Source organism: Galendromus occidentalis, unplaced genomic scaffold (assembly GCF_000255335.2).
Source record: "Galendromus occidentalis unplaced genomic scaffold, Mocc_1.1 scf7180000077494, whole genome shotgun sequence".
NCBI lineage: Eukaryota > Metazoa > Arthropoda > Arachnida > Mesostigmata > Phytoseiidae > Galendromus > Galendromus occidentalis.
Window position 1 is genome coordinate 194,359 of NW_003805482.1, and position 67,803 is coordinate 262,161.

The 67,803-nt window shown below is 51.2% G+C and overlaps 9 protein-coding genes and 1 pseudogene across 9 annotated transcripts; 6 read left to right on the top strand and 4 right to left on the bottom strand.

Moving 5' to 3' along the window:
* Positions 1-10,035: 10,035 nt before the first annotated feature.
* Positions 10,036-12,021, top strand: LOC100908038 (low-density lipoprotein receptor-related protein 2). Its single transcript, XM_003746274.2, has 2 exons — positions 10,036-10,760; positions 10,921-12,021. Exons 1-2 carry the CDS (start codon positions 10,036-10,038, stop codon positions 11,915-11,917), a joined length of 1,722 nt encoding a protein of 573 aa, XP_003746322.1. The 3' UTR covers positions 11,918-12,021.
* An 850-nt stretch (positions 12,022-12,871) lies between these two features.
* Positions 12,872-15,279, bottom strand: LOC100905876 (transmembrane protein 248). Its single transcript, XM_003746261.2, has 5 exons — positions 14,994-15,279; positions 14,130-14,601; positions 13,757-13,945; positions 13,429-13,635; positions 12,872-13,341 (listed from the first exon to the last, which is right to left on the bottom strand). The coding sequence occupies exons 2-5, from the start codon at positions 14,454-14,456 to the stop codon at positions 13,057-13,059; spliced, it is 1,008 nt and encodes a 335-aa protein (XP_003746309.1). The 5' UTR covers positions 14,457-14,601; positions 14,994-15,279; the 3' UTR covers positions 12,872-13,056.
* A 646-nt stretch (positions 15,280-15,925) lies between these two features.
* Positions 15,926-27,297, top strand: LOC100908177 (carboxypeptidase D). Its single transcript, XM_029112317.1, has 28 exons — positions 15,926-16,106; positions 19,200-19,579; positions 19,665-19,812; positions 19,874-20,044; positions 20,144-20,286; positions 20,394-20,563; positions 20,719-20,836; positions 20,932-21,096; positions 21,197-21,280; positions 21,450-21,544; positions 21,641-21,920; positions 22,026-22,355; positions 22,463-22,591; positions 22,697-23,107; positions 23,225-23,635; positions 23,803-24,062; positions 24,172-24,191; positions 24,429-24,612; positions 24,718-24,916; positions 25,036-25,156; positions 25,252-25,343; positions 25,447-25,593; positions 25,625-25,628; positions 25,719-25,918; positions 26,135-26,275; positions 26,414-26,564; positions 26,896-27,096; positions 27,209-27,297. The coding sequence occupies exons 1-28, from the start codon at positions 15,926-15,928 to the stop codon at positions 27,295-27,297; spliced, it is 5,025 nt and encodes a 1,674-aa protein (XP_028968150.1).
* Positions 27,298-29,744: 2,447 nt separating this feature from the next.
* Positions 29,745-31,027, top strand: LOC100908321 (peptidyl-prolyl cis-trans isomerase). The gene is made up of 3 exons (XM_018640626.2): positions 29,745-29,822; positions 30,397-30,502; positions 30,606-31,027. The coding sequence occupies exons 1-3, from the start codon at positions 29,817-29,819 to the stop codon at positions 30,923-30,925; spliced, it is 432 nt and encodes a 143-aa protein (XP_018496142.2). The 5' UTR covers positions 29,745-29,816; the 3' UTR covers positions 30,926-31,027.
* Positions 31,028-31,174: 147 nt separating this feature from the next.
* Positions 31,175-36,469, bottom strand: Etl1 (SWI/SNF-related, matrix-associated actin-dependent regulator of chromatin, subfamily a, containing DEAD/H box 1). Its single transcript, XM_029112318.1, has 16 exons — positions 36,304-36,469; positions 36,057-36,100; positions 35,523-35,726; positions 35,224-35,416; positions 35,076-35,140; positions 34,863-34,965; positions 34,438-34,680; positions 34,241-34,323; positions 34,016-34,138; positions 33,702-33,904; positions 33,429-33,592; positions 33,225-33,315; positions 32,992-33,088; positions 32,443-32,867; positions 32,121-32,316; positions 31,175-31,982 (listed from the first exon to the last, which is right to left on the bottom strand). Exons 1-16 carry the CDS (start codon positions 36,386-36,388, stop codon positions 31,773-31,775), a joined length of 2,529 nt encoding a protein of 842 aa, XP_028968151.1. The 5' UTR covers positions 36,389-36,469; the 3' UTR covers positions 31,175-31,772.
* Positions 36,470-38,845: 2,376 nt separating this feature from the next.
* Sar1 (Secretion-associated Ras-related 1) lies at positions 38,846-42,128 on the top strand. Its single transcript, XM_003746262.2, has 4 exons — positions 38,846-39,021; positions 41,015-41,442; positions 41,585-41,778; positions 41,899-42,128. Exons 2-3 carry the CDS (start codon positions 41,026-41,028, stop codon positions 41,738-41,740), a joined length of 573 nt encoding a protein of 190 aa, XP_003746310.1. The 5' UTR covers positions 38,846-39,021; positions 41,015-41,025; the 3' UTR covers positions 41,741-41,778; positions 41,899-42,128.
* A 2,648-nt stretch (positions 42,129-44,776) lies between these two features.
* Positions 44,777-46,297, bottom strand: LOC100908604 (membrane-associated progesterone receptor component 2 pseudogene; annotated as a pseudogene).
* A 4,598-nt stretch (positions 46,298-50,895) lies between these two features.
* Positions 50,896-52,805, top strand: LOC100908742 (connector enhancer of kinase suppressor of ras 3). The gene has a single exon (XM_003746279.2). The coding sequence runs from the start codon at positions 50,896-50,898 to the stop codon at positions 52,549-52,551; it is 1,656 nt and encodes a 551-aa protein (XP_003746327.1). The 3' UTR covers positions 52,552-52,805.
* Positions 52,806-56,027: 3,222 nt separating this feature from the next.
* Positions 56,028-58,164, bottom strand: LOC108864614 (uncharacterized). The gene is made up of 8 exons (XM_018640628.1): positions 58,135-58,164; positions 57,934-58,002; positions 57,657-57,767; positions 57,472-57,574; positions 57,173-57,391; positions 56,851-57,068; positions 56,433-56,737; positions 56,028-56,331 (listed from the first exon to the last, which is right to left on the bottom strand). Exons 1-8 carry the CDS (start codon positions 58,162-58,164, stop codon positions 56,028-56,030), a joined length of 1,359 nt encoding a protein of 452 aa, XP_018496144.1.
* Positions 58,165-59,480: 1,316 nt separating this feature from the next.
* LOC100908885 (CNK3/IPCEF1 fusion protein-like) lies at positions 59,481-62,066 on the top strand. Its single transcript, XM_003746280.1, has one exon. It carries the CDS (start codon positions 59,481-59,483, stop codon positions 62,064-62,066), a length of 2,586 nt encoding a protein of 861 aa, XP_003746328.1.
* The last annotated feature ends 5,737 nt before the right edge of the window (positions 62,067-67,803 follow it).

Here is a 67,803-nt window from a genome sequence, read left to right on the forward strand (position 1 = left end):
AACCAGTCTGGATCCGATATCCGACCGGTAGCCGTCGGCTCATAGCGTCCGGCCAGTTGGTAGCACCGCACTTGATGCCTAATGTGCACTCGTACTCACTCGATCGTGATTCGCATCTTTGTGGAAGCACCGACCTACTCTCACTCAGGCTGAACAAAGCTCGAGTTGCATCAAGACGAACAGGAACGACAGCCGTGACGGTAGACGGATTCCGTGACGCCTTGTCAAAACATCGACCACTTTCTTGGCCTTCAGGTAAAAAGTGCTCCGGCGATTATCCAGAGGATTCGTTAGCTCTATCGCTTTGCTGCCGTTCGGTGCTACCCCTCGCGGAGAGGTCGACAATATTTCAGACGTCTTAGACGTCTCATATTAAAGTTCGGTAATGACTTTCCATGTACCTGATCATGAGAACCGAAAACTCGCAGATTTTATGACGGTCTGAAGCCACGCGTAATTTTTTTTCACTTTTCATTTCACCGAAGCATTCTCTCGTCTTGAGGGGCTGTTCCCGCGATCGGTCCGGGGTTGGGGAGGAAACCACGTGTATGAATCGATGTCTGACGGTGACAGAATACACCGTCGACTTAGCCTTATTGGATCCATGACAGGCGGAGCGGACAAGATAATCACGGAGCGTTTCCAACGGATCCCGGCAGCCGTTGGCTCTGATCTCGTAAAAGACGGAGAATTGATCCCAACGGGAATCTGACCGCGGAACAAGGTTGGGGACCGCCCACGATTGATCAATTTCGACTCCGAGACAGGTTGAACCATCTTAATTTCGCGTTGATTGATTGCCTGCCTGGTAAAGATTGATTAGCTTCGGAGAGGGTGCCAAAGTGACCAGAAAAAAAATCCTCTCGGAATGGGCTCTTTTCGGCCGTTATGCCGGACTCGCCGAGCTAGCTGCCGCCTATTTGTGGCCGCATCTTTTGGTGACTGACGTCTTTGTGTAAACCAACACCCGTCTCGTAGCCGCTATATTTGGCGTTTTTCGCCTCATTGAATAAGACTCGTATCCCCGTCGTAGAAATAGTCATCGACGTGAGCCAGATCGAGGCATACCTCGCGCATCTCGGAAGGACTGCGCCCCTTGTACCCAAGATTTCGCTTGAGGTCGGGAGTGACTAAGCTTCTCGCACCTCAACCGAGATTCCCGTCAATCACGTAACTCTCTGCTGTGTGTCGACCGAGCGCCCTTCGCGAGTCACCACGTAGGCTTTCGTCGCCCATTGAGCTTCTTCACGATGCGAGAGATGAAATTTAGCCCACTCGGATTCGATATATGGTACTGAAATATACACGCTCGATGATTTATGTATCCTGAGGCGATGTTGATGATGGAAACGGCTATGATGATCGTAGCGGACAAGAAGCCTCTGCGGGCGTTTACTCACTCACGCGAGATGAAGTTGCTTCCTCCCGATGCACCACCATCATCATCATGAACAGATGGGAAATCAGAGCCGACAAAGTACCCGATTGCGTGGTGGGGAGTCGAGCTCGGATGAGCTTGATAGCAGCGCGCTCTTACGCTCTCGGACGCCCAGCATACCTTCGTTGGCTGTTCCAGACCATATTGAGCAGAACGAACCGTCCAGCCCAGGTCCTTGCAACTATTCCCGGATGTGGATTTGTCGGCCCCTTATGACCGAGGCGTGTGCCCATGTCGGTGTCGCCGGGTAACTATCTCAATCATGTTCTTCGATCAGTGCATAGAAGCTGGCCGATTTCGTCCTCAATGATTTTCTCCGGTGTCCGCTCGAAGCCGCAGAGGAAGTCCAATGGAAGTCTAGACCCCATAGTCGGAAAAATCGACCCCGATGATGGTCTGCGCCGTAGAAGGCGGAACCGAGACGACCTCCGGACCGAACGTCAACCGCATTACATGAACTTCACTCGAGGACCGGATCGAGTGGATTCTTCTTCATCGGTGCAAAGCTGGGTACTTGACGTCCGTCGGAATGGTGTCATGCCATTCGTTGTTTCGATCGTTCGTTCGAGCGTCCGTACGTTCGGGCTCGGGGAGAAATCATTGACGACGAGGCGATTGGATCGGTCGCGGTCTATGGTTTACAATCGGTGCGAATGAAAGCATCATCGCGGCTTCAAGGGAGATTGTTTAATACTGGGAGAGCCGTGAGCCGGCTGCTTGTCATAGCACGGATATCGAGCGCTTGACGGACGCATCGTCGTGTCGTGGTTGCTTTTGAGTAAACCGTGGACTGCGACCGACCGCGGGGCGTCGAATTCGTCGTTATTCTGGTGGAGGAAGCCTCTGTGATCTTCGGTCGGGTGGCTTCTCCCCGAGTCACTCGGATATTGCCGACGGGCCTTTCTGAACGATATCGTATTCCGAATCCGGGTGAAAGCTGTATTCAATGAAACCCAGAGGATCAATTACGTTGCAGCACGGTGGATTTGTGCTGGGAGAAAGCTCCAAAACCGAAAGGTTTCGTTGTAGCGGACGAATGGTGTTGTCTGCGCTGATTCCCCGCGACTGAATCCTTGACCACGTACATAAATCTATACATGCCCCAAAAGATGAGCGTCGTCTCACCCTGAGTATCTTCATATTTGTGATCATCCGTACATCATCTAAATGCTCGAGAGTTCGAGGACATTCAACACCGCTTATCTGTCGTCTTTTCAATGACGCTCGAGAGGCGGGAATCGGCCAGAGATCTTCGGGTTCCCAGTTTGAAAGGATCGCTGCCTTCAAAGCCACAGCTGCCTTGGGGAATTCCCGGACGGGATTCTTCTCGCGGACTCTCCTAAAAGTAGGTAACTGAGCCAGTTGAGTAACTTCAAGAGCTCATGGGCGAAAAAAAAAGATCTCGACTTCGGTGTTCCACGACAGAAATCGCGAATCATGTGATCGAAAAAGTGAGGTCCATTCCTCTCGGCGCGGTGGGTGATCAGTGATCAGAAATGGTACAGAAAGACATGAAGGTGGATGTGAAGGGGTCGTGCTGATACCCCTGAGTCAGAGAATCTGAGGGTCATGGCCCAAGTTCAATTTCATCCCCACGAATTTTCAGTGAGTTTTAGCTTAATTTCAATTATGCTCAAAATTGTTTGTGGTCGGCGGAGAGACAGAGCCTACCAACGTGACTGGGCGGGATGCTTGGGCAGGAAAGAACAACTTGAGGACGTCCTTCTACACAGAGTGAGCTTCGGAGGAGGTCGCATCAACACCTGCTGAATCATGCTTCTGCTTTGGGCTGGAAACAGACCCAGAAAAGGGCCCTGATCGTAAGGATGGATGGCCGCGATGCATGAGGCTGAGTGAGCCGACGATTCTCGAGTTCAACGCGCAGCGCTCCCGAATCCTATTTAAATAGCTATGTGTATGAGTTAAGGTTTGAACTTCGACTCATACTGCTTACTGCGGCTGCGTTTCCGAGCACACGATCTCTTGAGCGAATCCTAGGAGCAATTCCCACAGCGAGTCCTCTGGATCTTATGGCTGGTCACAGCTGACCCCGTAGAAGAAGCTCGGTTCCGTTTCCGCGGTTTGCCGTTCTATTTCTCCCCCGTCATAGAGGTGGCAGCGTCGACGTTGAGCTCGGTCCCTTCTTCTCGAGCCGAGTTGTCATCGCTGTTCGGACGAGCGCTTTGTCTAGTCTGAGTTCCTTGCCTTGTCGAGTGTAAACGACTAAATTGTGCTGCCCATCGGTGAATGGTCCAAAAAGATTCAATGACAGAAGCTCCCGCGTTTCGTCACAAGAGCTGCTCCGTCGTGATCCAATCTACAATCCACGCAGTTCTGTCTATCGGCTCGAAACCATGGCCCACCCCGAATTCGTCATCCCGAGCGCTCTATCGGACCAGCGACGCGATGCGCTCTGCAAGCATCAGGTTGAATATCTCGAGCTCGATCCTCGGAGCCGAGGGTATACCCTCGTTCTGAAATCTAGGTCAAGAGATACGACTCTGGGTTTTTCTCGGTATTCGATCCTCCCGCGAAGGAATTTGGGATCGCTTCGTTTTCCCCGAGTTCCCGTCCCGATTTCCCGGTATTCTTCCAGAAAGTCTCCACATCCGCAGGTCGGCTGCACCTTATTGAGGATTGTCGCATCATTTGGACTCATCTGCGGGGCCATCCGAAACAGGGGGCTCTCATGGTGCTGCTTGGGGCTAATTGTTCAGAAGAACGACGGTACGAGACTCAGGTGCTCACCGAGAGGCTGGCTCTCCTCGTCTCACTCGAGGCGGCGGCGCAGCGAAGGCTAGAACAGTGAGCCTGATGGCAGCTGACAGCGAATGGCCGTCATTACGGACTTCAACAGTTGCGCTGACGGCTCCACACATCTCGTTTTGTAATCGACTTCTGCTTTCGACAGAGATCATGCATCGAGTTTCGCTGTGACGAGGACTCCGAGCTGGTCATATCCTCCACCTGGCGGGTGAACCGGCTTCATGTGGGTTCGCGGGATGAACACTCTTTCTTATCCCGAGTTTTCGGCACCACGCACGTATAGCGCGCCTGGTCCGACTGACGGATGAGCTCGCGAACATTCATCGCTCAAGTTCCGCTGATTGGCTCTAGGTCCTTGGTATGATCATCACGTTTAGATGATAATACTATGGATTGGTCCGCACGCAAGGTCGTTCTCTTGTTCGCCCTTCCGGTGATGGAGCGTCCATTCAAAGTAAGGATGGCCGCCGCTCGGATCGCCTCGAGATGACTGAACACCCTAGAAGTCCGGAGTGGTCGGGAAAGTGCTTTTCGGACGGATACTAGATGTTTCGGATAGTTCAATCAATTTTCATTGGATGTTCCTGTTACGTGCAGCTAGAAGAAAAGAGAGATTCATCATCCCGCAGATGTCACTCGGCACCAGGGGAAACAGTCAATATGGTTGAGACGGTACGGGAATATAAATGGCGTGAGATACTTGAAAGGGCGTGATTTTTTCTTCTAATGACCGCTTGTGATGATGACGGAGGCTGGGCGGCGCGGCGGTGCAGGTCGGTCGAAGCCTGACTTCGTCTTCATCGGGACCGCTCCCCAAAGCTGGAGAATATCGTACGTCGTACGACAGTCATTCTCCTTGAAGTGAACATACGCACTTATCATCGACTCTGCGATCAATTCGACGATGTAAGAGAAAACCTCCCATGAAAGAACGAGTTCGATCAATCGGTCGAAATTATTGTTGCCGGTTTGAGAGCATCCGACCTAATCAGGCTGAAGGAAGCACGGATCACGACTCTGATCCGAACCATCTTCAGCCATCTTCTGAAGACCCTGGGATCGTTGTGGATTGTTTTGGCCTTTTCCAAGTCCCTTGCCCGATCTTCGATGCCGTTTACGGTATTGTTCCAGGTCACGCGCACTGACCGAACGAAGTTAGAAGAGTCCTCATCCCTTTTTTATGAGCACACTCTTTTCGGAACGGTCATGATTCCGAACAAAGATGTCTGCAATGGGTACAGACTAGGCAGATGTTCGTCATTGCGGAGGAATGCCGCGCCTGTCCGGGGAACGGGCTTCCGGATGTGCGAAGGTGCGAAACAAGCCCGCCTGCCAGGTGAAAATCGCACATAGCTCCCCGTGTTTAGGCTTTGCTTTTTGGTACGGGGAACTCGAATCCAAAGTAGGTAAAACAATATGGCATCGCTACCGAGCGAGTGATTAAATTTATAGAAGGCTCCAAAGTCCCACTAGCAGCGCCGTTCTCGAGTCTTGAGCTTTAGGATTATCTCGTCAGAGCTGCTGCCGTGAGCTCGTCTTGCAATGTCTCGTTTCTTTTACGGCTGACGCCTTCTCAAGGAAATTCGCGCGTTGGTGAGCTTTGGAGACATGTCGATGCATGCCCGAAAACAACTAGCGCACCTAAACGGTCTGATAAAGAAGGTACTTAGGCTATCGGTCGAACAATGTTGTCGGGTGCCGTTGGTTCTGCTACAGGGCTGGCCTCCCGAATTCTCGCGAAGCGTCTGACTTTCGATCTTTGGAGCGACGGCGACGTCGCGAGTACTCGGGGAATCTTCCTGCTCGCGCGCGGGGAAGAGTGAGTGAGCTCGGTGAATCGTCGATAGTGTCGAGAAAGTGCTCCGACCCGATTCATTCCGTTAACTGACAGTGTTTCCCGTATTCGAGACGTGTAGCTGGCTCGACTCCCTTGCTCGCGGGAGTCGGAAATAGTCAATTCTCCGAGTTCGGCCTCTCGAGCCTTCTGGACCAACTAGAGGAGGCCGTTTTGTCTCACAATAAATCTGCGCGTCTTTCTCGCCGTGGGCGCCGCCGCCGACGACGACTTATCCACTCGGGCAGCTAGTTGATGCGTCAGACTGGCGGACGGACGGGCGGACGGTCGGTCCAGAAACCGCATCGAATACATCCACGAGTCAGCAGTCGATTTCTCGCAGAATGAAACTTTCTCGTAAAATTCTTATCCTTTGTGATGCCTGTCGACTTTATACCGGCCGATGCCATCTGGGATCATCGTAGATCCTCGTTCTCTTTCACGGAACGATCTACGACATCTTGTCATGTGTGGATGCTACATACGTATTTAGCATGCACGATTTATCGGCGAAAACAGCATCTGAGAGCGTCAGAGGAGGAGACGAATGTGATCATCGCTCTTGGGTCGAGAACAATAAGCCTTGAGAGGACTCGGAACTACCGCTATCCGTTCCGAGCAGTGCCGCTCCCCCACACGAGAAACCTTCTCGGCCTTCACAGCGATCGGTATCAATCCTCCTAAGGCTCATATTTCGAAGTCCGGACTTTTATATCATCTTCCGGTTCTTCGTCGGCCAATGAGCTCCAATCGGCGGATGGACGGACCAAATTCATCTCCAAATGAAGATTTTCGCATGGGAAAGTCCCGTGATGGTGGACGGCTCAGCCGTCCGGCGATGTGACGGTTCTGATGTCAAGACGGGCTGTCGCGTCAAGACTAACTTGTCAGATGTTATGTCTCCAGCGATCTTCAAAATACAGCCATCCATTCGCTTCCAGCTCTGGTGCACTTGAACGCACGGAGACAACATACATTCATATCCCAAGTTCGTTCGACAGCAGAGCTCGCTCATTGTCTGTCGCAGAGTCATGGTCCTCACAGTTGAAGTAAGCGTTATTTACAATGCGGTGAATGATGTTTCTTCTTCCTCTGACTTAAGACGTCTTCCCGAGTCACATTTATCTTCACGCGGACCAAGCTCTCGATCTTCGCGGCTCATCGAGGCGGAGTCATACGCGGAGCTGAACGGAGCATTCAGAGGAGAATTTGAACTTCTGAGCTTTTGATGAGCTCCTTGCATATCTGTTTTGGGGCGGACCACTCTACGGCGGACCATGTCACGAACGGGGATCTCGCTTCCGCGTTATCGATGCTAGAACAAACGAAAAAAAAGAAGCAATTCTCGAAAAACTAATTTTTCGTTCGTTCGTTATGCTCTCCTCCTCGACACGGGCACGGTCATCGACGAGCCTTCTTCCGTTAGCGATTACACGATGGCATTGTTACCAGAGTGAACGGGATGTTGTGAGCTGTTTGAGAGCAAAAAATGAAGACAATTCTTACCCTCTGCTCGACCAAGACAAGCTGAAAGTCATGAAAGTGATGCACAGGATGTCTCTGAGAGCATAAGTCACTCCGTCGATATTGTTCCCAGTGCTCAGAGCAGAGCTTCGTCTTGGGATGATTATCGAGCTTGAGGCTTTCAGAATGAGGTTTGGCGCGATGCCTGAAGTCATTCGTCAGGCCCTTGGCCGTATTCTCGTGTGGGCTTTCAAGTTTCGGGCTCACAAGCAATCGTAATCGGGAGTTTCAAGGCCGAGTCTGCCGATTTGCGATCATTATGATAGTGGAATCGCGATCAATGGTTCTCTATTCTGACTGAAGGCTCCACATCTGAATGACTACATACGCACACCGAGTGGGAGATACAAAAGTTCGTTAGCACGTTGACTAGAGCCCTTTCAAAGGCACAAATTTTCAGCGGTTGGAAAGGGGGGGGCGCTGTATGGACACGACGAATCTCAAGCGGCGCTTATCATTGTCACAGATAAGCGCGCAACTGTTGGCGCATGTCTGTTGCTGGATATGTGGCATAACTACATCTGTAAAACGTTTGCCCGCGAGGAGACTTTCGGAGTGGTTCAACTGAGCCGGATGCATTTTTCGTTTGTCTGTATCTCTGTATTGAGTGTATACCGGCATCCTCGGAACTCGGAATCGACCACGCTCATTTGAGCTTCCGAGTTTAGATCGAGATCGAGAACTGCATCATTGTGCCGGGAGGGACCCGGGCGGGAACTTGGATCCTCCGGCGGCAGCCGGTACCGAATGAACCTCTCGAAATTCCTACAATCCGGAAAATGTTTAGAATCTGCTGATCGATATATTTCCGATCCGAGGATCTCCCGGTGAATAGATAGTCGCTCCTCTCGAATACATCAGACCTAATTCTCATAGGTCTCTGCGCCACAAGAAAGACGATTGTAACATCGTCTTTTCTCTTGACAAGCGTTGCCGATCCCGCCGCGGAGGAACCCGATTACGTCAATCGGTCCCCAGCTCTAATTTCTCGCTCCCTGAGCGTTAATCGAGCCTAAAGTGGCACCGCACCGGCCTGATCAACGAGATTCATTGCCTAGGGGCGGATGAACATGAGACTGACTCGATCGGCAAATTTCTGAAGCGAGCTTAGTCTCGCGCGTTGTAAGATCGATAAATTCTCATTATGATAAGCTCCGTAACACGGATATTCAACTTATGTTCTTTATTGTATGCGCATCCACGGAGCGATGGACTTTCGAGGCTCGAATAAGTGTGACGAGAAAAGCTTAGATGGAACATACTGTCTCTATTTGACGACTTACTGTCGAGAGTGCTCGGGATCCTGGTGGTGCTTTGTGACCGTGACGGCAAGTGGACGCCCCGGTCTCCTGCGTTCGTGATTACCGGCTAGTTGAAGAGGGCTCGTCTTGATGAGGAAATCGGCTCATTAGGCAAAAGTCACTTCGTCGAGTGCCATTACGTGTCCACGTAGTCTCACTATTGACGTTCAATGGCGAATTCATTATTGTCCGGAGCAGGAAACGATCTGAACTTGAATCTGGTGACCGAGCGAGCCAGCCGTACCACCTATCGACGCGGCAGCCCGCTCCTCCATAGATACGCTTTTTTCGACTCGTTGAGAATTCTTTTGACGGCGCTCGTTGACAGGAACACTTGACCGAGCGAACGGACCTCTCCAGTGAATCAAGTCGTGAATCGTTGGCTTAACGTGGCTGTTCCTATGACGTTCAGCCGAGCGTCCTCCGCTCAGTCCGACATTTGCTCGACTCATTACTCATGACTAGGGCAAGGCTTTTCATTCATAACGCTCAACGCCCCTGAGAACGCATTTCCACTGACATTTTTTTTCTATTTGGAATATGATTCTCGGTTGGCATTTTGTCTACCCCGACCGCGTTTTCTCCCGTGGTCATGAGTCCCGACGAGCGATTCTGCGTTGTGCCGGGGCGGGTCTCCGCTGAACATATTGTCAGGTCCCGTAGAGTTCATGGACGATCGAGAGGATTCCTCGAATAATACAGATCGCTTCGATCGTCTCACATTCCACTACCAGCTTCCACCAAGCACCGCGAGACTCGAATGCGGTTCGCCAGTTTTTTGCGCCTCTTGCTGCCTATCCTGCGGGTATCCAGTGCCTGAAACGCCAAGCTCCTCGATGCTTTTTCTTCGCTCATCCGGGGGATTGATACTCCGGTGAAAAGATTCGAGGGTACCGCTTCCCTTCGGATCTCAGGGTCATGGGGCCCGACAGAGATTTCTAGATTTAGACTTCGAATTCTTTCTGCCCCGGCATCCGATTGCATCGCTAGTCCATCTGACAGCATTTTCCTCCTTTCTAGGCTCGGAGAGAGGCAGGTGCTCGGAGACTTAGACTTCAAAGGTGAGGGTTCGCTGCTGTTCTTCCTCCTCCTACCTTCGAATTCCTTCCAGACCCTTACGTTTCCTCATGTTTGATCATGAGGGATTGAACTTCAGGTGATCAATGTAAGCCATGAAGTATCTGCTGCTCGCCCTCTGCTTCGCTCTAGCTCGAGGTCAAAGCGCCCAGCCCAAATACTGCATCGGAGGAGCCGAAAACTTCTTCCAGTGTGCCAACGAAACGACTTTCAGATGCTTGAACCGCCGTCTGATTTGTAATGGTGAACAAGACTGCAGCGACAATTGGGATGAGGCGAACTGTGCCTGTGTGAGGAACAGAGATTGCCCTCGAGGCGTCAAATGCCAGAAAGATCGTCGCTCCGCGACGTCAGTGTGTGTCAATTGCGCTCCAGGTCAGCGCTTCAGGAACTCCCAGTGTGAAGATATAGACGAGTGCACCGAAAATCCAGAGGTGGATGTCTGCGCTGGGAAAGGCGCGTGCGTCGATCGCGCTAATGGCTTCGAATGTGTAGCTTGTCCAAAAGGCTACGGAGCTAGCCTTAGAGATCCGCGCTTGTTCACCGCAAACGCTGTTTACAATGAGTCCGAAACGTTCAGGAAACTGCTCCTCTGCGCCGACTATGACGAATGTGAAGAGCACAATCCGTGCAGCGGCGGCGCATGCTTCAATCGGGTCGGAAGTTATTCGTGTGAATGTCCGCTGAATCACGAGCGGCGACTGGATATTCGAGAGGATGTGTGTCAAGCTATCGGCGAGCAGCCCCTGGTGGCCATCGACAACGGGACATCAATCCACATCTTCGAACTCCGCAGCGCGACTCAAACCCAAGAATTTGAGTGAGTTACTGAGCTCCGGACACCATTCATATCAGTCAGAAGGAATAATGATAAATGACGATATCCCTCCTAAAAGGAAAGATATCTACCGGCGGAGATCAATAATCTTGGATGTCTATCACTTCGAGCAATTCAGATGCCAATTTCGAGTCGATTTCAGGTGTACGGATCAAATCGTAGATCTGAGCGCTGACAATGGCCTTGTGATATTCGCGACGCGGCGGCAAGTGTGGGAGTACAGGATCGCTGTCGGGGCCAAGCTCATCTTGGCCGATTTCGGGAACGACGAAGATTTTTCCAATGGTGACATCAGGAAAATTTCCGCCGACTGGGAGAACCACCGCGTTTATGTTCTGACGGGGGACTCGGTATCGGTGATCGACATCGTTGGCCGCGCAGTAAAAATCATAGAACACCGAGGCAACATCTCGAGCATCGCGGTCGATCCCTTGGCTGGTTATCTCTTCCACAGCGAATTCGGACGCGTTCGGAGAAGCCATCTAGACGGATCAATCGAATCGACGAATATAATCTTCACCGCACTCCCAGCTGACGACCTACCGGACATCGAGGTGTTGGCAGTTGATCCCAATCTGAAATACGTTTATTACATACACAACAGGGTACTCTATAGCTTTGATTACGACGGCCAGCGAGCCGTGATAATGACAGGCTCTGCTGACTACACTCGTTTAGAGCCCTTTGAAGATCTCCTTTACGCGACGTACCGAGTTGCAAACTCGGACTCGATAGTCACTATAGGACGCACCGGATACTCGGTAGGTGCTCAACGGGAGTCCACAGTTCAATCATTCAAGGGAACTTCGCCGAAGTCCATTGCCATAATCCAGAGCGCGAAATTCCCCACGAGACCGGAACCTATGAATAGTTGTCTCAGGAAGCCATGCAGCTCCGATTGGTGTTTTCCTTCGCCTCTATCACGCTCGCCGTCACATCTGTGCGACTGTGCGGCCGGGGAGCGGAGCAACTGCCTACCCTTGAAAACTTTTCGATTGCGGCCTGCTAGCAATGATATTCTACCCAACGAGGAGAAAAGCGCTGTCCGCGGTGCATCGGTTCCTATAACTGCCGAAATGACGAAAGTTGGCTTCATCATTCCTATTGTCCTAGTTTTTCTCAATTCCGGTTTAGATTAGACAGAACTTTCGCGGGATCGCCGTCGCCATTGTGAATACGATATATGAGTGTACAGATGTGTATAGGTCGAATGAGCTCCTCGACGAAAATAAATGACTATGTATTTAAAGCCTGGATCGGGAAACTCCCTCGTCGTTGTCGTGAGATGCTTGGATAACTCGGAATTCCGCCAATTTACGATAGAGGTAGGTCCTGGATCGGGAAACTCCCTCGTCGTTGTCCGGAGACGCTTGGATGACTCGGAATTCCGCCAATTTACGATAGAGGTAGGTCCTGAATCGGGGGCGCCAGAATTATGTAATGGACCTGGCGGGCCACGTTTCAGCGCCGTAGAAGCTCGCGGCCAACCCGAACTTCGAAACCCCCGGGCTATATTCTCGACATCCTTTTTCTAAAATACTGTGTCGGAGTCCATGGAATGTCCGAGCGTATCTCATCCGTCATGGGAATCCTACCGTTCCTTGGGAGTACACCAGAACAACATTCGAGCTGAGAAGACGAAATACATGCCTTTTCCTCACCATTAGTCAGACACTTCTTCCGATTTTCATCACGAGTCCTGATGTCACTGATGTTCGATTGAAAGCTACATATCCATCTGTGAAAATCCTCCATCCCGGTGAATATCCTGGGTGCGAGAATCGAGGTACTCTGGATCTTTGCTTAATTGCGACGTTCGCGAATGCTATCAGAGTGGGCAGGCTGCACGGGTCTTGTGGTGAAAATTCCAGCGTCGATCGACTCTCTTTGCTCCTCGGAGGAGGGAGTTTCAGAGAGAAAATCTCCGATCCTCTCAATTGTTGCGTCACCGTCGGTTCCAGCTCCGGATCCGAGATGAGCTCCACGCCGGGTCTGCTCGCGCAGACGCATACCGGTCGACTTTCGACGCCTCAGACTCCTTCGGCACCACCGTCGGAAAATTAGTTCCTGAGTACACAAAGTTCGACAGAACCCTGCGGACGGAGTTTTTATTCACACTTTCTTTCCGCATCCGACGGAGTAATAATAAAAACAAAGTCAGCTTTCTCGCTCGTTCGTTCCGATGGAGAAAATTTTTGGCCTCGGCTCAACCATTAACGAAAAAAAGTGTCGAGATCAGCTCGCAATAGTCGCGACGGGAGGAAACTATAAACCACATTCAGGAATGAGGAGCTCGATAGACGAAGTGGGGCATGTACCGACGAGGACTCGAATGGGAACTCAAAACAGCACCGAGAATGATCAGTATGGAGATCGCTATCAAAAATATGCCGCAACGTCGGAGCCGCTCCTTGACGAGCAGCAGATCCGCTCGGGACAGCAGTACTTGGAGAGCCGCGTCCGGTTTATACGTGAAAGACGTCCATCGGCCCAGCGTGCAGATGTCGCCTTTTTTACCCTGAACGTCGGCCGCTGTCCTCTGCAGTTTTATCTCACGAGTCACCTGATGAGGAGCAACGGAGTCATTTCCAAGAAAGTCTCCAATATAAATCTGAGAGCTAGTATCAGTCGAATACGACAAGAACGGTACCTGAGGAGGCAATGCATTCAGATAACAGCGGGAAGGTGCTCTCGTCTTGGGCAGTATTTCAGTCGGACCCTGTATGATGATACACGCCTCGGTATTCACCATCCCGGGGGACAGCGGATCGATTCTATCTTGAGATCCCGGGCGTACTGGCCATAGTAACATGACCAGCTGAAAGTTCTCTCTCGCCAAGGGTCCGCGACACCCGACCTGCGGATAGAATGAAGGCGGATGAATGCTGAGAGGGATCGTGATACTCCGAAGATGGAAACCATCTTGAGCTGTTTCGAGTACTGGATCAATCGATGCTCGAACGATTTTCTGAACGAACCATATCACCGGTCGCGACAGCGTGCCACGACATCGGCTCGGACAGTATGTCTTCGTGGAAAGCCGCCCTTATGGATACTGCCACCGTGACGTTTGCTTTCGGATGTGGGGGTGACCCATTCTTCGCTCGACCCAAATGCAGATCGAAATCTGGCAATAGAGCAGCCAAGGATTTCCCTTCATCGACGACCTATGGAGATTAGAGAAGTTCATTGCGAGGAGCTGTCGAGTCTCCAGCCGGGGCGCGTCCAGAATTTTCTGATTTTCCCTCTGGGCATGCCGATGAACGAGGGTAACGGTGAATGTTGGAATGCGTTCGATTCGTCCAAGGAGCTCCCACCAAAGGGCTCTTCTTCATCGATTGATACACTCACCTGGACTTTGGGCTGATCCCCCGTAGTAGACGCATTTTTTGAAGGGGCTGCGACGGGCGCTGCACTCCGCGTGGGTGGCATCACACAATAATGCAGCCTAGACAGACGCGACATGAACTCGTTCCAGTCCAAAACAACGTCGGGATTGGGAAGGGTGCGGTTCTCGAGGTCTGTTGACATCGACAACATGCAGATCCCGAAAGCCAGTAGGCAAAAGGTAAAGAGTAGAACAGGTGGCTGAAGTCCGAGCACGACTTTAATTGAAGAAATCCACGGACTCAGCAGACTAGACACCATCGTCGCGTTGATCCGACGTTTTTTGTTCATGATGTGTGTTCCCGGGGTCAAGCATTTAGCCGCTCAGAACATCTGTTAACGGGATGCGATCCTGTGTATCAAGTCGCAGCTGCCGGAATGCCACCGAGTGTCTTTTTGACGTCATATTCCCGATGTGACAGCAAGAAGCGAGAACCTACAATGAATTGACTTTCTTAGGGTCTCAGAATATCGAGGGTATCGAACGAACGAGGAAGTCTCTCGTTCTTCATTTGGGAACAGTCATCTAATCGAGCCAATCCTGTCCTCTGTCCCTCGTCGGGATCAACGACTGTGACCATAACTCGATGAAAATTCTTCTGGAAACCTTCTAGCTCCCTAGGGGAACTGACTCCATGGCAATCCGATGGAAAGGTTTCCGCGAACTTGGGAGTTACATCTGTTCCTGCACGAGATGACTCTCAAAATTAACATGGAAAATCACGTAAGAAAGGAACATTGATGCCGGCATCGCAAAACAGATCACGAGAGCAGAGGCACCTGTGGACAGGAAGTCATCCCACCAACGCAGCCGAGCCAATTACCTACCCAACGACCCTGAGAATCACGGAGCTGCCGCGGTCGGGACCATGTTCGATTACAAGAATGCAATGAGTCGGAGAAGAAGATGAAACCGGAGCTCAAGAATCGGCACAGTAGCCGGGAATTCGGACGGATTACCGGGAATTTCTTCGCGGCATCGGAAATCAGGAAGGGCGATCCCTCTATCGCAGGGAGCAATCGAATTCGGGAACAGAAAGCTCTCAGGCATGCCTGCCGTCCGATGTGTCCCGTACTCGGCGATTTCGGCTCTCTGTCGAATCAGCTGAGCAGTGACACTTGTGCGCCGCGAAGAACATCTGCGCAGGCTGTTCGAGGCTCGCCGTCCACAGTATTCCCGAACATCAGGCAATCCAGGGCTGGGAATTCTATACCAGCTGACTTTCTGCCAAAACCAGAAACTCACGATTGCGTCCTCACAACGCCAAAGGGGGTCCGCTTGCCAGACACGGATTTCCGGCCAGGCAACTTTGCGGCGATCACAACTCGGAACCCGGAGAACGTTAGGCACAATTTCGAACATGACAGCTGATGTCACTGAAGATGATGACGACACTAAAGTAACGGAACTCCTACGGTACAGGTACAGCTTCACCAGAAGGGCAGTCCGTCCGTCGACGGAATCAACTCAAAAGCTTCGACGGTTGGATACCAGATCTCGATTCTTAAGACTTCCCCAGCTCACTAGGTTCGGGAAAGATTTCGCATTTTCCCGATCCAACTTGATTCGCGGAACCGCTAGTCCCGGTTTCGAAGTTGTGCCGAGTCCTCCTTAGCTGCTACCGTTCTCTGCTACACTTGTCAACCAAGACAGTCTCGATTTTTTGTTGACACACAGACACATACAGAGTGATCCGGGAGAACTGCCGCTTGTAGAAACTAGAAAACCGGGATGATATTGTGATGCGCACCTCGACACCATGGTGCTTTTAACTTGTGTGCTCTTTTTATCCATTGCTTTCCCATGGACAGTCGTGGAGTGCCAAAGTGGAGCTGGCGAACTCGTCTTCTCCAGAAAATATCTTTCTTTCAACGATTCGATCGAACGACTGTCGGATTTAGTCAAGAATAATGCCGGACTCGCGAGACTCTACTCTATCGGTGAGTTGACCCGGCTTCATGGAAGTCATTTAATCTGCTTGCATGCGTGGCGCTCCGAGTGAGCCCGGCAAACACGCTGCGGGGAACGAGAACGATGAGCTTCCTAGCTAGTCTTCCGACGACGTAGCTCGTGCTGACGGCCAGACCTCAAGCGTAGTAGAAGCGGGGATCCTCGTTGGAATCTTATGGAGCTCCGGGCCTGGAGCCGAACGAGAGCAGTAAGCGAGATTTCGAAGAGCGAGTCACGGTGATCGGAACGTGAATTTCGAATGATAGAAAGTACTCTAGAGCCTGTAACGAGCGGGCACATAGTGAATCCGCACGATTTCGGCCGCTGGTCGCTCGGCCGAAACCCCGATGACTGCGATTGCATCACTCCAATCTGGAGCCGTGGCTGAAGAGTCGCTAGGGATTGGCAGCCCGACCATTCTCGGCTTCTGATCCGTCGCGTTTAGCCGAAATCCGAGCAGCTTGCTCGCTCTCGTCTCACTAGAAGCTAAGAAGCTCTGGAACAAATGCTGGAGGCGTTGACGGGGCGCAATGATATTTCAAGCGCTCATCCGAAGTCTCTGAAGTAATCAGGGCGAATCGCTGAACGGTTTATTCTGTGCGAAATTTCATCGCGCGAGACTTCCCAGCGTGAAGGGAGCCGATGGAGGTTCCACCTCAAGGGATACCAGAACTACTCAGAGATTATTTCCAATTCAACGACTACGAGTGGGATGAGGCCACATCTTGACTCGCTGGACGGAAATGCCCCAGCCGAAGTCCATTCATCGCCTAGCGCAGCCCATGCATTCATCATTCGACCGAGGAAATCGTCGAACGAGAGCGCCAGACCGATTGGTGCACGGACCCGAGTTTGCAGCTGGCAGCAATTTTCCATTGATATTAAGGATCCGTGAGAATCGAACGATATGATACTCTGGAGGGAACATATAATTTCTCGGACGCTGCGCAACGAGTCTGCTTCCTGGTCGTGGCGCTCCCTCAGGATCTCAAATCCCCGATGCCCACCTCGAGCTCATTAAAAATGAAACATATGGACAATATTCATCCTCTATTCGGCAGTCGTGCGAATCGAGCGACGCCATCAAATCAGGAAGGGAGCCGTCATTTGTCTGACCGAAGGATGATTCGATCCGCACCTTGGAGAATCCCGGATTGACAGCCCAGTCGGACACTTCGCCAACGGCTCGGTGTGACCAAGTGATTGGCGATGGAAACATGCAAACCCCGTACGGATTGCCGACCTCTCGATCCTCAATCGAATAGCCAATGACCACTGAGTCTTTAGTTAGTCGGGGTCCAAGGAGAACGCTCGCGAAAGAGAGACTCGATCCGAAGACTGGGTATTCGTTTTTTGAGCTGACGGATGTCGATCCCTCGCTTCCGTCTCGTGTTTCCCAGGTTTCCCAACGTGGTGCTAGGTTCCAAGACGATCCGCGTGATGAGTTCCGAGAATGCACCTCTTACAAAGAAAAAACGAGGATGGAAGCACGTGCCGCGACCTAGCCCGAGCTTTGTCCACATTTCCCGCGCCAAGACTACAATCTGATCCCTCGGTCAGTTATAGAAGATAAACGGTCCGAGGGGTCCGGGGGATAGCCTGCGATCTGCCGGCGGATGAGACGGCTGCCTCATCGTAGGTTGAGCTCATGGATTGCTGGGGAGCCCGAGTTGCATCACACGGATTCCCTCCTCCGGCCGCAGAAAATTTCAAGATCCGGCTCGCGGGGGAATCTTCGCGAGAATCACCGACTCGCCCCGAGTCGAAGCTCCTTGGTTGATCAAAACAGCAAGGAGTGCGGGAACCCTGGTCCTCTCAGCTTTCCCATATGGTCCAGGCCAGCGCTTCCCATCCTTTCTGGCTCTACGGCTGCCGGGTTGCCCAGAAGCCCAGGAGACCATTGCGGCTCCCTTTTTGCTCCTCCTCTTTTTCCGCCGAGAAAAGACATTCGCGTTTTCAATTCGGGAATTCACAAGATATAGGCGTGGACAGAGGAAGCCTGCCTGAGCAGGGAAGCTTTCCGGAAATCTCGGCGAAGCGAATCACCCCCATTCACCCCCTCGACGAATTGCGTTTTCCTTGGAGGAAGAGATGAGCTTCCGATGCTATTCGATTGATCCGTTTCTGGATTCATGGCTCGAGAGAAGAAATTCGAAGCCGGCAGGTGAGGACGATCTCTTTCGGAACTTTCCCTTGAGAATGTCGAACCTTTAATGTTCGGAGCCTGAACTGAACCTGAAATCTCTCCGCGGCTCCCCCGGGAAAGCGCAGCGGCTCCGAACGTTGGGAGCCGTTGGTCTAGGCTCCCAAGTTCCGCTCATTCCTCTTCCATGGTGTCCTGGTTGTGAGATTGTGACTTGTTCGGATAGTCATTGATTCCTTATTCGACACTTTAGTCGGGAAGTATCCTCATTGACGCGAATAGCTCGATTCTCCCAAACCTACGAAGCGGAATCAACAAGGAGACCGACGGGACAATCGTTGGAGAGTCCCGATGGAGTTTCTCTACTGATCATCGCGGAAGGAAATCCCCTGCTGTGTCCGTGAAATTCGGACCGAGAAGCCGCGAGCGGGAAACCGGATGGCTCGATGTCAGCATATTCATTCGGCTAAATCGCGACCGTAACCTCGCTTCGCATTTCCATCTCGCTGAAGGAACTCCCTCTTCAAGTCGATTCGACTCGTGCTCTGACTCCAGTAGAATCTTCACCTCTGAGAATCAGCAAGGTGGATGGAGCTCCTCGACCATAGGCATAATTTTCGGAGCCTCAGCAGCGGTCGATATTCCCAGCGGGTGGTCGGGGGGACTCGAACGAGACAATTGGAAATCCATGGAAGAAAAAAATCGCCTCTTCGTAGTAGTCAGAGGCCCTTGTTTCTACCACTCTCTCACACTCACTGCATAGGCTTCCCGTTAGTGCGATCCCAGCAAGGTCGAGGGAGACTTTTTACCGCTGGGTGCTTTCGGTTCAACAATAATCAAGATCCGATGCCTCGAAAAATCCGATGAAAAGATGTGGCAGCCTGCTTATGGACCCCATTATCGAACTCCGTTGATAAGTCCATATCCTCTCCTTCCCCAGGCAAATCAACTGAAAACCGGGATCTATGGGTGGTGAAACTTTCGACAGATCGTACCAGAGTTCGGACAACTTTGAAACCTCTTCTCAAGCTTGTGGGAGGTATTCATGGCAACGAGGCTCTGTCATCGCAGCTTCTCTTCATGTTGAGCGAGTATCTCATGCAGAACTTCGGGAAAGACAACCGAGTCACGCGGCTCCTGAATCAGACTGAGATTCATATTCTACCCATCGCGAACCCCGACGGTCGGGAAATCGCGAAAGAGGGCGATTGCGATGGGAGCGGCGGAGACACACAAAAGACCGGTAGAGAGAACGCGAATGGCGTGGATCTAGACAACGATTTCCCGGGACCATTCGACAGCGTTTCCGAAGCGTGGAAGGTGAGCGTCGATTTCTAGCTATAGGATTCCCCGATCGAGGAAGGGCTAGTGGTCCGTGGATAATAAATCACATTGTATTCCTCAGGCTAAAAAACAACCAGAAACAACGGCCCTAATGCGCTGGATTGTCAGTAATCCTTTCGTGCTCTCTGCGTCTTTGCATACGGGGTCACTAGTGGTTTCGTACCCATACGATTCCGTCAACTCGAGCTCAGCCGGTGAGTGCATCGCGCGTTCGCTAGCGCCGCAGCTCCTCCTCAGGCCGTAGAAAACGAACTTGATTCCTTTTCCCAGGCAAAAGCTCCGCCCAGAGGGAGGAAAGTAGATCTCCTGACGATGCTCTTTTCCGTGATCTATCGCTCACATACGTCAAGAATCACCCCTTGCTGTTGAAGGGGGCGAACTGTCCTAACGCGCATTTCAAAAACGGCATAACAAACGGCGCGGAATGGTACATCATGAAGGGTGAGGAAACCTCGTATTATATATTTAGAGATGGAAACCGAGAATCTTACAGCGATTTCGCAAACCTAGCTACCGACTAATTTCTCCCGCCCGCTCCAGGAGGAATGGCTGACTTTAACTATGCATTCAGTAACTGCATGGAAACCACACTGGAACTGTCTTGTTGCAAGTACCCGGACTCTTCTCAGTTGACTCGCGAATGGAACGACAACTGGCAAAGTATTCTGGCATACATGGAACAGGTCATTATCGCATGCTTTGAGAAGTTTTCCTGACGCGGATCCCGCTATTGGAGGGGCTCCCTGGATACTCCCCGGTACAATCCCTGATTCTCGGTCTAATCGCCCAGGTCCACATGGGTGTGAAAGGACTGATCCGGAATCGGGACTCCATGGCACCGATACAGCAAGCCACGGTCTCGATTGAAGGCATCAATCACGACGTCAAATCGAGCAGCAACGGGGAATTCTGGCGTCTGCTCCTCCCTGGGTATTACACAATCTCTGTGGCAGCTCCGGGGTGAGTTTCAATGGGACATTCGACGCGAGAACCGAGGAAACTACAGCGCCCCTCGTTTTATGCGGGAATTCGACGGAAAAACTGATTTATTGTAGAGCGAGTTTGGCCACGAGGTGCAAACGTCGCATTCTAACGACTCTCACGCTCTGAATCAGTTATAAGCCCTATGTGAAACGAAACGTAGCTGTTAGGAAGGGCGCAGCCACCTCTGTCGACCTCCTCCTGGAACCGGAAAGCGTCAGCCCTCACAACGACGAGGCGGCAGAAAGCAAGGTGAATGAATGAGCTCAACAGGGAAATCTTTCACCTAATGTTCCGGTTCTCAAGAGACATGCACTAGAAAGAGATTCAAATGCAAAAATCCGCAGGCTCCGGACTCCGACGTCAGCGATTTCGTCTTTAAAACGCAGCCCGAATTCTGGCATCACAACTACACCGGTTTGACTGAATTCTTGCATCGGCTGGCGGAGCGCTTCCCGAGCATCACGCGACTCTCATCGATCGGCAAAAGCGTTGAACACCGGGATTTATGGGTCAGTGGCCGAGGGAACGCTCCTCGAATGGACGATTACGGAAGCAAATGCGCAAATATAACGAGTATAGCCTCTGAACAAGCTGATCTGTCCTCCGCAGGTACTCGAAATTTCCGACAACCCAGGTACACACGAACTTTACGAGCCCGAGATGAAGATTGTCGCAAATATTCACGGCAACGAGGTGAGGACTCCCAGCGGGGGATTCCTACAGCCCCCATTGAGAACTGGGTCCATCAGGGACCCAGGGGCGGCAAACAAAAGCGCTCGAAGATCAGAGTAGAACACCCGAATCGAACGGGAGACCTCAACAATAATAGAGACTTAAGCAATCTATTTGAAATGTTTCCCAGGTGGTAGGCCGCGAATTGTCTCTGGTCTTGGCGCAGCTCCTATGTGAAGGGTACGGGAAGAGTCCGCGAATCACAAAACTAGTCAACAACACGAGGTATTCTGATTGGATTCGTGTTCGTTTAATTCCATACGAGAAGCACCCTTCTCCTCTGAAGAATCCTATGTTTGAGGCCTTCTGTCCGAATTCTAGGATTTTCCTCTTGCCGTCCATCAATCCCGACGGGTATGAGCGGTCGACTGTGGGAGACTACGACAGCCTCATCGGACGCTTCAACGCTCATAATGTTGATTTGAATCGCAACTTCCCCGACCAATATCTGGGCAACAAGACCGAAGCGGGATTCAACCATTTCGAGCCCGAAACCATTGCTATGATGGAGTGGATCACCTCGAGACCGTTTGTGCTCTCCGCGAGTCTGCACGGTGGCGCCCTCGTGGCCAACTATCCCTTCGATGGGAATCTGGCAAAAGTGAGCAACCTGGACGCGTAGAGTTTCGTGATAGACTGTGAGTCCCGATGATTTCCCAGGCATCCGAGTACTTAACTCAATTGAAACAATGACCGACTTCCTCAGGTGGATCATATGTACAGCAAAACGGAAGATGATCAACTCTTTCGAAACATCTCACGCACTTATTCCTTCCTGCATCCGAAAATGCACAAAGGCGAGTCGTGTCCCAGGGGCTTCACGGAACGTTTCGATGAGGGTATAACCAACGGCGCTCAATGGTACGTCCTGTACGGCGGAATGCAGGACTTCAACTACTTGAAGTCGAACTGCTTCGAAATAACCGTCGAAATGGGTTGTCAAAAATTCCCACCCGCAAACCAACTGGAGAAAATTTGGGAAGAGCACAAAAGACCGCTCCTAAAATTCATCGAGCAAACTCACATCGGAATCAAGGTCAGTGAGGCGAGCTCCGGAATCTGTGAGATAGCCACCTCCGTTCCAGTGAGGGGGGGTCGGTCGGATCAGAATTTCTCGCCGTGAAAATAGATCTCGGTTTTCAGGGGGTCGTGGTTGACGAGAACAAGCGACGCCTAGCAAACGTTTCTATTCACGTCAGTGGTATCAAACACGACGTGACTACTTCACCGGACGGAGATTATTGGCGACTGCTTTTACCGGGAACATATCAAGTGAGTGCTGGTGGAGGAGTTCTCTTCCTGCCGAGGGGGCCCGAATAGGTGAACAGGGATCCTGTTGCGATTGGTCTCCCCTCAGACTTCGATTCCTCGTTCCAGGTCTCTGCTGTCGTTAATGGCATCCACCTGGACACGAGAACCGTGTCAGTTCCCGATGATCCCGGAAAGCTGCCCGTCGTCGTAGATTTTTCGGTAAACGCTGCGTACGCGCGATGGAGTAAGGAGAACGATTTCGGAATATCCGAGAACCTGGCCAGTCATTACTCGAACGTATATGAGACCAACAATGCCATGGAGCTGCTGAAACAGGACTACAGATTCCTGAAAGTGAAACAAGTATTCGATAACGCGACGAACAAAGTTTCCGAGTTCTTGTACATAACGAACGAGACCAACGCGAAGCACAAACCGCATTTCCTCGTCGCGGGCGGATTGCGCGGCAACCTGCCGGTCGCCCGAGAAGTGATTCTCCGCTTCGCTCGACATCTTGCTGAAGGATACCGCAGGGAGGTAGGTTGACGGTCTCGACGCCGCGAGAGGCATTGAGCTCTCGATTCAGCTTTCGTGACCCTTCGGTACGGACATCCCCAGCGGTTTTCGGTTCTAAATTTTTTATTCCTTTCTCAGATCCAATCGTACCGAGACCTCATCGACAATTCCGTCGTCCATCTCGTTCCCTACATCGGAACCTCATTCGGAGATTTCGGTACCGAGCGGAGGTGCGATGCAAAATCAGCCGGGGACGATGTCATCACTACGTTCGAGCGCGTCGCGGACGGCTCCGAACCGGATTCTCGCATGGTGTCACTGAGGAAAATGTTCGAGACCTTCTCATACGCCGCTGCTCTGGAGTTGGAGAGCGGCTCGGAGGGAATGGCTTATCCATCACTCGTTTTGAACGGAACCGAGCCCGGAGGAGCAAAAGAAATCCTCGACAAACTGACCAATCCTTTCCGCAATCGTTCCTCGTGTATGGAGAACCCCGTGACTTCAAATCCGGTTCTGGACTTCGCATATCAAGAGCACGCAACGTTGATGGTTAGTTCGGAAATATCCCAGGGTGCAAAGCCTACCCCGATCGAAACCGGAAGAAGTCCCGTTGTCTCCGATGATCGAAACCACAGTCCCGAATACGGAAGACACCCGTGGAGCCCATTCGCTTGTATTCCGACGGAGTATGATTCTCAGGGAAGAAGACCTTTCAGGCGAGTGTTTCGGTTGACTGCTGCTCCTATCCTGCTCCGACAGAACTGTTCCCCGTATATCGAAACATGCAGCCACCGCTCCTGAGTTTCCTCACCACAGCGATGAAAATGTCTGTGGTGGGCGAAGTTCGCAGTGAGAGCGGGAAACCTATCAAGAGCATCCAACTGTCCTTGGCGCCGGGCAACCGGCCGAACATCCATGTTCAGGACGGAGCGTACGCGTTCCTCGCCTCACCTGGAGGCCTATACGTGACAGGTGGGTGAATATATTTCTATGTATGTCTTCTACTCGACAGAGGAAGTCACTCGCGAGGCGTTGCACATTTATTTTCACTAACACTCGGAGCTATTACACGCTTACCGGAACAGGAATTGTCGTCTGCTTCTTTGTAAGTTGCACTTGGGTGAACTCTCGAGTAATCGTTTTTATCCCAGAGCCGAGCCCTCGACAGGGCATAACCTGGGGGAGGAGGGCTCGCGCTCATGGAAGAGAGTCGGGATCGTCTTTTTTTGCCTGCATCCTTCTTCATGAATCGGGATGATCTTGGGTGCATGAGTCGGGATCGTACAGTGACAGGAGAGCCTCCTCAAGAGGGTCCGGCAATCAAAGATTCGAACATCCACAGCATCAGCGACTGGCTACGACCTTTCGGTAACAAGTGCCTCGAAGGCAGAAGGTATCCCGTTGGAAGTCGAGTCCTTGAATTTATCAATGTCCGCTGATTCGGGTGTCTTCGGCGGATATGAGGGTGTCTTGAAATCGCTAAAAGGCATCGCGCAGAAATACCCCAACCAAACGAGACTTTCGAGGTGAGAAGAATCGAGGAGGATACTTCCCGGAGCGAAGTCCACGAAGTCTCGCGCGAGCGAGACTGCCTCGACATGTGCACAATTTCAAGACATTCCTTTCCTCAGCCTCGGGGGCTCGAGCAAGAAGTACGTGTGGCTCCTGGAAATATCGTCGACGCCCACCGGAGCCCACGACCCCCCTCATCTACCGGGTGTACTCGTGACAGCGGGTCATCACGGTTCTGACGTGGCAGCTATTCAAACCGCACTCAATCTAGCTCGTTTGCTTTCGTCGCGGTATAGTAAAGAGAACTATATCAGGAAGGTGAGATTCGCGCCCGGGATGGGCTCTCTGACGGAGAGAGAAAAAATGATTAATCAGCATACAACACGCTTCGGCGAGCATTCGAGCGACTGTCACTGGGCATTTCCTCTCATTCACAGATCGTGGATAGCACGAAAGTCTTCATCGTGCCAATGATCGATGTCGATGCAGTCCCCGGCGAAGGGCAGAGCGTTGGATGCGGTAGCAAGTACAACTTTTCTTCATACCAAAATGTTTTCGGTGGGTTGCCCAGTCGTGAGTATTGTGAACATACATGTGGATCTCTTTGGAGAGATATTCCGAAGAACTGATTTCGGAATCATCCGCTTCGCCAGATTACTCCGGATCGGCCATTGGAGCAGGCCCGCGAGCTTCCTGGAGTCAGGCAGCTCTTTCGAAATGGCTCGATGAAGCTTCGCCCCACCTCGTGAGTCGCTTTAGAATAGTCTTGGGACTGCGATTCATCCCGGGAAATATTAAGTTCGTTCAACATGCCCATGGTGGCTGCTGATCACGTTCTCCCGTTCCAGGTTTCTTCGCTCTCGCTCAAATCGGGAGCTACCGGGGTTGTTTACTCAAATCAAGGGAAGCCCGAGACAGTGTCCGCGAGACATTTGGCTCAAAGTTTCCGCAGTCTGTGGCTTCCTGGGACGCAGCCAAGTTGTTCAATTAGTTCCGTACCCGAAGTTCGACAGGCCGCAGAGAAAGGTGGGTTCTCAGTCGCAAAGGGCTCGGATTTCTCCTCGATGTCGTGAATGAATCGCTCCCAGGTACGGAGTCTCAATGAATGCTTTCCCTGCAGAAAATCAAGAGAGGCTCGTTTCAAAGTATTCGGATGTTAGATCTGAAGAGGAGCTCGGCTTCCAAGGAACCTTGGAAAGCGCATTAGGGAGAAAAGGAGTCCTCTCCGTTGCGGTATACCTGAGTTGTTGTAAATCTCAAGATGAACTGCCGCATTTCACACGAGCTTCCAAACCAGCATTGCTCAAATTCTTATCCATGGTAAGTCCACGGATTCATGTGTCAACCCATTTCCTCCAGAAGTTTTCGGAAGAGCTCCAGGCCCGAATCTCTCGAACCTCAATTCCGCCCCCCTCCCTTATCCCTGAAAGGCGAATCCCGGGAGTGCTTTAGGAGGGGATCATCTCTTCACCGGGACACGGAGAGGGAAAAAATAATTTCGACCCTTTCTTCTTACGCTTCTGATGATGACTGCAGGTACGAGAAGGGATCCAGGGCCGCGTCGTCGATGCTAACGAACGGCCCTTGGCGAACAGTGCCATCTACGTGGAGGACGTGAAACTGAAGAAGACTTCCGATCACGATGGTCGATTCTATCTCCCGTTACCACCCGGGAAGGTAAAGTCTATCGGGGGTCGGCGACTACCGTGCAGCGGGAACAATGAGCCGATTTCGACCATGCATCGCTGCGCATGAGCTTGAGCATGCGGACTCATCGCAGGAACTGCAAGCTGAAAGAGTTTTCTTTGCCCTCAGTACGCCGTGGAAGTTTCTCAGGACGGGTATTTCAACATGACCAAGCTTGTGCAGGTTTTGGTGGTTGATCCCTCTACCGAGGTCGTCTTCAAGGTGGACGTCAGCACTTTCTTCAGCAGCATTTCTTCCACTCTGATTATGTTCGCAATCGGTAAGCCGTCGGAACGATAAGATGAGCCTCGATCCCCGTTCCCAGCACGGGTCCTTCCGGAGCTCGGGCGGTCGTCGCGAGCGTTCCTTCGTTTCTTCATCCCTTTTCCTAAGAATGGGAGTGTTGTTCCTCATCTCTTCTTGTTTCTATCGCTTCCCCCCATGATTCCATGCGCTGCTCGTTTACAAATGTCATCATCTCAGGGGAGCGAATACCAATCCCATCATAGATCGTCCGTTACTGTCATGGGCGAGATTCTCTCTAGTGAGCGCGAGTATATTTCTCCTGACAAACTGGATTTGAGCAATGCGTGATATTCAATCGGCAACAGTTTTTGTAGTTCTCTTCGGGATGATCACTCTCGTGGCGTCGTATCTTCTCTGCAACGGAACTTTCTTCGGCCGAGGCGAACGTTTACGACGGAAAGGTTTCATGCCGCTGTCGACGAATGACGACGTCCTGGAATTTCGCCGAATGGATAGGAAATCTGACGACGGCTTCACTCTCGTCCGGGAGTCGACGGCCCCAGGAGGTAAGTTTGCTGTTCCTAAGATACGGTCTTCCTAAATGAGTGAACCCTGGCACCGACCCCCCTCTCCGTTCGGAGGATTCCGTCCTAATATCGAACCATATTGTTCATGAAGGTTACAGTGATTTGAGAGCGTTAGAGCTGAGTGACAGCGATGAAGATTCTGACGAGGAAATCTATTTGCCGGAATCTCGTAGTGCGTAAGTACGTGCCGAAATCGACGTGAATATATGTGTGACTTCCTCTCCATCAGAGACAGGAAACATGACACGGTCAAGATCTTATCCTCATTCCGCGAATTCATTCAGCAGAGATGGAAAGTGAAAATGGTGATCGAGTGATTCACGGCAACACGGAAGCTGGCGCTCTCAAACGGCCCCCACTCCGACGAAGTACCTAGTCTCTGATCGGTCTGGAGGGTCAATCGTATCTCAACTGTATATCAAGAATAATTTGTGAAGGACGTGCATGCTCATAACCGGGTACCTTCGGCAATCCCAAAAACATGGGATCGTTATCATCATTTTCACCATTTCATCGAGACCATTACCTCTCATGGTGGACGAGGAGAACGTGTTCTTATTGATTCCGAGCCGGTGTGAAAAACGGCTCTGATCGATGAAAAGTTCCGAAGGAGGCAATACTTTCAATGGGAATCATCTCTTATCAGTCAATTTTGTGCAACTTCCATGTAGTTGGTCTGTATGTATGTTTGCCTCATTTCCTTAGGAACGATAGGAGAATATTTGTCTCTAGGGAGGCACTAGGCTAGTATTTTAGAGTTATTTTGGAATTTTTCCGGCAAATTATATGCTTTGTTCAATGGCGCCTAGTTATGGAGGACCCGCATTTGGGGATAATTTAGCGAAAGTGATAATTCAGTGAAGTCATCGTATGTGTGCATCAAGTTGAGGCGTATGATGCGTTTTCTCCGGAATTAGGGCTTCGCGTGAGGCATGTATCCGAATTTCGTCCCGTTTCGATCTATGAAAGCGTTGTCGTTGACTCGTTAATCGTTCGCGAAGTAATTTTGTCGGACAAGAGGTGCGGACAGAGGTACTCCTATGAAATATACCTAAGAAACGATCCTGGTAAAATCCCACTCGGGGACCGAGTTCAAATCAGCTCCGGGAGCGTGTTCCACTCATGTGTATGAACAGCATCCCTCGGCTTGGAATCTATCCATAGTCATTCTATTGAGTGAGTGAACATTTCTGTGGAATGATAATTTCATTCCATGTCGGTGCAATCCTCAGCGAATCAGGCCGCGTTCTGCGGAGCGTTCCAATTACATAGTCAACTAGTCTGTCCTTCATTCCATGCTGGAGGAGGGCGGACATGAGCAGAAGCGCCGAGCTTCTAAAGTATCCGTAGGGAGACCGCGACAGAACAAAAAAGACCCAGTCGCTGTGATCAACGAGGCAGCTAAACCTTGATCCAGTCTTTCGTAGAATGGGTATGCGCGAGCAATGTGCCCTGATCCCCTTTGGTTCTCATCACGACAAGTCATAGTGAATGGAAGTCCGTGGTCGACGGCGGGAACCGCAACTAAGGCGAGAAACATTCCAAATCAAAATATCTGCTCTAGGGGCTAGAGGGCAACGACCTAGGATGTGAGACAGCGCCTACAGCTGATGAACATGGCGGAGTGAATTCTGAAGATCTCCATCTGGACCGACGATTGAGAGATATCGAGATTCCGAATCATTCACTCCGAGGATCCTCGCTCCGAATTCGGCTCTGCTTGTCCTTGATTCGAGCATCGTGTCCTGAGATGTCCGACCAGGAGGAACATTCATATAATATATCTAGGTTCCGATGGATAGGCATGATGGATCGGTAGCTGACGCCGAGTTGCGGAGATTAATTGTGGGGAGAATCGAGCAGCTAATAACAAATCAAATAAGAAGCACGGGGTCAAGCTTGAACCATCAAAGTAGCTGCTGATCTTAGATGTGTTTGTCGGAGCCGCGATGATGATCCAGTAATTGCTTGACGTCATCCGTCGAGTTACAGATTGAATAGGTTGACAAGAATAAAGTTTTTTGGATTCCAACCATGTTTGTTATGTCGATTTGCGACTGCTGGCGTGAATCTGTGTGGAGTGAATTCGAGGTGCAGCGCTGGAGGGAGACCGAAGTTCATTCGGGGAGCAATTCAGCCCCCCAGGACTGAGGGCCCGGTCCGATTCCTTTCAAGCCGCGATTCCGACTTCAGTCCACCTAACCAATCAAGCGACAACGAATCATTCAACAGAGCGGTGATTCTTGGCGAATGCAACCGCGGATATCTATTTTCTTATTTCGACTTTTCCCTGTGGGGACGACAAGGAGGTTCGAGGGAGGCGAGGAAGGGAATTCGTCGTGCTCGCGGTCGGCAGGCTATCGTCATCAGGAAGTTATTGCGATACATCCTCGAAAAAATCCGCATTCGAAATCAATTAAATCCGCTGAGAACCGCCTCTGATTGACTGAGAATCGCGCGTCGAACACTGTGGCGCCATCTCGTGAGTTTGTGGTGGAACAGCGAGGCACTACCGCTGCTACTGTAGATGCGATGTTGTCATAGGAGATCATTGCGAGCGAGGGCAGTTGCCAGCAAACTTCGGCTAGGCTTCACCCCAGAGTATGGGGAATTGTTGCGGGAAAGGCGGGACGTCGGGCGGCAATCCCAAAGTCTTCTTCGACATCAGTGCCGACGGCGAGAATATTGGACGGATCGAGATGGAGGTGAGTGAGCGAGTGAGAGGGAAGCACCGTTATTGAGGAAAGGGTAGAACCGCGATTCCTGGCCCTGGCTGACCAACCTTGTTCCTGCGATTCTATACGAATACCAGATTGAGGGGTGAATAAGCTCCGACACGGGTTATCCATGGCTCGATCCGTAGATGATCAAGTGGAACAGTAACTATCAAGGGGAACTGGAGCATAGGTGTCCCCGGTACAGGATAATCTCCGAATCTGCCCATTTTTCTCTCAGCATCTGAGAGCGTATCATCCTCAGACGGGATCGAGCTCTCAGGTTCCGACTCCTGGACTCCATCATTCCACGCAAGGGTCTAGATCTGAGATGTCTAATTCCAGGGACGTCGTACCCTGCTTCCGAATGAATGAGATCGAGCCGTTGTCCGGCTAACCGCGGGCTAGAAAGCGGCTCGAATTATTATCCCAGGATTTTTGACATTCTGTACCGAATGAGATTTCACCGACGTAAACGCAGAATAAGAACAAGAAAACCTCAGTGTAATAGTTGCTTGAAGAAACTCGAGCCTTGATATATTTAAAGCGTCTATCTTTCGTACAGCTGAGGGCTGACGTGGTGCCGAAAACAGCCGAGAACTTCCGCGCGCTCTGCACCGGCGAAAAAGGATTCGGTTTCGAGGGCAGCATATTCCATAGAATAATCCCAGGTGCGTCCTGCCCGGAGGTCTTTTGCTCTATTCCTGTTTATAAAAATCAATGCAAGAGGGCTGCCGTACGTATACTTGAACTGGAACGACCCCTCTCCTCCAGATTTCATGTGTCAAGGAGGCGACTTCACAAATTTCAACGGAACTGGAGGCAAATCGATCTACGGCACCAAGTTCAAGGACGAGAATTTCATCCTCAAACACGAGGGACTAGGAACGCTGTCGATGGCAAACTCCGGTCCGAACACCAACGGGTCACAGTTTTTCATTTGCACGTCGGATACTTCTTGGCTAGATGGTAAACATGTCGTTTTCGGGAAAGTCACAAAGGGGTTAGATGTAGTGCGTACGATGGAAAGTTATGGTAGCCACAGCGGAGATACCACGACCACGGTCAAAATTGTGGGCTGTGGAGAAATCTGAGATGTTTTCAATCCACAAGTTACCAGTCGGATCAAGGAGTTGTATTTCATCTCTTTGAGCTCATCTCTCTCCGAGACCAGCTCAAATGAGAATCGGAGCACAATCTGTGGATCGAGTGGAGCAATTAAGCTGTGAGCGAGTGCTTGGATAGACCCTTGAACGAATGAAGCAGTTCCCCTATGATCCCTTGAGTTTTATTCCATGGCTTCCGATCTGACAATATAAGTCGCATAGCCCGGAGATATCTGAGCTAATTTATTACAACACAGTCTCTGAGATGATTTTCTGAGCAATTCACAATTGGACCCCTTCCCGGAGACGTGTGTATCACGTGATATGACCCCTATACTAATCGAGACGATGCACGACGGATCAGGTATATTCCAGTTCGCAAGACTAAAATCAGAAAGGGAGGTTCTCTAGAAAAGCGGACATGACCCGACAAGCGGTCGTCCGAATGCTCCCCATAAGATCGCAGATTTCAGGAACAAAAGCGCACAGCGTCAAGGCAGAATACGTCTCGCGGATTCACGATCCCAGACCCGTCATGGGAGCCTCCTCCACCAAACGTGAACGTTCGCAATGGTGAATGAGAAGATCGATGTTATCTACACTTGGAATGAAACTCCGGGCGAAGGCTGGCTCTCGACGACTGGAACCTGCAACGAGCATCCGCGACGTGACGGGAAGACGCGGGAGCTCGGAGCATTGACGGACCATGCAACCAACCCACGCTGAGAATTCCACTTGTGCATTCCCTTCCTCGGTAGAATGCCGAGATTCTAGGCTTCTCGTTGGAAAAACCTCTGACGTACTCTCAGCCCAGGACGTGTCCCCTGGGAACAATTCAGTCCAAGTTCTCGGCCAGGGCTTGCTTCAACAACTTCATCATGGTCACTTTTTCTTCGTTTTGATCCTCTTCCGCGGTAACTCGCTTTTCCAACTTTAATTTCTCCTGAGCGATCGAATGCATGGCCTCCTCAATTGTACCTTTGGCCACGAGCCTGTGAATGTGAACTTCCCTCGTCTGCCCGATTCGATGGCAGCGATCCTCCGCCTGGAAATGAAACGGATTATCTCTCCGGAGTCTGACGGTGGCTGCAGGGAGCCGCTACCGCGAATAGGCTTCGATGCGAGCTCTTATACGCCACTGATTCCTGGAACGGCGATCGCGCTTGAATTTCGAGGAACGTACCTGCTTATCGTTATACGGGTTGAAGTCTATGTCGTGCAGAATAACCACATTCGCCGCAGTCAAGTTGATGCCGAGTCCACACGCTTTTGTCGATAAAAGGAAAATAGGGATCGTTTCGTCGTTGGAAAACATGTCGATCATGTCTTGACGGTCACTGACGGGAGTTGATCCATCGATTCGCAGGTAATTGTATTTTCTGCGGAACGAGATAATCTGCATTGCATTTTTCCTTCCTTGATCATGCCTCCAATAATTTGTTTGCGATAGAAGTCGTAGAGCCCTGTATTCCCGCGAGAATCCCCATGGCTGCAATACTACTCACAAAATGTGGAGGAACTTCTCGACGATGTCCAACACCATGGTGAACTGAGAGAATATCAGAATGCGGTTCTTTTTTTCCAGATGTTCCTTGATCAGGGATTGCAGATGCTTGAATTTCCCTGAATCGAGTATCAGGGTATCTGGCAGAAGAAACTCATCCAGACACTCCCCGAACTCCCCGCAGAGCGCATTGAGTTCGAAGTCGCTCATAACTTCCATGTCTTCAATCACACATTCGACGGAGCTGTCCCGATGGCTGCGCTGTTTACATATTATCTTTGCCATTCGGGCCAGTTTCTTATCGTCGTAGAATGTTCTCATGAGCAAAGGGTGGTTGGCGGCCTTTCGGAGCTGCATCAATACCGAACCTTCCGAATTTACATCGTCCTCGCGACGTTCAACTTTCGTTTTTTTGAACGAGGTTACCTGGGGATCGATTCGAGTTGAATTTCGGATATTTCGAACAAGTTGCGCTCGAGGTATCCTCCGACCTCGGACTTGGCTTCGCCCATACCATGCGAGGAAGAGCCCTCTCTCGGTATGTACTCACCAGCTTCTTATATAGTTTTTGCTGGGGTTCGGTGAGAGGTACATGCTCGGTCACGTCGTGTTTTGTGGGAAGATTGTTCAAGACATCGGACTTCAACCTGTGGATTAAAAATAATCAGTCTGACTCAAATGACCCCCTAGACGAGTCTCGCTCTCGCTCTGATTCGCCGTCAACCACAGACTCTGCCCCCTCCGATCAGAACATGAAGCAGAGCAGGAGAGAGATTCGCTTACCTCCGGAGAACGAACGGCTGCATGATCGACTTTGCCTGGTTGATGCGTTCACGCTCGAACTTATTCCTCGCTGAATCACCGTCTCCTCCAGCTGAAACAGAGCGATGCTCGGTTTGTAGATCCCCAAGGTTGACAGCCCTCCGGATTCCCCGGGAATATCGGTATAGGTAATAAATATTGTACCCTACGTGTTGTAACACAGACCTTTGGCACCCTTGAACAGAGATGTCATATGGTCCCGTTTGTTTGCAAAAAGATTCGGCATCGTGAAAGTCAACAGTGACATGAGCTCGATGAGGTTGTTTTGTAGCGGCGTCCCGGTTAGCATCATCTTGTAATTGGAGTTGATCTGCATCAAACTTTGATATCTGCAAGGAGCACATCCAGTCGAAGTCACTCACGGAATGATCCGTCCGCTCATGGAATCACCAACAGCATAAGCATGATCTGCGGCCCGAAAATCTCGACTGAATCTACCTCTGAGTCATCATGTTTTTCAGCATGTGAGCCTCATCGAAGACAGCGTAGGTGAACTGCATTTTCTTGAAGAAACCACGATCCTCGGGCGTCGAGGAAAGCGTATTGTACGTTGTGATTATCACATTGAAACTGATTCGGTTGTTGACCGTGTCTAACCTCAGGATTTTTCGGTCCTCTTGAGGTCCCGAATAGATCACCACCTACGGAAGAGGGACGCTTATTCATTCAAAGGAACGTACGACACCCGAGACGATCGGATCCGAGGAGAAGACCTCGCCCCATGATAGACTCCCGAGTCCCGACTTACGAACCTTCAGCGTAGGACACCATGTAGTGAACTCTCTATGCCAATTATCCAGGGTCGAACTGGGCACTACGATGAGATGAGGCCCCTGAATATTCTTCTCGAGGAGATGAGCTAGGAACGCGACGACCTAGAAAAGCCGAGGTAGTTCAACGATAAGCTCCTCCGTTTCTTTCTCACTTGGGTCCCGTTCGCTTGATTCCTACATCGTTTTTTCGGAGTCGGCACTGACCTGTATCGTCTTCCCGAGACCCATCTCGTCAGCGAGGATTCCATTCAACTTTTTCTCGTGGAGCAGGGACATCCAGTTTACACCTAGAGAATAGATAAAGAGATACTTCGAATTCGCATCGAGTTCCCGATTCTAGTTCGCTATTTTTGGATAAGTCGCTGCTCAGGAATAGATTCGATATCGCTCGATTGGCTCACCGATAAGCTGATGAGGAGCCAGCTTGAGGTGACTAGATAGGATCGAGGGCTGCTGCCTTATGCTCATCGTAGACTTATCGTGCAGGCGCTCTACTTGGTGTCTCATCTGTTTAACGATTCCATCACAGCTCGTCATTAGCTTCGCAATTATGTTCCGAGAGCTCAGGAATGACTGTACGTTGTTCAAAATGTCAGGTGTGAGACCCGAAGTGGATTTCATGGCCTTCACCGTGGCTTCATAGGCTGGAATAATACAAAAATTATGCATCAGATTTGAATGAAGGTTTGAAGAGCGCGGGAACGACCGGATCTTCCCGAAGCTCGAGCCCATAACACGAACTTATGCTCCGATGCCATCGAATCAGGCGATGTACCCCGTGCGTGCAGAGTGGATAGTTGCGCAGTACACCGAGAATTTCACTCACAACTGAATGGACGCATCGAGAGAATTTTTTCTACCCTTTTCTTCGAGAGATTTGGAACGGCTTCCAATTCCATCTCGGTCGCCTCGTTGAGGAATTCTAAAACCTGCCGGAAGGAATCATGTCACATCCGATCGCATCGCCAGAACCAGTCCCCGCTAAGATTCGAGGATGATTTCCGAGAACGCTGTTGACAGCGGCAGACAATCTTCCTACCTGTTTGCGTATTTTTGCCAACTCCGAACTCGGCTGTGCGAGTCTTTCATCTTCCGACTCGGAATCTGGAATTCGCGGATCACTCGATTGAGAAATCTGTTCATAGGCAGAAGACTACCGATTCATTCTCCGGGCTGATCGAGCTTACCGGAACTCATGTAAACCTTGTCCCGTTTGGTTGCTGACTCGTCTTCGTCATCACTGTCGGCAAAGCGAGCTCTTTTGAAACGTTTCGGCGGTGAAGACGGAGTGTTCGTTTCTACTCGTTGTGCAGCGTTGATGGCTGCGTACTTGTGCGAGTTCTTGGCTTTTGTGGGTCGTTTGTGCGCTAATTTCGCCGTCTGTGAATTGACAGATGAAGCTGCATGAGGAGATACGCCACCATGTCTTCTCCAGCGATTCACCAAAAAAATATCCGTCCAGCTGATTTCGACTGCTTGGACTCACGTTATGGGAGACGGTGATCGGTGACACGCTCGTGCTCTTCGCCTTGTTCTTATCGACGAGTTTCATGTACTCAGAGTCGAGTTCCTTCATGGCTGCTTCCTTGTCCCAATTGTGGCGGACGAGACAATCCTGGATTTCCATCTTGTCGATATCTGAGAATCTCCGTTGGAAGTTCTGCAGAACTTTCTCATCATCTGACGCACTCTGCACGGAAAAAAATTTCTGAGCCTGGTGGTTTCCAAGAGATATGACGGCATAGTATCCTGACAACATCGTCAGGGAAGCTGTTGAGGCTCATCGATCCGCTCGAAGGCTTCACTACTCCCTCTTCTTACAATAAACCAGCCACGGAGCGTTTGCGATACGTGTCGGTCTGACTACGCTTTCGAGCCCGTGACATGAGTCCGAGCATCGCGTCGGCCTCCACCATGTATTTGACAGCGGGCGGAGAATACTGACACCCCTCGATTCATCTTTGAGTTTACATTTTCTCTGTATTGTATGTTCGAAAACGCTAGTGAAAGGGAGTATCACCTTTTTCAGCTCCGGCGCCTTGCTCTTCAAGTGAGTGATCTCATCTGAAACCAGCGATCAGAATTCGTAGAACGAAACCCCGAAGTATTTCGGCACTTCTGCACTTAGTGTCGGGAGCAACGGAATAGGCTAAGGCACACCACCACATTTCAACTTCCGCAGGACACTTCTCCGAAACGTGCATTTGTCGGAGACATTCATTGAGGGCAGGAGCTCCAATCGAGTCCTAAATCTCTTCACTACAAACCTTGGTCCGCATCTTCCGTATCCTGGCGCTCTGCTCCCCCCTTGAGTCCATTGTAACGAAACTTATCTACCCAGCTCGTTGCCATTCTGAACTCGGTCAACTGCACCGGTGCACCTGATCACAAGCACGACCCGGATTTCCAACCGTCCGTCCTGGCGATAAACACCTCTTGATCACCGTTCGAGTCCGAAAAACCGTCTGTACGTCAGTGCCTGCTCGCGTGCCGCCGGATGCGATCGCAAATTAGCAAGCGCCGGGCTTCTTACGGAGAAGCGCCAACTCTCCCCGCAGAGAGTTGCGGGCGCTCTGCAAAGTGAGGGCTGCTTTCTAGGCGGGAAGTTTTGAAAAACGTCCCTTCGAACCTGTCACGGAAGGATTCAATTGGTCCGGAAACGGACTGCTTCTCAATGCACCCACAAGAATCCGTCAGTTTTCGCTGAGACCGTCGCGGAAGCGACCGAAGTACCGGAGACGAGGGGAGCTGGGTGTGATCTTCGCCACGAAACACCACCCCGGTTCGAGGCTACGGCGCGCGCGCGCTCGCCCGCCTGGTGAGACACTCTCCTTGTGTGACCTGATGGGGCGGCGGTCACCGTACGCAATTGTGTTCAGGATTGAGAGGGTCCAGGACAAATTACTCGCGGTCTTTTGGGGGGGTGGATTCGACGGGATCTGTCGGTGGGATCAGAACGAATGCATTGATGAAAACAGTCGCGACCAGTGCGAGATATACCGCGGAAACCCCCTTGAACAATGATTTCAGCGAGGCAATCACTTCAATCGATTCTCCTCGCGGAGAATGGTATAAGGTATAAGGATAGTGATATAGAGACGGGGGTGCTGTAGACTCTAGAGGATGACAAGGGAGGATCTCCGAGACCGGGAGCTTCCGTCCCGTGGATTGCGTCGATAGAACTAGCTGAGAGATCCGACAACCAATGCCTTCATTCCATTTTTCAATTGTGTGCGGAACAGTGCATACGCGGCTAATTGAGCCAGACGGAAATGAGTCTCGTTTGCGCTGCCGGGAAAGAGAATTCGAAAATTGAGAGCTCAAGAGTGGTGGATGTCTGAAAATCTCGAATTTCCGCGACGAATCAACGGAACATCTGGCCATCGAGTCGGGGAACGCCACCGATTCTGTTCGTGCATCCAAGGAGTCTGATACCGACAACTGATGGGAATCGTAGCGGGTGCTCTGTCAACAATGCTAGCTGGCGTTCGAATCGAAGGCCTTGCTCCCCGAACCGATCCAAGCTTCAGACGGATTCACAACTCGGTGGGAACCTGAATTCGACACATCGGCATCTAGATCGGTCTTGTATGTGCGCTTCTACTGGATTGGACGGATGGACGGATCCAAGAAAATCAGAGCATCATAATATCTGATCACCTGGGTGGATCTTGATGCTTATCGAGAACTCATTGTTGTATAAAACTCGTAAGAATCGGTATAACCCATGCCCAGTCCAGTCGTTTCGGTTCCGTCGCAAAATCAAGATTTTTTATCGATTCTCGAGCTTTTCCCGCGGAGTTCCGAGCGATTATTTCCCGCCTACTCGTTGAAATTATTACTCGCTGACGGCGACCCTACTTTCTCAGTCATCGACGAGTGTGTGACGCATTTTCGGAGAAAAACAAGCAGGATATCATCAACGGTGAACCTGGAGGTACAACAGACTCGCTGTGCTTCGCACATCGGAGAGCTCACTTATCCGCCGATGCCTCGGAGAAATTCATCGGTCCCGCCCCCCGAAGCCCGATGCGCGAATCCCGGCTTCAAGTCGTCGAGAACCGCGGCCATTGAGGAGCTTCCACTAACGAGGACTCCTGCGCTTCGGATAGTACCAGTTGTTTCCGAATGAGCGGGGAATCTCCAGTACATAATGGGAACGGCGCTCGAGCGAACCCTGGTAGCACCCTGGAAAAACAACCCCGTCCGTTCTCACGCGGCACAGAGACCGCTCGATGTATCCTGAAGTTCGAATTAGGCATTTTCCGACTGGAATCGGTCAGGTGGAAAGACTTCGTCGACTAGATCTATCTACGTGGACTCATCGACACCGAAAAGATCGCATACCCCGTCCGCTGTCGATCGAGGAAGTCTTCACAAGCTTTCAGGTTGTCAGCTCGCGACTAAACGACGGAACGCAGCGTTCTATCCAGAAATTCGAAAATTAGCCGCCTTCGGGTTTTGAGATCCGAATAGTTTTGCTCAGCGTATCGGGATTCTCCCCCTGTCCTCCCTCCGATGAGGAGCTCATCGGATTCCGGAAAGGATCTTCGCCGGCGCTTCTCGAACTCGATCCGCGGATCCCCTGCTTGCCGAAAAAAGTGCATACAGGAATGCGACGAAAAATGGCGATTGACCATCTCAAACCACCCTCTGCACTTATGGGGCCTGCGTCTGCCGCTCATAAGACTATCGAATGTGTTATCGGAGATGTTTCCGCCCGCGGAGATAAGGGCAGCTGATCATCGCAATACTCAAGCTGAGACTTTCCTTACAGTTCGGAGCAAGCCGACTTCTCCGCGAAATTCTGCCGTTTAAGCTCTTGTCTGTCATCCATAGTTCAGTAGCTGGTTACGTGGAATCTGCCTTCCTGCACCATTTTCCAGTTCCAGCTCAATCGGGAGTGCGCAATTCTGAGTGAGAATAGTAAAGAGGCGGGAGAGGACTCAGTGTAGGACAAATTCATTGGATTCGACCACAGAAAAGTAAGTCTCGCATCGAAGTCTTCGTGTCCGTTGGGGACTGCGGTTGCGAAGTGGTATGTGAACATTTCCTGCCTCGCGATAATCCTCGATCGCCGTGCCCCAAGTAAACGCTTTGTGAATGAAAACACCGGGGCTGAAAAAAGAGGGAGCGCACGGACTGCAGAGAAATTCTCCCGACGTACCTGTGGAGTCGCCGCGAGTTCTCAGCCCGTCTCAAGCAGCCCAGTCCCAGACCACGGATCCTTCGAATCGAACACATGCGGCTTGAAGCGACCCCCTAGCCCCCTGATCGATTTGCGTCTGGTGGTCCTTTGATAGAGAGTTAGATGGTCTTCTCCGCAATATCTCCAACCAAGTCCGACTGTATTCAATTGCCTCGCCAACAGTGCGATCTCCTCCTGGCGGTATCGGCGATGAATATTCACTCGACCCGACTCCTCGAGACAATATGAGGAGTCGTCTCATAGAATGTGCTCTGATCGATCAGATTTATTGTTCGACTACCCGAGTTCACTTTAGCAACGCAAGATGCATCCTTAGCATAGGCTCCTGGGTTGCACGAGAAAGTTGATTTCACGTCTCAGTTGCTCAGATGGAGCTCCGATGTATGTTTATCCGCTGTTTTTCCTCCACGAATTATCCAGAAATTCAAAGGCATCAGTGTGACGTTCGCCTCCAGCTGGAGCCAGAAAATCAGACGCCTGAGCCTGGTATCGATTTTGTTCAGGAGAAGTGTTCGATACCAAGCGAGAGGAAGCGGTTGACCGGAACAAACTTTGAGGTCCAATCTCTCAATAATTTTCTCGAGAAGCTTCGGAGACGGAAGAGAAACTTTCGGTCTTCGTTCAGATCGGGGGATCATATGAAAACAGAATAACAGCTGTTTGCTATTTTTATGACCGGATGCTCAGCTCGCGCAACCAGAATCGGAAGCTCCTATATTGGCGGAAGGAATGGCTGACCCCGTATTGAGCTGTGATCTGAGCCTGCCGCTTCGGTCGGCGCCGGAAACACATCCGAATCTTCGGGTTGAGTCCTTAGCTGCGGTCGACCCAAGCAGTACGTTTTTCTCGGTCATTCAGAAAACCTTCCGCATGTTCTGTCGTTCTCGCTGAAACGGACGTCGATGCATTCCAACGAAAGCCACTATTTGGCGGATCGGAAGCATGTGTGTTCTCAAGCCGCTTTTCCGAATTGAAAGGCTGATCTTCTGGCTGGGATTGGAAGCGACCCTGCTCGCTCGAGACACACCCTCCTTTCTCTATCCGAGTTGAGAATCTTTCTCGCTCATCGGAGCTCGACCGTAGATCTCAGAGAATTCTTGTTTGTATCCGTGTTTACAAACTGTGAAGGCCTCAGGATCTCTCATGTGTTTCATGGACCTCGACATTGTGCTCCACCGCCACTCCAATACGATTCATTCGGTGAACAACAGCAAAACATGGAGAAATTCCGCACTTTTGTCCTACTAGGACAAACAGCTGCAATAGTTGCTCCGATAATTTTTCGCGAACTAACAGGTGCGATGTGAATTGAGGCCTTGCCAAACGAGTGTTTCCCGGATGTTCGATGAGCTTCCGTCGTGAAGAGTTGTCAACAAGGAGGCGATAGATCCATCGCTAGCTCGAGATTTCCGCGATGGAATGTTTTCTCCGGACGATTTGAGACGGTCATCGTAGTGGTGTTCATCGTAGGGCTGCTCTGGCAACAGCAGCGAGGCACTATCTTCTCGCTCTATACCAAGGCTACGAAACGAACTTCACTCTCTCTCCAACCACTGTCTCAATGACATCTAAATAATTGTCTCGCTAAGACGTATTCCGCATATGTGCATGCCGAGACGTCTGTTTTTGGTGCTCACCCAGCCTATCCCGTTTTGATGAGGAAGGCGCTGCCGTAATCCTAGATCATGACAAAATCCACTGTCCTGGCTATCCTTTGAATTGAGTCCGTTTATGGAAAATAGAATTTAATATCTTGTTTCCTTCTTCAGGATCAGCGAACATGTTCCTCTTCGATTGGATGACAGGTGTACTCGGCTACCTAGGTCTCTGGAAAAAATCCGGGAAGCTATTATTTCTAGGGTTGGACAATGCCGGTAAAACCACCCTACTTCACATGCTCAAGGATGACCGAATGGCTCAACACGTGCCCACGTTGCATCCAACAAGCGAAGAGCTTTCAATAGGGAACGTTTGTTTCACAACCTTTGATCTCGGAGGGCATCTGCAGGCTCGTCGCGTATGGAGGGATTACTTTCCCGCCGTAGATGCGATTGTATTCCTCATTGACGCATCCGACAGAGAGCGATTCCTTGAGGGCAAAGAAGAGTTGGACCATCTGTTGATGGACGAGCAGCTGGCACACTGTCCTGTGCTCATTCTCGGCAACAAAATCGACAAGCCAGGAGCAGCATCGGAGGTACGGACTTCTTGGGGACTGTCCTGTAAATAACATGCTTTTTCTCCCTCGGTCACTCTTCTCGCCGAAAACAATATTTCGGATGCAAACTTTAGTTCAGGGCGTCGCTCCGGATAGGACTCTAATTGCTAATGAATTCCAGGATGAGCTTCGACATGCATTCAACCTCTACTCAGTGACCACGGGCAAGGGTCAGCGACCGTCGGAAGGAGTTCGCCCCTTGGAATTGTACATGTGCTCTGTCCTCAAGCGACAGGGATATGGGGAGGGATTCCGTTGGATTTCGCAGTTCCTCTAAACAGCTGCACCAAACTCATGCGACCAGCTGATCGACATGTCAGTACCATTATGACAATATCCAATCTGAGTCTGAATCAATTGTCTCGTGCAATTTCCTTGACGGCGGTCCGAGCGAGCATCGGAAACATCAGGCTTTGACCATGGAATTATTCGCAGAGATTGATACGAGAAGCCGGTGACATCAGAAACCTACATCAACATCCGACGGCCACTTTTCCGCACATCAAAACATCGCTTTTTGGATGTCGGCCCCCTCCCAAACTTTTGCAAAAAAAAGGAACTGCGCCCTGGTCGTCTGCTGCCAGGAGAGGAGCATTGGAAGTGAAATGAAGCAGCGCATAGCCCGTGATTGATGATTTTGGAAAGAATAAATGGAGCAAATTTTATCCTGATCGGGACCACCTTCTATCGGTGAGAAGAATCCGTGTCCGGCGCTTCTCTCTTACATGCTGATTGTACAGGTGGACCTTGGAGCTACGTTCCCAGTCTCTTTCCTGCGCTGATCCATCATGAACATCCCTTTGCGAAAACCGAGGGTTTGTGTAGATCTATCAAACACATCGCAGACGTTGCCGCCCCACATTGGTCGCCTTGAACTCTGACCATTGGGATGACAGCGTGAGCTTAGCTGTTAACCGCCGCAGAATATTGAAAACCTGGAACTCCGGCTAATCCACTGGGAAGATAAATATTTGTCTCGATCATATTGAAAGTTTTCGCAACATTCTTCAGAGCGCCCACCATGGATGCCGACGTGGCCTGTTCGCTCTCCCAAGAGACGGTGCTGAATATTTCAGTGTCTGAGAATCGAAGCGATCGAAATCGGCTTGGGGCACGTACACACCTATTCCTAATATGAAACAAAATATTTTCCGGACCGCGTCCCACGGTCATTTGGTGACATGGAAATATCACGACGAGACATACTATGTACAATAGGCCACACCGAGACGGAATTCTCTGGAAACCTGCTCTTTCGTCATTCAATTGTGGTCTCCGGTCGATCCCGGTCCTCGGAGCGCTCTTTCAGAACTGCGCCAGGAAACTATTTCTCATGGTGCTGCTTCAGCTCCTCTTCGCTAGTGACCCGTTTTTCCTCATATTCGCAAAGCTACCCGTATTTCACTGCGATTGGGCCGCGCGAATCAGTCGGTCGGGATATTTGGTTATTGATCGGCACCAATTGTCTGTGGATCCAAGAATTTTAAAGACTTGCGCTTTTTTACGCGCCGCGATCAGTCGGAGGGGATCGTCAATCTCCCGTTAGGCTTGATTCATTCCCGGCGGCGAGTGCTGTTTTCGACTTGGAATTGTCTCTCACGTGCGACCTCCAATCGCGCTTTTCGACGTGCGAGCGTTAAATCATATCCCCGACGTCCAGACTCTGATAGGTATCGGCGGTATCGCCAAGTCAGTATCGTGTATCAAGGACGCATCAGGAGCCACGAATCCCGTTCAGATCTATTGCTCCAACGCCCAGAGCGTGTGAGTCGCCTAAATCCACTTGTGTACCCATCAGGAATTTCCTCTTTTTTTAATAGCCCGGAGAAAAGAACTTTCATGCGGAAAAGGGATGCGCTCTGTCCGAGCAGGAGAAAATGACTGTCAGGGAGCGTGATTCCTTTCCATTCAAGGTCGGGGTGCCCAACTGTGAGCTGATTCGCTCTTCTCGATGGTAATAAGAAATTGAAGGCTTCGGCTGCGGGATTCGAAACGATTAAGAGGTAGACGCCGATCCAGGTGGATTCGGCATTGGCACGGGGACTTCAAAACGACTCGAATATTCTTTTCCTCACGCGAATGTTTCCTGGAGATTCCCCTTTTTCGATCGTACAATCTGCGTGAACATCCGCGGGATTCTCCTGGATCTTGTGAATGTCTCTCAGGAAAACAATCCGCGTATGCCCCAAGCTTCCCTGGCAGCCAACAGATGAGTGAAGTGCGGGTGATCGGACCCAAACAGTTTGACGCCGTCCACCACTCGCTCGGGGGGGGGGGATTGCTCGGGTAGTGGGGCTCTTGGAAAATCGCGACTGCCGAGGTCGATCCCACGATGGAATCCCCCTTGAATTCGCTGACAATCATCAAAAGGAGCTGCCGAGTTCCCAAGCTAACGCTTAGAGATACTTCATAAGCGGACTCACGGACGATAGAATCTGGAGACGGTTTTTGGAAGAATAAATCCGTGGCTTTATTTATACAATAATTTCATTATTTGTCTCACGTTCCGTGCAATAGATTGCTTCGTTGTGATCAGCTCCGGATTCGTCGAGCTTGTTGTCTGACGAAGGAATTCCGAAGCGCGTACGAGGTGACGTACTGTCCGAGGTTCAAATCGATTCCTGTCGCGGTCTCTCACGACCTCGCTTCCGATTTTCACTCAGTTCAAGAGAAGGTGTCTTCGCCGTAATATTCGCGAAGAATTGCCATCGGTTCTTCCGGGCTTCAAAACATCCATTGGATTCTCTGGCGTAGACTAAGTGTATTCGAGGTGCGTTTGATAATTCTGCGCCTTTCAAGCAACCGTCAATCAGTCACACATAACAGCGAGTTCGAAGGGAATTGGATTACATTAAGATGAGTTGTAGCATCTCAGAGCTTGGCTCGTTTGATCGGTCGGTCTCGGCTGAAGTTCGTCTTTTCCAATCGAAACGCCAATTTTCGAGGACATATACGCACGGGAGAACCTTCGCCGAATCAGCCTCATTGGATGCCCCATGTTAAAAGATCTCTTCTTTCGTGGAAAAAGATCTCATATGTGCTCGGGAGCAGAGCCATCAGATCTTCTGTTTTCCGATCTCATAGCGGGGCTCACAATATAACGAATGAAAAAGGAAAAGCGGAATATCGGGGACGATTGCATTGGTTAAGGGACGGATCCACGAAAGATCATCAATCATCTCTGATGGAGTCGCTACCTCTCGTGAAGGAGCTCATCGATCGGTCGCGGATTCCGAGCGCATATCGTTTCGAGCGGCCAGCTGACGAGATACAGGGCCGGAACGGAAAGTGCTGGCGAATGCGTCTCGTCTCTCTACTGGTTTTCGGTCGAGGTATTCTGTCCTCCGTCTGTCGCCTCTTCATCATCTGAATAGTCTGTTGGTTCGTCGCCGGGCTTGAGAAGCTTCCCGACAACATCGTATTTTTCCTTAAATTGCAAAAACCATTCTTTGACTTGATCCATCTCGGAGCTTTTGAGATCTGATAAATCATCGTAGACCGGTGGGCCCTCGACGGCTTTCAGACAAAAAGTGGCCAACATTCGGGAGGCGTCTCGTCCTGCGAATGCGGCATAGCGACCTCCTGGTCCGTAGTGATGGCCTGCCCGCGTTACATCGAAGACAGTGCCGTTGACGGCGACTAGGATCCTTCCGTCGTTCTTTTCTGGGCTTCCGTCAAACTCACGGAGTTCTTCGACGGTCATATCGCGCCGTTTCAATTTCGGTAAAACTTTCACTTTTGATTGATTATCGTAGGGCGCGCTGTCTCTCCTCGGTCCGAACAGTGTCCACGCGAGAGCAGCTATGATCATAGAGAGGACGAAATTCAGAGGCGTGCAGAGCTCTTCCCACAGATCCGACATCCTGGAAAGAGAAATGTCGACATATGGTGAACACTTCAGTCGGAGATATTCTCTTGTGGAAGGAAACTCAAGCGAGAGGGCTGTAGTGAGAGAATAAATCCACACTTCTCATGCACCAAAACTGCAGAACCTCATGAATTGAATATTCGCCTGTTCGTCTAATATCTCCATATCAATTTTCTCAAGCAAATCAGAGCGGCCATCACCGGAGCAGCCTGGCGAAAACTAGGACTCCGAAAAAGGGATCTTCGAACAACGCAGCAACAGAAAATCGGGAGCAAGGAGATTCGCTGACTCTCGAGGCGTCCCCGATGTACAAAGTTTCGAGTACATTTGAGGCCTCCAGGCCTCCTTCGTGAGAAAATTGATCGATTGCGGCTCAGAACCAGTCACTGACTCGAATCTACGCCGAAGCCGGATTTCGATGAATACATTTTCCAGCACATTTTGGAATCGCGTCCGCATGGAGTTCGAGGTCACCTCGAATCATCCTCGCTTTGTGACCAGAAGTTATCAAAGCGGACATCTTTTGTTTCGATTAGGTACACGAGGCAGCTGATCTTTGAACCTATTTGAGCGCCCGCAGCAAGATCCCGTCAACAACTAGGGAAGCATCAATGCAGCCGAGCGAGCGCTCGCAAAATTGGTCAAATCGCACTGTCATGACGAACGTGCAGCTGGTAACCACCCTTGTGGGCGGCACCAAGGATTGTTCCGGAAACTCGTGACCCTTGATTGCTCTAAAAGAAACTCTATAGCAGTTGGCACCCGAATAGAGCTCGACACGCTCCGGGTCGACAGATCCTTCCAAGGAGCACTCAGACTGCCTAAAGGAAGTATCTGACTCGACATGGTCTAGCGCCGTTGTAGCTCCGGCGGAGCGCGGTACCGGTTCTGAGGCGACTCACACAGCTGATCCGCCGGACACTTGGTCCGCACGAGATACTCCCTTCCGTTCACTCAGAAGCGGAAAAACTCAAAGCCTATCTGAGACGGCGCCGATCGGCCAGAGGTGCGAGGGTCAAGCCGGGCGGCCGGCCGGCCGAACGGCACGCCGGCTGACTGTTCGTTTGCCTAACGAGTCGCTAATTTATCTAGGCAGTCCTACTGCGTATGGACAGTCGTCAGTCCTCCCCGTCTAGGCACTTCCTGGAAGACGGTTCTGTTGAACATTCCGGAAGCGTCAGACATACTTGTCTGTCCGGATGACACTTCGTTCGAGGCGGATTGCTTCCGATCAGAAATTCATGTTTTCAGGGGAGCAATTGTAAATGAAAAAAAAATGTCATCAATAAAATTTCGTCCGGATGGGTGGGGAACGGCCGGCGGGCGAAAACGACGACGGAGATCAAAGGGCGGTTCAAGTCCGTCGCCTCGCGGGCCCGAAAGTCTCACAGCAGTCGTTCGCTCTCCGTCGAAAACAGAGCGAGAGTCATGCGCGTGGAACTTCTCTGTCACGTAGCCTGCTCTCGCCGGTAACTCGGAGTCGAGAGTCCGAGTCCCGCAGCCGGACAGAGCCCCGGAGCGCGCTGAGAGTCGCAAGAGAATCAGCAGGACTCGCAAGATAGGGATCGAAGTCGCATCGACAAAAGAAAGGAGGAAACATCAGAAAAACCCACCTGCTTGAATATTTGGCGAGACCGACTAGAAACTCTGTCGGGATACGGACAGTCACTCGAGCTGACGTGCAGCCTATGCTAGCTATACCCGATCGGAAGTACCGAATGAAAACACTGAGTTTCCGGCTATCGCTCGTCGGCAGCGCAGTCAGCCGAACTACTAAACGATGTCTGTGTGTGTGTTTTGCCGCTTGAAAGCTGTGGGAGATGCTGCCACTACCGCTGTCGCTGCTGCACACACTAGACTGACTGCTCTTTCTTCGAAGCCGCCACGGGAGGCCACACCACCATCAAGACCTGCTTCCATGTCCGCTGATTAGGAGGGCCAGTAGCTCGGCTTTCCGAGATTTAATTTCGGCGCGATTGCCGTCGAACTGCTGGTCTCTCGGTCCCGGCCCGACTCCGGGCGGCTGCGGTGCGCCTGCAGGATCGAGCTAAAAAGCTGTACTGCATGCGATGGCTTTTTGGTCCTTTCTCGTCTGAGACAGTCGTCGAGAATATCATGCAGAGTTGTAGTTGATAGTCAGGTTTCAGTCGGGTTCATATTCTTGATTTCGGAAATTATCTTAAGGTGCCGCGTGCGGCTCGACGCTCTCTGTACGCAGGCGAAAGGCAGTCCTTATAGACTCTTGAGCTGCGCGATGAGAGTGGTCATCGTTACAGTAGGTGGGTCTGCGAGGAAATCGTTTTGTTGAACCGGGCATCGCGAAGGAAATTCTTAATCCGAAGGGAGCGGAGCATTTAATTTTTTATCATTCCTGGAGGAATGTTTTTCTCAGTCACATGTCATGAGAGAGAGGCAGAGAGGTTTCCTTCGTTTTGCCCCCCGCTGGTCATTCAGGGAGGAAAATCTTCCGGGGAAACTCTTCCTCTCCATCGAATTCAAGAGCTATATTTGACCATAGCATTCTGATTCCTTAGAGAAGAGTATTGTATCGCCTCGCGGACTCGTGGCTAGCTTTACTTTCTGGCGTGGCGTTTCCGGTACTCGACTGATCCTAATTCCAACGATAGAGGCTATTTTGGGGCTTGAAATTCTGAACAGAACTCGTCCACACAAATGACACGAATAACCGACACGCGCCTGGTGGAGATGCTCGCAGACTGAGGTTCCGAAGATCCCGAGCCTCCTCACATGCCTGAAGAATAATATTTCATTAATGTCATATAGGCAACCGACGGAGGGCAGCCTACGTTTCGTTGGCATAACGGAGCAGCGTCTAAAATAAGTGGGTGTATGATGTGCTCCTGTACCGACACACAGACGAAAAAAATCGAGGAAGGTTCCTTGGAGTCTTGCTCAGGCATGCAGATCAGATGGTCTCCTAGGCTTCGCATACGCAAAGCATTGTTTAGGGACGCTTCAAGGACCTCATAGGAAGAACTCGACGAATGTAGCCGTGGACCTAAAGTGTGAAGCGACCGTGTCACGGTTTACCGTGATGATGAGTGTAGGTCCCGAAGAACCGAGGTCATTCGGGGACCGGGGAAATACACGACCAAGCTTCGGAAAAGAAGCTTTCTGCAGACCAGGATAATTCTCAGCGACTGAAATCGGTTCTTTCCACCGAGCCCGCTCCCGATTCGGTAAATCCGTTGAGCTCTCTCGAGAATTTCCATGTGATCTCAGGAAATCACGAGATCGGGCGATCAGCCTCTTCGAGGGAAAGTTCACCGCGAGTTAACCGTCCCCTTCGACTGAAACAAGCTCCGCGTCGGACGTTGAATATCTCAGCGAAGCTTTCAATCGGTTCCTTCCCCCGAAGACAGAGAGTACAGTGAGAACGACATGAAGGCCCATTCGAAATTCCGCTGGATCACTGCGCGTTCGCTTATCTAGAGTCTAGAGTATTTTGATCGGGATAGACGCGCCCGAGACCTCAAATTGCTCGGAGCGAAAAGTTTTCCCCACAATTCAACGCAGGCGATTCGATTCCGGCCGAGAGACGGAAAAATGTAGTTGTAAGATGATGCTCAGAATTCAAGCCACGAGAGGACATATCAAATAGCACTCTAGGTTCCGTTGAACGAACCGCTCTCTTGTTTCCGGTCCCTCCCTCCTAGCAATCGGCTCCAACAAGAGCTTCCTCACATCGGGATTCTTAGCTTTGCTTATGAACTGAATTACCGACTGAAAACTCAGTAAGATGGACCTGAGGGCCTACAGCCCTCCCAGCGGATCGTATCGTCCGGAGCCTTTCCAATGTGGCATCTGCTATAATTTTCTCACGGCCGATATCGACGTCCTGACCGCCCACATTGAAGAACATCTCAAGTAGGTTTCGTTCCTTGGCATGATTTCGACATCGCAATCAATCTCGTCGTACTCCGACTTCGTTGCTCTACGAAGACATGAATATATCCGATCGCTTCTCGAAATAGGCAATTGGCTTCGTTCGTCCAGATGGCCCACTATCAAAGATGCCGCGCGTGGCAAGGGACGCCGCAGTGCTCGGAGACTGTGAAGCTCCCGTCTTTCGACAGGTGAGGGGGGTGAGAATTATCGCCTTATAGCATGAACGCGTCGCCTGAATGACATTCTTTATGTATCCGATGCAGGCACGCCAATCTACCGGCGACTCCCCTCAGTAGCACCGAGCCATGCCAGTCTCACGAGCTGGGAACTTTCGTGAATTCTCAGTTTTCTGATGTGAAACTCGAAGCTTCCGAATCTGTGGAATGCAGTGGAACCTCCCTCTCCGAGACCAGCAGCTGGATTACATGCGTGGACGAGATGCTATCGGCCGCGAACCACGGAGCCAGTTCCTGATGTCTCGGTGCAAACCCTCTGCCAGAGGATTTTCTGCGCGAGACTCATCGACCCCAGCATTTCATTGAAATCAAATTCATGGCTTCATCGCGGAAACCTCGAGAACTTGGGATGTAGCGCCGGTAGAAACGTCAGATTGTCTCCCTTCCGATTCGAGCTCTCGTAGTACAGAGACACGTAATGTCAGGAAGATGCGAAGGGAGCACCACCATTAAAGGATCCATCTCGAGTTTCGAGTTAATCATGCGACAGCTTACGCTTTTGATTTCAAGTGAAACCGGAAGGCGGATTTCCCTCGCTTGTCGAGAGCGACTATAAAATAAAGATGAGCGTCAGATCTCGCCGACGCAAGGTTGAGGATCGTTTTCTCTACTCCCTCGAACGTCGCTCCCTTCAAGGTGGAGGTTTCCGGAGCTCGAAAGCAATGGTAGCCTGCTCCCCGATAACCTCCTTCCCGACTGGTACAAAGGCTTTCCTGAGCAAAGCGGAGATGAAGCTTGCGGCCGGAAGCGCCAGTGGTCCTGATTCTTTTTCCTATCTCATCGCCCCACCCCACTATCTCACTCAGGCATGTTAGCGCCGCCTTCGATGGCCGAACGCAGTCGATCCCGCTAATCTCGCGCGCTCCCTTCTCTACGGCATCGATGACCCCCATCCACGATGATCACATCGAGGATTTCAAATTTTGGCGCCAAAGGAAGCTGTCTCCACTGTGATGGAGATATCGACCATTCTGTGTCTTCCTCTTCCGTCGTTTTTGTTCTGTCACTTGTAGAACCGTAATGCTGCAATGCTGAGTACCGGTATGTCGTCAGCAATCTCAGCGGTCCTGTCGGCCACCAGATCTTTGCATGGGCACCACGTCACATGCTTCTGATGCTCGTCGCTGTCACGGACGAGCGTCAGCTGCTTTGTTGTCATAGTGAGATCTGATCGAGTAATTCCGGGAGGGGAACTCGATTCACCGCGATCAGGCTTCGTGTTCCACAGCTCTGAGAACAGTGATCGATGCGGAAGCCCAGAGGCAGCTTATTGCACTCCTTAATGCAATGAACGCAGTCAGTGAATTCCTGTGCTATCGTCAGCGGCTCTTCCGCCCCGCGATGGGAGATTGTTCGAAAGTGCTTTAATGACAACTCGTCTCAAGAGATAATCTGTGATTCTTCTACTTATTCCAAATAATGGCATACATCGATATCGGCGAATGGACCCCGGAGCACGTCGCCAAGTGGTCGCGAGGCGTAGAAAATTGGGTTACTCCATATATGCATCTCTTCCTGGAGCACAAGATCAATGGGCACCGTCTGTTGTCGCTGAGCTGGGAGGACCTGACGAATATCGGTATCACCAAGCTCGGTCACCAAGAAACCATTCTCGAAGCTGTGGACAATCTGCATAATCTGCAGTATAACCTCACGACCGAAAACCTCCAATCGCTAGCTTTCCGGATGGGTTGTCATGCCCGCAGTCTCCACAACGCCATCCAGCTCCAAATTCTTCGCGTTCCCCAGCCCAAGAACATCAACACCGAAATCCTGGCGGCGTCCTGCGAATTGATCTCATCGGTGAAGCAATTCATCTCGTGGATCGATAGGCCCCCGTTCAAGGGCCAAGAACAATATCAGAAAACTCGAAAAACCGTTTTGCGACTGGCTCTCGAGCTCGCTTCGACAGCGCAACGAGACCATTTCGCCGATAACCCGTTGGGATTGATTAAGCAGAAATGTCTCTGTTTGGCAGAAATCAGCGATTTCGTCGTTCAGGAGTACGCCGATTCGCTGATCACGCAACCTGCGTCTATCGAAGTCGTTTCGGCTCGGAAACCCCGGCAAGAAGACGACTGGGGCATGCAAATCACCACAAAGTTCGGCGGCGTCCACATCGTCCGCAGCGTCAGACTCAAAAGTCCGGTCCAGCTCTGCGCGAAAGTGGAAGAAGGCGACGAAATAGTTCAGATCAACTTGCAAACGATACTCGGTTGGTCCGTGGAACACGTATTGGGCATCCTGCAGAACCATATAACCGACGTCACCTTGACACTGAAGAAACGGCCACGTCACTCAAATCTATTCGGTCAGATGCTGTTCTTGCAACCTTATAAAATTCCGCTCAATCCAGTCTCGAAAGAGAAACAACAGCTCACCAACACCGAAGACGGGGGCCTCCCAGCCGTCGTCGAACCCGAACCGACGAGCCCTCGAATTCTGCGGGAAATCGAGGCGGATGACGACGCGTTTCTACCCGAACCTTCGATCAGCGGCGAGAGCGACAGCGGTCAGAACTTGGTTCTGCAACTGCGTTCACAGGTCAAACCGAAACGACCTATACTGCAGCGTCGCGCGACTGTCACGTGTGCCTCTCCCACAGTCTCGAAGCCACCGGTCAGCTTCGAGGACCTCGTCGACAACGCCGAAATCAGTCGATTGGGTCTCGCGAAGCCCGCAAAGACCATGGGGAGTAAGGATCACGTGACCCGTAGCATTTCTCACGATCCTTCGTGCCGTCCTAAGGAACAGCATCAACAACAACCACCACCACCACCAGCTCAACACAGTCAATCCCCGCAGCAGCAGCAGCCGCCGCCGTCTCCGCCGCAGCCCCAAGCTCACCATCATCATCATCAACACCACCATCACCACCATCTTCACCACCATCATCACTTCGTACCTATCGAGCCTCAAGAATCATCGAAGCGGCTTCAACTTCCGATGAATGCGACGTCCGAGTCTGCTCCGGCTTCTGCGAAAGAGCCCAAAAGCGAAGAAGAGCATCGAGATGCCAATCCACCTCCTTCGCCGAATTTTCCATCTCCTGTGAAAAAAAGTGTTACCCGCTGAACAAAGTCAAGCCTGATCCATGATCGGAATCGTTCCGCCGACCAGGCACTCAACTAGTCAGAAGAATGTGATGCTTTGTGTGAAAGTATCTGATTGGAAGCAGGCTTTCCACGGAATTCCCGAGCTCTGCCAGCTTCCGGAAATTTCGCTCGCCCGCAAGCCTGTCTGCGGAGGACTTATCTCGGAACGTCCATGCAGATCCTCGTCAAGGGAAAACTCTAGCGATGATTCTTAACTTATCCTCTGGTTCAAGCATCCGACCATGAAATGAATGAATCATTCCCAAACGGTGCGAATCTCATATAGAGCTGCGTCTTTGATTAGGTAAAAATCGAATCTCCCCCTCCCCCACCCCATTTTCATGACGCTCCAGGCTTGTGAACGAAAACATTGTAGGACCCTATCCCAACGCTCCTCCGAAGTCGCGACATTCGCCTTCTTCGAGGGCACGTTCACGGCAAGCATCCCCAGCGAATATCGCGTGATGTAATGTATCTATGATAGAACAGTTTCTCAAAATCACCACTTTAGGGGGTGCGCGAGAACTCTTCGACGAGTCCCAGTCGTTTGAGAATCCCGTGTCTGTTGAAGAGAGCATTTGAGCTCTATGCTTTACTCGCAGATCGAATGGCTGGCTGTCCTCCGAATCATCCCATCAAGTCCGAACTCGGGACTCGGAGTCTGACTCGGCTCCCTTCCGGCGAGTCCGCGTCCGTCAACAGCGCATCCATGCTGGAAGAGCTGCATGATTCTAATGGTGTAAATTCATGATACGAATCATTTAATCATAGTCGGCTTCGCTCCCCCTCCTACTGGGTGATCGCTCTGACGACGACTCGATTTTCGGTGTCGCCCGGGATGGAGGGAATAATAGTTCTCGTTTCTGCCTTTCACGGAAACGGTCGTGAACGAGGATCTCATCCTCAAGGAGGAACCGCGGTAGGACACCCAGAGAAGCGACCGTAGGAAACAAGCCCTCTCCCGCCTGCCCTGTCGGGATAGGACGCGGGGGGGAACCGCGTAGTCATTTTCTGCTCTCATCCCCCTCAACTCCAAAATGAGAGAAATGCATGCTCCACCCAAACCGCTGAGATAGATGAAATCAGAGCCCAGCATCTCGTGTAAGGCAATGGGATTTGCTTTTTCATCTGTCAATGGCGTATCGTACACTGTGTTCCAGACGGGTATCTGAGGAAGGCGGTACTCGTCGATGAACTTCTGCGATGATTCATTCAGCCATCGCGATCTGCCATCGGGCGAGTGCACTCTTGCTATACACAGTCTCGGTTGACGGATTAAAGTACATATCTAGGACACTTTTTGGGGTGGACGGAGCATGAGGGTGGAGATCGACTCACTCCCGATTGAAGTCCTCGATGAAGTCTTCCGACACATGCGCGGAGTCGACAGCATCTTCCGAGCAGTGATGATATCCTCGGTCGGCTTCGTTCAGCTTTTGCCAACCGCGGTAGTAATAGAAGGGGAACAAATTACACGGGGAGAGGGAGAAGGCGCTCCCATTGAGAACTGACGCACTACTATCCGGGGAAAGCATATCCCTCGGGAGCTCCAGTAATCCTTTCTCCTCAAATATTCGATGGAGCGCGCTATTTCCACTCACCGGCAAAGCTGACACTTTCAAGCGGGGCATACTGCGTCTGGCAACCCACACGAATAGCCCTCGAGCCATACTAATAAGACAAATACACCGCAAAGTTCCAAAAAATGAGACCCTCGTCATCGATCTGATTCGTCTCTCCTTGAATGCCAACTCAGTTCTTCTTCGTATGACAGTTTGACATGAGACATCACTGTATTGATGATTTCGCGTCAGATTCCCCTGAATCCTCGCTGGAACTCTCATTTCTCTGCATGTACTCGGCTCAATCCATTAGAATGGAATACTCGATCTCAGCAGTTCCGGAAGAATCTGACGGAGGGCAGGGACTTCGAGTCGGGATTCCTTGGCCCGGAGTCGTACAACGCAACGACATTGCGTTTTGAGCCCTTACTCTGTGCGCGGAACTACCTTCTCGCTCACCTGACCATCCGCGCGAAATCGGTGCGCCCCGATCGATCGCGATGATTTCAGGCGTAGTATCTCCCGGAATAGGCATACCTCGATCGCCCACTCACAGCTAACAGCCTGAGCGACGCGTGATCTATCAAGTTCCGAGGGAGCTCCTCTCAGCTCTGCAGCGTCAGCCGCGTGCGCTCCAACCGAGACATTCGATGGGACTGATTTCCGAATCACCTCCGGACTCAAGCTTCCGGAAGCTTTTGACGTATGAGCTGAGCTGGGCAGGAGACCGGCGCCAGGATTGGAAACAAGCAGATTGGGGTCGCTCGTGCCGTATTATACGATAGGATTTCAAAGGTCCCTAGAATCGGAAAGAACCGCCTAAATAGTCCGACTCTCAGCGCGATGGGTTTTGGTGCTACTTGTGCCACAGGAGATCGCCAGAATTTGTACAAGGATCCTTGTAGCTAGAAGCTACGGCGGCTGCGGATGTGGGAGCTGGTCCGTCACGAGAATCATAAACGTAGAACTACGCTCTAGTCCTTAGTGGGAGGGTGTAGCTCGAGGCAAAACGATCAAAAACATGCTCTTCGAAATGCTGAGGAACAGAGCGATATCATATCCCCGAGGAATATATGACATCTAAGGATTCGGGACTCGGGTTGAGGCTCCGGGTGATTGCTTCGACGAGGTCGATCGGGTGACGCAGAATGATTGAGAAAGAAGTCCGAAACCGACATAAGTTCCAGCTGCACGAAGTCGGGAACTATGCCTCCAGATTCCGGACACCGGAACTCGCGGCAATGAATATCGGGCCCGCGCAATCGAGGCACAAACGGGCGGGGGTTTCCCCGCAAGGATCGCATCTTTGAAGCAAGGATCAGAAAACAGCGCTGAGCATATGCGATGATCCCTCAAGGGTCACGGAGAATTGCAATAGATATCAAAGCAGGTGAATGATACTGCCATACCGGAGACACGGAATTGGTGCCGATGGGGTAAACGTATTCGGCCCTAAAACTTGGAAGCTCCATAATTCGCAAGCTCTCTAGCCCCCCACATGAAGGTACATAAAGGTACTAGAAGATACCTCGAGATACTTGAGATACTCGAATATACATGAAGATACCTAACATACATAAATAGACATAAATATGCATAAACATACATAAATATACTTAATATACATGAATATGCATAAATATGCATAAATATGCAGAAGTATACATAAATATTCATGAATATACATAAGTATGCATAAATATGCATAAATATGCATAAATATACATGAGGACACACAAAGATAAGCGAATACACTCAAATATGCATTCAGAATTATGATGAGCATAAAGATTATGAAAGATACATGAAGGATAGAAGACCCATACTCATGCACCGAGACGACAATTCTGTATTTTTCACGAGAACCTGGAACATTGTTCCGGTGAGCCGCCGGTTATCCCGTTCGGAGAAAACCGCACCGGAAGGAGTCTCGAAGCCTCGACAACGGATCATCCCCTTTGTGGATGATCTTCAGTGCGATTTCGAGTTGTTTTCCTGTCAGCTCCAGAAGGAGAGAAACGCAGGCCAAGGCTAGGCCGCTCAGATAGATGAGAACAGAGCCGAGCATATCGTGTAGAGCGATCGGATCCGCTTTTTCTTCTGTCAGAGGCGTTTCGTACACTCTGTACCAAATAGGTATCTGAGGGAAACGGTACTCGTCGACGTACTTCTGCGGTGATTCGACGAGCCATCGCGATCTGTAATTTGAAGTGCACCACTGCGTGACCTTCAAGCGGCTCTGATGAGAGCTCATTAATCCTGCACTTTTCCCTGGCGATAAGGGGGAAGGGGGACTTACTTCCGGTTGAACTCCTTGATGAAGTCATTAGAAACCGAGACTCGACTGAAGTACCATGTCACATGCACTGCGATAACGACATCCTTCGAGCAGTGATAGTATCCCCGGTCGGCTTCCTTCAAGGCTTGCCAGCCGCGGTAGTAATAGAAGCGGAACATTTCACAAGGAGCGAATGCGAACGCGCTCCCGTTCAAAACCGCCCCTGTACTCTCCGAAGAGAGCATGTCGCTCGGTCGATTCAATAATCCTTTCTCCTCGAATATTCTATTGAGCGCCCGGTAGTCGCTGCTGACCTCTGCCTGGAGCTGTGAAGGTACCCGCGAGCGTGAGCACACGATTCCTTGGAGCGAACGCGCAGCACATCATAGCCACTCGTCTCCGAGAGGAACCTACGGAGTACATTGGAATGCTGGCATACCTCTATAAGGTCAGTCAAGTACGTGTTTTTCACAATGATCGGTCTCAAATCTCTCTCCTTGACCAGATCCCTGAGGTGGAGTATCCGTTTTGTTGGCGGCTTGTTCATCATGGAAGCTTTGATGAACGATGAGAACAGGATACTCACGAACAGACACACCAAAATGAATGCGATAACAATTAGGCGGCTCGTAGCGCTCCGATTGTGGTACTGGCCACCTGCAAAATCAGACCAGATTCCGAAGAAGATCGTGGGTTGTTGAGCGATAATTTTTCAGCTCATGATGAGACTGTCAATACTTGAATCGAATACGGCGATTTACTTTGACTCAATATTGTCTGGTAACCAGATATTACGAGGACGCCGAAGTCTAGAGGAATCGGCTTATGCGACGATTCATCCGTCGTCCGCTGCTGGAGCCACACAGTGACAACCACGGAAACGGCAATCATCCATGGCGAGACGAATAGGCAGATGTACATTCCAGTGTCCAGCAGTCTCAACACTGCGCTTGAGTCGACCGCGTAGGGAGTGTGCATGCCTGCGAAATCGATGAACTGCCTCCAGGAATCCGAGCGCGGGGTTTCCTCATCATAAATCTTATCGAAGACTCAACGACACCTGTTATGATGTTGAATGCCCGGAAGTCGAGCGGGCTCCCAGGTTCGAAGTGCTGGGCATATGTTTCGAGCAAGGAATGCGGTCCGAGAGCGACCTCAGTCTCCTATGAGGAAAACATGCGCTTGACCTCGGAGAAATCCGAGCTAGATATTTTTCATCACGGGGAGGTACGTAGGAAATCTTACATTCTGCAGCACTGCAGCAAACATCCCCGAGCATTTCGTTTGATTGCACGAACCCCAAGAATGGTCCGAAGGGAGACTCGCCTTATAAGTTGTGTTCATCATTCTGCACACCTTGAATCAAGATTCCATCAGAAAAGGGCTGATTCTCCGAGCTAATTCTTCGAAACTGAAGCAACGAGTCTGCCTGTATGATGGAGAACGAGACTATACACGAGGCGAATGCTCGTCAGGCGGTTAGAGATATCGCTAATAAGGAAACCCATCGGATAGCACTCACAGCGTCGAACTTGCCACCGAAAGTCCCTCCCAATGAGCCATCCTCCGATAGAGTGACCAAGAACATGAACTGTCGAAGAATCATCTATTTGTTGGGAATTCTGTTAAGAAGTTCGAAGTAACCCTGGGTTCAGTAGAAATTTCAGGCAGACGAGGACCGAGTCTCACTCGGGATGAGATCAACTACATAATCTCCACTCACCGGCACAGCCGATACCCTCAAGTGAAGCATACTGCATCCGGGCAGACGCACGAATTGCCATCAAAGGATACAGGTAAAAACTGTTACACCGCGGAGTCTCGAAGAATAGTGCCCGCTCATCGATCTCGTTTGTCTCTTCTTGAGCACGTACTCCATGTGTCATCGTTTCGACAAATTGACATGAGCCATCATAAAATCGATGATCTCTCCGATGGTCTCGCTCCCGGTTCCTGCAAGTTCTCTCTTAGCTTCGAACTTTTTCTCGAATGTCCGGCTCGAGTTTCGAATCATTAAAATCGCGAGCCGGAAGAACGGTGATGAAGGTAAGCGCCACAGTTCTCACTACGTAGAAGATCTCAAGACACCCGCTCCCAAAGGCGCCTTTCCCGCGGAATCCGTCGAGCCACGTCCCGATTGGGCCCTGCCAATCCTACCTGTGTAGCTCCAAGCGACGGCCTTCAGATCGATTGTTCGAACTGATGGATTCTCGAAGCACCTGCGGATTCGAGTATCCGAGGCTTGTGTGCTCAATATAATTCAGGCTCCTGAAGGACGGCGCTGCAAATTGCCCGAACCTATCTTAGAACCGCGGAGCCATCGCACGATACGCAGCGATCTCGAAAGTCTCTGCGATCGCCCAGAAGAACGAGATAAGTCCAATCCGGCGCGTCAAATACTAGTTTTCCGCGCTCGATGTGCCTCGAAAAAAAAAACGAATCGGAGACGTCTCCATCGGCTAGCGCAACCTTTTTTCCGACAGCTCGGAGGACTCCTCTTCCACCTGTCGAATGCGTGGTCCGAGCGCTTGTCCTCGGCGGGGTGGACCTGCGACAGCAGCCGCGGGAGGAGAGGTAGCGATCGACCGACCTAGTGAGCAAGTGAGAGACCGCCAAAATGTGGAGAAAGCTCCTCATGGCGAGCAGCGGCCGCCGACGATGGGGCCGGTGCGCACCGGGAATCCTCTCCCTTTTTCTCTCAACCGGTCGCCGTTGACTGTTTGTCCATCGCTAGAAATGCTCGATGCTACTGTTGTGCATGTTGCGAACGGCGGGGTAGCAGCAGCAGCAGCGGCAGCTTGGTCGATGGGCGATCGCATCGTCATCAGTCGAACTCAGGGGCGACTCGGAGTAAGACGGTCTGGGACCTCGTCGACCCAAGTCAGATCTTCGATGTTTGTTCGTTAGCCGGAGCATACGGAACGTTTTCTCTGAACAGTGCTATGCCGTGTTGCGCGTTTCTCTCGCGTCCCATGCCGAGTGTGGATTCCAGTTTGTGCTTCGACGTCGTTAACTTCCGTTAACCAGTGAATGTGATCGGGGTGTCGTTCTCACAGAAAAACCCACGCGATGGCCTACATCAATATCGCCGAATGGACTCCCGAACACGTCGTGGAGTGGGCACGCGGTGTGGATAACCTCGTCTATCCGTACATCCACTGTTTTCTCAAGCACCGGATCGACGGACACCGCTTGCTGACGCTCACCTGTGAGGACCTGGCACGGATAGGCATCACGAAAATCGGTCACCAAGAAACGATCTTGGAATCGGTCGCAAATCTCCGTCATCTCCACTACAACCTCGTCACGGAGAATTTGCAGTCGTTGGCGCTGAGGGTCGGATGCCATGCGCGCAGTCTCCACATTCAGATTCAAATTCTCACGAGACAAAGCGACCCACAACCAAAAAATATCAGCAATGAAATCCTCGCGGCTGCCTGCGAACTCATCTCTGCGGTGAAGCAATTCATTTTCTGGATCGACAGACCGCCCTTCAAAGGTCAGGATCAGTACCTGAAGACTAGGAAAACGGTTCTCCAGCTGGCGTTGGAGCTTGCGTCCACGGCCCAAAGAGACCATTTCGTTGCGAACCCACTGGAATTGATTAAGCAGAAATGCTTGTGTCTCGCAGAAATCAGTGATTTCGTTGTGCAGGAGTACGCCGACTCGCTCATAATTCAACCCGCGTCCTTGGAAGTGGTGACGGCGAGGAAACCTCGACAGGAGGACGATTGGGGAATGCAGATCACCACCAAGTACGGCGGGGTGCACATCGTCGGGAAAGTCAGGTACCAAAGTCCCGTGCAAATTTGCGCGAAAGTCGAAGAAGGTGACGAAATAGTTCAAATTAACCTGCAGACTGTCCTCGGATGGACTCTCGAGCACATGCTTAGCTTGCTGCAAAACCACATCACGAACATCAAGCTAACACTGAAGAAGCGACCGCGTCACTCGAACCTCTTCGGCCAGATGGTTTATCTGAAACCTCACAAGATCCCCATCAACCGAATTTCGTACGAGAAGCAGCAGCTGGCCATTACCGAGGAAGACGGGCTCCTGGAACCGGAGCCCACGAGTCCGCGGATTCTGCGCGAAATCGAAGCTGACGACGATGCTTTTCTGCCCGAACCGTCGTCCGGTGGCGAAACGGAGAACGGTCATAATTTGGTTCTGCAGCTTCGATCACAGGTTAAGCCCAAGAGACCCGTTCTACAACGACGCGCGACGGTCACCTGTGCGTCGCCGACAGTTTCCAAACCACCTGTTAGCTTCGAAGATTTGGTCGACAGCATCGATAGCAACCGCCTCGGTCTCGCTAAGCCTAGGAAAAATATGTGCGTCAAGGAGCACGTGACGCGTAGCGTTTCGCATGATCTCCCCTCAAAAGTGAAACAATTCCCTGCACATCATAATCATCAGCAGCAGCATAATCATCATTCTCATCAGATGCTGTCAGAAGCTTCTCAAGGTAGACGTTCCTTACCTACGCCGAAGGTTCAAACTGGAAGCGCTCCCTGTCGGAACAAAGAGGGAGCGCGTAAGCTGCCGGTTCCCGTCTCGCCGAGTCTTCCTTCGCCCCTGAAAAAAATTTTCGCGAGTCGCTGTGTTTCGAGTGAGTCGCTGCTGCCCGCCGACCTACAAGGCTGGCTCTATCTGCGGCCGAAGAGCTGCCCGAAGAAGTGGCACAAGCGATGGGCAATACTCAAGAACTCCTATCTTTACCTGTTCAGGAGTCGACACGAAACGCGTGCGGCGTGCCTCGTTTTCCTCCCCGGCTTCTCGGTGGTGTCTGCCCCGGAATGCGGTCCGACGAGGAAATTCCCCTTCAAATTGCAACATCCGACGGTTTCGTTTTACCTCGCGGCCTCCGAGCAAGCCGACATGCTCAAATGGCTCGAGCTCCTGCTCAAACACGGTGGTCAGCAGCCGACCGACGGCGACATTCAGCGGAATTCAGTCATGCCCGACCAAACCGTTTATTTCTCAGAAAGTGAAGAATCGAATCCTGAGAGCGGCGAGGAGGAAACCGAATCTCAGCGAGTGCCGCCTGTCGCTGCCGTTCCGCTTCCGCCCGCTCCAATCGCGATGCCGAGGGAGAATCCCACGCCTAAACCTAGAACAATATTCCTTTCGTCGACGTTACCTCGGAAATCTGCTAGCGATATCCCGAGCCGGGTCACTCCGGGAACGCCAACGAAACCCATGCGGAATCGGAATTCGTCCCCTCAGTGCATACCGCGGGACGTTTCGGGCACTCCGTCGCCGCCATCGAAACGCGATATACCACCGAGACCACCCGCACCGGACATTACCGAAGGAATGTTCAAAAAAGCTCAACAGCAGCAAGCTGAAAGAAACAAGCTCAAGGGACGATCAGATGCGCTACCCACCACTAACTCACCACCTCCCCATGCCCCGATGACGCCGCCGGCTATTCCTCCGAGATGTGCGACCACTCAACAGATAAAGGAGTTGTATTTGCAACGGAATTGGGGTATCACCAAAATGAACGACGATTGTGAGAACATTTATGCAACTAAAATCGAAGCAATGGGTTCACCGCATATCTGCCATAGGCCGTCGCCTCCGCCCCCACCAGCTAATAAGCCGGACATTCTGGCCGGTACCTACGACCACGACGACCGCCGTCATTGAAGCAGGCAGCGAAAATTCTCGCGAATGCGGAATCGTAATTCAACCCGGTAACATTGCGAAGGGCTCTCGATCAAGCCAACTTCTCTGCGGGGGGAAATGTCAACAGTGAGATATGAGAAAGCTCCGACGGATCGATAGAATACTCTAGAGAGGATAGGATCTCATTCGTCGGCAATTGCTCGCTCGCTCCCGATTGCAGTTCTCGCAATACATGCGACTCTCTCCGCAGGAGGCTTCGATCTGCTTCAGACCGGAAGGCATGGCGAGTCCCGAGATGACGCGCTCTATCTGTCGCAACCTGCACGATTAGTGAGCCTAAAATCTGGTTTCCGACCTTGCTGTTAATACCCGCCAGAAATCTATCCGGTGATTCGGAGGGATCGAATGAGAATCGATGTATCCTCAAGAAGAACTTATTACGAGCTAGTGATCGCCAGCCAATTCAGTAATATAAGACGTGAGCGATAGTATCCGTTCGCATTCATAATAATATTTGTACATGTTTTCCGATGCACAACACGAACCCTAGGGGCTCAATTCAGTTAAAGATCGACTGTGGTTAGTTGAATCAGGGAATCTTGTTGGGAAGTGCTTGCTACAAACTCAATAAACTCATTCCCTCGGAAAATCGCTTGTGTTCATAATTCGATAGGGATAGCGTTAGCTTGAGCCGATCATCACAGCTGTCGGCAGTTCTCTCCGGCAGGATACACAGGAGCGGGGTGAAACTTGGGTCTCATTTCTTTTCTACGACCACTCTCGGCTTCCGGGGCTCAAAATCGTACCTCGGGTGCCGACAGGTTGTTGTCCATAGATCCAGACTAGGGAGTCGGAAACCAGAATCGAGGGAGATATATCTTCTAGGCAGTGCGTTTCTACGCGGAACCGATCGATCGTCGGGAACCATCGATGATGTGATGCAATAAGCCTAATCCAACGCTTCCTCCCGCTAACGAGACAGGTGATTCGCAATCGATATAAAGAGATGCCTTACCGCGAGTTCCAGGATATGTCGGGCGAATCTACTGTTCCCCACGAATGAAGGTCTGGTCGAGCTCCTCCTTAAGTGCGAAGACGGAGGGTTCCGAGGTAGACTGGATCGCGTGAATGTGGGTGATATTCCGGCTTTCCGTCGGAACGCACTAACTTATTTCGATGATCATCATCATCACCTTGATGAAACCAGTCATGACAGACATCAAGATCACTTCCACGCCGGTCGTGACGTCGTCGATAGGGTCGCCGTCAAGGGTTACCTATCATCTTCCCGGACGTGCGATGATAGCGGTAGCCTACGACGCAGACCCCGCGGGGAACCGCTGTCCCGATATTCATCAAAGGAGGGAGGCGTCCGATCACGAATGCGACTCTAAGTCGTCATTCAGTCGAGGTTTCCGACGCCGCCTGGGTTCTGGAATTGGTTGATACGTTTGGCCTTGTTGCCTGGTGGAGACCCGGATCGATATTACGGCTACGGTGCGTCTCGTCCGGGAATCTTATTCCCCTGTCGCTCCTGTTCTACCGAGACTCGGGTGGGCGCAGGGGTTCATTCCAGAAGTAATCGGATTGTACAGCAGACTGCGTACAAACGTGTTCTCCGAGACAAGCTCAAGGCCAACGGACGACGTTCGACGTTTCCCCCGGCAATGATCTCTTTCGGACCGATATCAGAGAGAGGCGGCAGACCCGATAAGGTGATGCAGCAACAACAACCAGCCGAGCTTACACACCTGCCTGCCCACTCTGACAGCGAACACGCAAAGAATAATTTCCGATGTTTTTCTTTCCTCCATGGTCCGACCCGCGTTCTCGCTTGCTGAGGGTATCAGCTGTGCTCTACTCGAGGATTAATACGCGAGGGGAGACTTGGTGAGGTGAATCTCGAGAAAAGCACCGGGGCCGTCCACCACACGGTGGCCCCGACGACGGCGCTTCCGCGCAACAAAATCCCTCCCAAATCGAATCCGATTCTTGTCGTGGCTGCAGAACGCTACTGCTCGACCATTTATACGGAAATGTCTCCGAGCGGGTCTCGTTCTCCCATGGGTCAGATGCTGCTTCGGGAGAAGCACGGCAAGAAAGCGCTATCGGTACCGATTGTGCTCGCCCCGAATAAATGAACGTGAAATTAGCTGTCGGTCGACGGGGTCTGCATCGCTGCCAAGCTCTGTTTCCGTCGGTTACAGATTTAGTCAAATCCGCGGCTCGTCGCGCGTTCGAAAGCTATGCCAATGCGTACTGTCCGTGTCACGGATGAATGAGCGAGATCGACTCGTCCGCTGCTCGTCCTGTTTCAAACGGAGATTTCGCGGAAAATTCAGGCGTCGACGATGACTCATCGATGAGTACGGATGCGCGCGAGCCGAATCGATTCTCGAGCAGGCATTACGCCTACCCGCGAAGAATCCCTCGCTAATGAGTTCCGTCACTCCAGGTCTCGTCAATTAAAACACAATAATACTGCGGGTAGCTAATCGAGGGGTCTCTTTAATACAATTTAAGTAGGGGGCCAGATCGAGGTAGACTATGGGTAGCAATGGCCGGGTCCGTGGCCACCGTCCATGCCATCGACGATCGTCCGTTCAACGGACGGCAGAACCGAGCTTCGTCGAAAGCGACAGCCTCGATCATTCGCAGAGAGCGGGAACAGCAGCACCGAAGATTGTTCCGTTATTAAAGAGACTAAAGAAGCAGCTTCTCTTTTCATCTTCTTCTTCATCGTCGTCGACTTGATGTCAGGGGGCTCTCACGAGAGAGAGTGAGTCGGTCGACCGGAGACAGCGGTGGCTAGGAGAGTAAGCGAGCAAGAAAGTACGCAGGCAAGAGGTTCGTCACGACCAGTAGGCCTCTATCTGTCTGGTCGGATTTCTGCTGGCAGGTTGGCCGCCGCTGCCTAACTGTCCAAGCCACCGACGACGGTGCTGCCGACCGGCGATGATGGCTGTTGGTGTTTGAACGGAATCGTCCACACTGAAACGCCCGCTCGGAGGTTTTTCAGCGGCTAATGCTGACTCGCTCGGAGTCGTTATGGGCCGGCTTTGTGTCCATTCTGCTCTCGATGCCACTGCTTTCGTCAAACATGCTTCCCCTGTCGACCGTTCCCGCAACGACCATGGAAAATAGAGAAAGGCACAGAAGTAGAGCAACGAACTCTTCTCGCTCTTCCCTGATCGTTTGTTTGAGCAACAGAGGCTCCAGGCGCAAGTTTTCTCGTTTCGGAAACTTGTTGTCGGAGGTACCGCCCGGTCGTGGGAATGAGTCGTGACCACTCACATGAGCGGCGGAGGTTGCTCGGGTGGTTCGCTTCTCCGCTCTCGACTAGTTTTGTCTTTTTCTTCGCTTTCATTTTCAGCACGTGGTGGAATAAACTGGATGCGAAGTTGTCTACAAGGATCGCAAGAGCGAGAATGATGAACAGAGACCGGCTATGCTCCCTGACCCCATCCTTGATTACGGATTGGGACGTGACGTTGCTGGAGCCATAAAGAAATATGGGGTTGAGAACCGCGCAGCGTCCAAGATCGAACCAGCGGAGCTTCGCCCCATCTGACTCCGAGGGCAGTGGACTCGCGCAAGATATTCCACTGGAGCGAATTCGATTCGATCAAGCTCAGATGTCCGCAGAGAACTCCCACGCTGGGACTGCGATCAATAGGAGCTCGTTGCAGCTCTTCATTGCTCCGTTCGAGCAAAGCTCGATCGCAGATCTCTCTATTGTTCTCTTCTGTTCAAAGTCACGATATCGATGTATTCGATCGCGAGCCTCAGCGTGACTCAGTCAGTCGACGGAAAATTGGTCTTTCCACCGTCCGACCGACGCTTTGCCCAGAATTCCGGAGAATTCCAGACGTCGGACGCGATTCTCCAATGAACATCTGGACGACCCGGAGCATTCAACGGTCCTGAGACCTGATTGATGTTGGGTCTTTCCAGTTTCCATCGTCTCGTCCATGTCCATCGAGAACATCAACGATGATTACGAGGTTGGAAGCTGCAGTGTCAGGCAATTGATGGGAGATACGGCCGTGTGCCGATAACTAGCTTGAGAACGAACACAATGCAGAAGACAATATATCTGCCCGAGCTACACGAGCTATCGCCGTTGAAATGAAACGGGGCGAAAAGTTGGGTGTCGATTGCCGTCGATTCGGACCTTGTGTTGAGAATTCGAAATCGCCTTTGGCTTGGAATGCAAAATTGGTCGCGCTGGAGATGGAGGTAAATTTCCATTGATCAAGCTCAAGGATTTCTGCACTCTGCTGCAAAGCTTTTTCGTATACTTCGATTTGGAGCCGCTCTCCTTGTGAGAAAAGAGAAAAATTCACTGGGAAAGCACTTTGGTTGACGACTATCGAATATTCTCGTGACAGTTGCCCTTTTTTCCGTCGACGCCGCCATCGACGCTCGAACTCCTTCGTCGAAATTTTTATTCATAAATCGTTTGTGTTGACTGCACGGTGCCTGTTCTGCTTTCCTTTGGTCCTCTTTTGCCCCCCATGGAGAGTTGCCTTCGGTGCCTGTGCTCCGGCAGAAGTAGCGATTTGTTGTCGTTCGACAGTGAGTAAAAGAGGCAGAGATAGGGAGGGAAGGAGGACGAAAAAAAACTAGCGTAGCTCGAGAGGACCGATACGGTAGGATAAAGGAGCGAGAAGCTCGATAAGAGAGAGAATTCTCGTCATTGTCTTCTCAGCTCGACTGCGGCGTACATACCCCTGACATCGGCGGCCGGGAGGGATTACACCAATGAAGTCCGTTCATGAACTTTTCAATCTGAGATATCTCTCGGCAGGTAAAAAAGTTAGCAAGGAGTATCCGAAAGCCAGCCGCCAATCGGATCTCGAACACCAATTCGCTGGACTCAAAGCGTGTATATTCATATGTAGCATCCGTAGCTGTTTGTCTAGGAAATAGAGAAAAGAGAACGGATTGGAGTATGTAGATGGATACTTCCCATGCAAGTCTTTATTCTTTCTTGTCTATTCCGAGACGAGTCAATTGACCGGCTTAAGAATCGAAAACACATTCTAACGAGTTCCCACCGCACCGTGGAAAAAGGTGCATTAGTTGTTTTTTCTGTCTCCATTACACAGCGGATCCAACAAGGAACTGGTTATTTCGGGAACAAGACGGTCCTATCAAGAATCTCGTGAATTCGAAAACGGAAGAGTTTACAATTTGATACACACGGGCGGACTTCGCGGCCAATGTTCCCGAAAGCGGAGCTGCTAGTTGAATATTCTCTCGCTCTTCACAAAGCAGGAGCGGTCCGGCCGCTGTTCGAGCAGGGCGCGTGAGTCGCACCGCCGTCGCGTCGTCGTCTGCGCCGTCTATTCGTGATTTGCCGTAATCCTTAGTCCGTCATTCAGAGTATTCGATCGAATAGCGCTGCCCGTTGAACGCCGACACGAAGCGCAACTTTTTTCTCCGAAAACTCGAAGCTGCATTTCAGACTCACTCAGATGGAATCACACGATATATCGTTATATGCGAGATAGACTCGCCGGGATGACAGAGCCACGGACGGATGATCGAAAGAGAATAAATTCTGTCACCGCTGAACTGAAGGACGATGGAGACGATGCAGCGAACAGCTGTGTTTATTACAACGCCAATGCTCTACGCCCAGTATAACTACAGGGACCCCTCTCATAACAGGTGTTCCGATGCTGTAGACGTTTTCCTCCCCTGTCGACGTCTTCGACTAACGGTGAAAGTGTGATGACGACGCACTGCTTAC

Bases quoted from the DNA above. Each gene is read 5' to 3' on its own strand.
- LOC108864614 (XM_018640628.1), bottom strand. From the start codon at position 58,164: ATGCTTCACTTGAGGGTATCGGCTGTGCCG. The intron at 57,768-57,933 runs GTGAGTGCTATC...TCTTGATTCAAG, and splicing joins TCGGTGGCAAGTTCGACGCT to GTGTGCAGAATGATGAACAC. The intron at 57,069-57,172 runs GTAAATCGCCGT...CTGATTTTGCAG, and splicing joins CCAGACAATATTGAGTCAAA to GTGGCCAGTACCACAATCGG.
- Sar1 (XM_003746262.2), top strand. From the start codon at position 41,026: ATGTTCCTCTTCGATTGGATGACAGGTGTACTCGGCTACCTAGGTCTC. The intron at 41,443-41,584 runs GTACGGACTTCT...AATGAATTCCAG, and splicing joins AGCCAGGAGCAGCATCGGAG to GATGAGCTTCGACATGCATT.
- LOC100908742 (XM_003746279.2), top strand. From the start codon at position 50,896: ATGGCATACATCGATATCGGCGAATGGACCCCGGAGCACGTCGCCAAG.
- LOC100908885 (XM_003746280.1), top strand. From the start codon at position 59,481: ATGGCCTACATCAATATCGCCGAATGGACTCCCGAACACGTCGTGGAG.
- LOC100905876 (XM_003746261.2), bottom strand. From the start codon at position 14,456: ATGAACAAAAAACGTCGGATCAACGCGACGATGGTGTCTAGTCTGCTG. The intron at 13,636-13,756 runs GTTCGTTCAGAA...TTCTATCCGCAG, and splicing joins CTGTCGCGACCGGTGATATG to GTCGGGTGTCGCGGACCCTT. The intron at 13,342-13,428 runs GTACCGTTCTTG...GCTCCTCATCAG, and splicing joins TGAATGCATTGCCTCCTCAG to GTGACTCGTGAGATAAAACT.
- Etl1 (XM_029112318.1), bottom strand. From the start codon at position 36,388: ATGGCAACGAGCTGGGTAGATAAGTTTCGTTACAATGGACTCAAGGGG. The intron at 34,139-34,240 runs GTCAGTGCCGAC...CGGCTTTTCTAG, and splicing joins GTCTCGGGAAGACGATACAG to GTCGTCGCGTTCCTAGCTCA. The intron at 32,317-32,442 runs GTGAGTAGTATT...CTCGTTCCGCAG, and splicing joins GAGAAGTTCCTCCACATTTT to AAAATACAATTACCTGCGAA.
- LOC100908038 (XM_003746274.2), top strand. From the start codon at position 10,036: ATGAAGTATCTGCTGCTCGCCCTCTGCTTCGCTCTAGCTCGAGGTCAA. The intron at 10,761-10,920 runs GTGAGTTACTGA...AGTCGATTTCAG, and splicing joins ACTCAAACCCAAGAATTTGA to GTGTACGGATCAAATCGTAG.
- LOC100908321 (XM_018640626.2), top strand. The intron at 30,503-30,605 runs GTGCGTCCTGCC...CCTCTCCTCCAG, and splicing joins ATTCCATAGAATAATCCCAG to ATTTCATGTGTCAAGGAGGC.
- LOC100908177 (XM_029112317.1), top strand. From the start codon at position 15,926: ATGGTGCTTTTAACTTGTGTGCTCTTTTTATCCATTGCTTTCCCATGG. The intron at 20,837-20,931 runs GTGAATGAATGA...AAAAATCCGCAG, and splicing joins ACGAGGCGGCAGAAAGCAAG to GCTCCGGACTCCGACGTCAG. The intron at 21,921-22,025 runs GTGAGCAACCTG...CGACTTCCTCAG, and splicing joins TCGATGGGAATCTGGCAAAA to GTGGATCATATGTACAGCAA.